Genomic DNA, 70,610 nt, shown 5'->3' with positions numbered 1-70,610 from the left:
CATGCACATGATTAGAGTTTAAAAGCCTGACCAATTTACATTTAACACACTTAAAACTCCATTCGGACAGGATTAACATTACAGGGGGTGGTGGGGAATGAAATCCTTGGTAATTTAACTCATTGTTCTGGGCAGCATTTTAACCTCTGAGACACTACAAGATATGGTCTGTAATAGACAGACATTCCACAGGACAAAGCCAAAAGAGAGTTGAAGGGGAGGTGTGGAGGGAGACCTGACGAAAATATACTACACGAGTTGAATTTGAGTCAAAAATCGTACACATTCTCGGAGCCATAACTCAGTCAAAACTAAACACACATGATGTGACTTACACTTCCCAAGGATATCATTATCACCATGTCAGCTGTGAATCAATGTCCAAAAATCTGCTGAGAAATCATAGAAAAGAAGTTTCAGAACTTGGTTGAGAAACATCATGTTTTAAGTTTTCAGTATCAAAAGTAATCCAGTGATACTTGAGTACATTGCAAACAGGAACTGCTAATATCTAATTTGGCATACTTTAATGCTGCCAATTTGCCAAAATTCAAACAAACTGGCTAAAGAACATGGGGCTCAAAAGAGAATGCCAGTAAAGCTTCCGTCTCTTCATGTGGTTCCAGAAATCTTTGTCACATTGTTGTATTCTATAAATATATAATGTTATATTTCCCAGTCAGTACAAATGATCTTAATTCACATGTATGATCTTTTTCAGTGTAGCCTGTACCTGTCGAGATGCCTAACACAAATCTGTGTAACCTTAGACTGTAAGACATCATAAACTGCTGTGTACTTTTGTTTTATGACATGAAAGGATTAGTGGACTATATATATATATATATATATATATATATATACATGGACTATAATTATATATACACAGGACTACACCAACCTCCTACTGAAGAGTTTGTTTAGGTGAGTCTTTGGACCATTTTCAACAACCATTTTCCATATAAAATATAGAAAATTAACATAGTTCTACATCTTATCTCATTTATCCTTCTCATTGTTATTGTGTCAAACTGGAAGACCTTCTGCCTACTACATTTTTGGCAACCTTAAATGATGAAGAGACAAGAAAAGTTTAAGCCACGAATGCGATGCTTTAGCTGAATCAAATGAGTGCCGAGTTTTCATTCAAGAAGTGGAAATATGTGAGGTGATCTGCAGTCTTGTTCATTTGTGTCAAAGTGAGTTTGTCAGTGAACAAAATGTACTGGGCTGGGTTTCACAAAGCCCTCTTAGCTTAAGTCAGGGGTCGACATTAACCGTGGCCACCAAAATACAGCTAAATAACTAAAGATTAAAATACTGTGTGCTGGCTACCAAATTCAATGACCTGTGACCCGAATGAAGCCTGGCTTTGATAATTGCCTGAAGTCAAATTCGTCTGGGAGCAAATTTATGTGTGGAGTGTGTATATTTAAGTGTGGAGTAAAACGTACCATGTAAAACAAAACCCTCTTTTCTCCTTCACACTTGGCCCCTCCTTACCCAAAGACTGGGAAATGGCAGAGGCTGCAGGTGGAGGACGAGATTGTGGAGGTGATCGATCTGTGGTGGTGATGGAGGAGAGAGGGGCGGTAGAGGGTGTTAGCGAATGACGTGTTTGTGGTAGAAGTGGGGCGCAGATGGGTAATAATGTCTTCTACCCACTAATTTCAAGCCCTTCGGTCTTTTTTGCCAATATATTAAATGGGCTTGTAGCCTAGAGCGTCAAGTTCCCCCACCTGAAATGACCAAAAGCAGTTGGCACACATTAGTTAAACCCACTGCATTATTAGACACAGTAGTACTGTAGAAAGCATTTATTTTAAGGGCAGTTAAGTACGCTGTAGGAAAATGAGCCACAATATATCTTATTTAGATTATTATTACTGTATCTTGTACTGTGTACAATCAATGGTCATTTTCATGGAAGGCCAGGTGCTCCTGCCCTTTCTGCTGTTGCCATCATTACAACTTTATAATTTGACAGAACACACCTTATTGTTTCTCTTTAGCACAGTTTATAGGTAGAGATGGCTTCTTCCATGTATGAAACAAAACCAAATTTAAAAATCACAGAAGAATTGATAGAAGTTACAGAGACCACGTTCACAGTCGTGGTTGATTACCCCCCTGCAACCTTTCACTCTATTTCTGCTAGTAACAGTTTGGGTTAAAACATCCCATCAGACAGATGGGCCAAGTCAAAGCAGGATGAAAGATCACTCTTAGGAAGAGGCAGGTGACAATAAAACTGTCACAGTTTGGCGAACACGGAAAGGACCCAAACACAGACAATGCAGGCAGACTGGTGCAGTTCAATGATTTATTAGCTTACTGGCAGATACAGGTAGGTAGCAAACAGGTTACAGATACAGGGCCAAATGGTGGAAAACAATAACAAGAGCCAACATTGCAACTGGGACAAACTGACCAAGAACAAAGGAAGTGAACCAGTATGTAAGGTGAGTGGCTGATGAGGGAATGAGTTGCAGGTGAGGAGTTGGTGGAGTAGGCCAAGTAACTGCAGGGCTGATGAAGGAGAGTGGAAACAGGTGTGTAGATGGGTGGAGCAGTCAGGTGATGGGGAAAGGAGGGAAAAGGGTTATTGCAGGGCAGGAGGGAGTGGCTGATAACTGGGGCAGGAGAGAAAGAAAAAGGGCATCTGGTGGACAGGACGAGAATGGCAATGAATGTGTTTTAGGAAGTGGGAATGTGGCAGAAGTCTTAAATTATTCACAGTCCCATGAAATTGCTACTCTGCATTTCTAAGGCCCCGATCAGACAGAGTGCAGTTTTTGCAGTGAGAGGCGTCTCTTTCCAGTTGTGTTCTATAGGTGGTAAGTGTTTCGCACGCAATGCCACCCCAGGCGCCTCGCATTTTAGACGTTTGGAGCGCCTCGCGTTGTTGCAGGAGCACTCTGTAAGCCTCGAGTTGAAAAAACATCAACTCAGCAGAAAAGTACCAGACATCATTTGCGTTTTTTTCCTCCATTTTCCAATCGGATGAATTGAGAAGCGGGCTTTCTGTGGTGATGACAACAAAGTTTACATCTTATTAATTTAAACTGTACTAACAGTTAACTTTTAGCATACATTTCATGGTTTGTGTTAAGATAACATTAGCTCACTTTCAACTATTTGAGAGACAAAACTAGAGTAACTGCCCTCCTCCTGTCCATTTAAATATATTTAAATAAAAGGTACAGATCTGTGAGACGGGTAATTCGGTGGTTACCTAGCACCAGTAAAACAATGCACCATTGCATTTGTCTTGGGCTGGTTTGTTTGTGTTATTTGAAAAAACAACATTACCCAGCATGCATCACCTCCTCTGTCACCACCATTAGAGACAGAGAAATAATAGCCTGTAAGTCTATTATCTGCTGGAATTTTGCCTCACTGTAGCAAACCCTATTTTTAAATTATGGAATTTATTATATTCCATTGTCGCTCGAATGAATAGGCCTAGGCTAGTTGCGGTCTCATAACCCATGCGCATGTGTATTTGCCTGAGAAGAGAAATAATGTGGGCTAATATTGCATGACTAGACGCAGCCAAGGCAAGTGGTTAAATCATATAATTTATTGTAGCTTATTCCATTGTCGCTATCATGCGGTCTCGACCCATGTGCATCAGCAGACAATGGGCTGCGTCAACATTCAACGCAGCAGAGAACATTTAGCTACGGTCTCTTGGTGTCTATTTCAGACATTGTGGGAGTTCCATGAAAGTCTATCGCACTACCTTGCACGTTGAAAAATTACACTAAAGGGGTACCTTTAGACTATATTAGGGGATATTTCTGAGAGGCACCTGGGGAGACTGAGGCATTTGGGGAGACCATCCCCATACATAATCACATCACGATGGGGTCACAAATTGTCTGTCTCTTCAGCTTTTTCCATATTGTGCACCCTATATTTCAAGGAATCAAGGTCATTTGTCATTTTATTTTGCACAATGAAAGGTAAGTTGTAGCCCCTTCGTGCTATACACAGAGAACATATAAATATTTAAATTTAAACAAATATTTTGAATTTAAAAAATTAAATAAAAATAAAATGTAAAATGGAGACAGAAAACATTGTCCATCAACTTTGACAATGTTTGAGCATCAAGCATCACTGATGTAAACAAGAGTCTGCCTCTTGCGTTCTGTCGGCGCGGAACATGGTCCGCCCGTCGAATACAATAGCTTGATCCGGGATGTTGTGGTGGAGCCAGGTCTCTGTAAGATGTGGGCACAACAGTCTGATTTCTCATTGCTGGGTTACCCTGAGTCCATTCCATTTTCCTGCAACCTGACATAGGTCTGTCATAGCTAATACCAGTGGCAGCTGGTGGAAAATTTTCTAGGTAGGGCTGTGCCACATCCAATCAATTTCAGCAAACATCCCAGTATGATTTAATGCAAAAAAAAGTGAATGTATCAAAAAGGAATTCCTACTTTGCAGTTAAATATTTAACAATTATTTTATTCCAACATAAAATAAAGCAGTAAGTAACACCTTGACAAACACATTAGGACATCTTATTTTGGTCACCCACACAGGCAACTTCAGTATAATATAAAACATGTAATAGAAAATGTTTATTTGATGTTTTTATGTTCCTGATGGACATTGTTTTGTTGGGGGAAACCAATGGGGAGGCAAAGATCAGGATAAGGAAACAAGAAGTGCAGTTTAGTGGTGATACGTTGATATTCAGAAACTTGAATGGACATAAGCATGGGAGTCAAGTGCTCTGAGCTGTAGAGATAGTAAACTCTGCTTCAAAAAAAAAATAATTATACCCAAAATAAATTGGGGTCCCTGATAACAATACAAAACAGTTAACAGAAGAAAATACCCAAAATAACATAAACAATCTTGTAAATATCAACTGACCTCTAACACATGGAATAATTTGAGATTTGTTTTAAAATGTCAACTATGCACATCACACAAAAACACACACAGGGCTGAACATGAACAAATTTACACTACCAGTCCGAATTTGACTACATCTGCTTGATACCCGGTTATTCATTGTCCATTTGAAGCACTGTAACGTTAGCAATGTTGTCAGTGGATGGTAACTCGAAAAAAACGGTGCTGGATGTTACTGTTGGCGCTGATGTAGCTTAGCACAAGCACCAGCTGGCAGTAGGTGGAAATGTCATCTTGTCTACTTGAATGGCGATAAAATCAGCGCTCTTTACTTCCTCCAGAATGTAATCCTTTAGTAATGACAGCATGCAGTCCGACAGCTCGTTTTGTAATGTCTCTGACTGCCTTTAAAACGGTAAGTTAGCTGTAGGTGCTCCTCCAGCACACTGTCTCGGGAGGCAACAAAATCCACCAATCCCCTGAAAATGCCAAGGTTGCCCGAGGAGTCTCGTCATGCCCTCGCAAGGCCGACTCAAAAGCCCAACGAAACCTCCCACAATCGATTATTTTGGATAAAACGTGTCTGTTTTTATCCACCTCCTCGCTGTGTTTCCTCACCGCAATCCTGTGGCCACCGTCCAGCTGCATAGCGATGTTCACTCTGCCTAATGTGGCTAACGTTAGCTTGACAGAATTATCCAGGTGTGCCCTGGTGTTCTTATGTTTTCTTACTTTCTCAGACAGATGTTTCATATCCCTCACTTCCGTAACTGTCCATGCTGGACTCTTTCTCGCTAGCCTGCTGTCTGATTGTGAGGTCAGGTTGATCTGGGCCCAGCTCTTTCACTTGTAGCTTCTCTGCAAAAGTTCCCCTCTCAAACAGATCTTAGAGGAGAGATTTACTGTATAAAAGAAGGTCCTGACCTACTACAGTGGTTCATTTGGGTGATTATTTTATCGCCCTTTTTGGATTAGATTTGAGGACGTTGATTGGCAAAATTTTATGTCATACGTTACATATCTTTGGCTAAACTGCTACTCAGACCCACCTCCTGTGGGCGACTTCTCCATCGCCCCAGAGCTGCTGAGACATGCAGACAGGCGAAATGTCACTGCGTTGGCAAGCAGGGAACAGGGAAAGTACCCAAACGCAGACAGACATACTGTAAGTCCAAAAGACAACATAGCAACAGGGACAAACTGACAAAGAACAAAGGAAACACAGAGACTATATACACAGGTGAGGGCAGGATAACAGGTGAAACTAATTAGGGTGGGGCTAACAATCCAAACTGGAGGGAAAAGCAAACAAAGACATGAAGTAAAACTACGAGACACATGACGCAAAGAGAATATTTCAAAATATAACAGGAAATAACCAAACACAGACCCTCAAACCATGACACAGAGGGGCAGTGTAGGAAAAGGATACATGTTGTGCAGATGATTTTCTATCACATTTTACACATATTGCTGGGTGCATTCCATATTTCAAAATATTTTCCCTCTCCTATCTACTTGTTTTCTAGTTATAAGCTCAAAATTTCCAGCCATCTTTCAACGTTGACTACGAATCACATTCATTTGCATTGACTATATGTATTTTTGCCACCCAGATAATATCTTTTATCAACCTAATGACAATGTTTCTATTGAAAGTAACTATCTTTTGTTATATTTAGCTGAATCAAAGCATACACTTAAGGTTGGGAAACATTGGGGTCTCAAATGGGCAAGATTAGACAACTAAAACACTTGGTTTCGGTTACTGAAAGATCATGGTCTGAAAAAGTCAACAGTGACCTGAAGCGTGAGAGATGAATGAGTCTCCGGTGTCAGTCTTGTGCTTTGTACACCCAAGAATTCACCCCGACCTCCTTTCTGCGACCTTTTGCTTCAAGGTAAGAACAGCACACTAACTGTGAAAGTGATTCAGGCACCATTACAAAAGAAAATGTCCACCCAAAGACAAAGAAAATGAGTTCAATTAAATTTTATTTATATAGCGGCAATTCATAACAGAAGATATCTCACTGCACTTTTCCTATAGAGCAGGTCAAGACCATACTCTTAATAATGTTTTTACAGAGACCCAACAAATCCCACCATGAGCAAGCATTTGGTGACAGTGGCAAGAAAAAACTTCCTTTAAGAGGCAGAAACTGTCGTATGCTGAGCTGTGTAGTGGTATGTGGACCCAAAGGCAGATGACCAGGAAGCGGTATGAGGTGAAGTAGCCGGATGGCTATCGTGTTTAATGGGGGTGTTGTGGTTTATAGGCAAGTACAGGCAGACCTTGGGCAGAACCAGACTCAATGGTGGGCGACCATTCGCCACTGCCGTGTTAGGTTTTGAGAGAGAGAGAGAGAGAGAGCGAGAGAGAGAGAGGTTTAGGGAAAGGGGGGGTGGGAGAGAGGGAGGCACAATGCAAATACCACCTAGAATTTTTAAAATAGTAGAATTGTAATTGTAGTGTTAATATTAATAAATTAGTAATAATAGGAATGACAGCTATAGGAAAAATAATGTCAGCTTCAGTAACAGAGTCAATAACAACAACTGTAGTAGCAGTTGTCGAGCAGGAACACGGGGGCAGCAAGCGGCCAACAACCACAGATCCAGACTCTGCAGCTCCGGAGGCAGAAATACCTGCTGAAAGCGACAGAAGGAGAGAGGAGAGAAAGCACAGAACTACGGGAGAGAGAAGATGTTGAGTTAGTAACATGCAGTAATGGGATAAAAATATAGCATTCAGATGGAGAGGGAGAGAAGGAGAGAGGAAAGAGGTGCATCATGGGATGTCTCCCAGCAGTCTAGGCCTATAGCAGCATAACTAAGGGATGGTTCAGGACTCACCTGAGCCAGCCCTAACTATAAGCTTTATCAAAGAGGAAAGTCTTAAGCCTACTCTTAAATGTGGAGATGGTGTCTGCCTCCCGAACCCAAACTGGGATCTGATTCCACAGGAGAGGAGTAGCATATGATATGATTGCATAAGTCATTTGTAGGAGACAGTGTTGCGCTACCACACAGAGATATGTTGCGTCTGTTCCCACATGACACGATCACTGTGGACAGACCAGGCATTTTCACCATGGGTGGCAGCACAGCAGGAGAATAGCAGCAACTTGGAAAATGAAGATGCCACAGAAGATTCAGAATTCTCACACACAGAGTTCTTACTTAGTGAGAAGAATTGTAAAGGAACAGTGAAATCTGAAAAACCTATGAGTTTGAGTATCAAATACCCCCTACTAGCTAGTTTGACAGCAGTTGTAGTCAGTAGACATTCATAGCATCCATAACACATCCATAACAGAATTGCAGACTTTCAGTCATCACTGCAGTGTTTGCACTAGAGATTAGGCTTGCGTCATCGTGTGCACAGCGGCATTGGCCCATCAAGTCCCGTAGCCATTGGCAATTGGCAATTCTATCGCCGGGGGGGGGGTGGGGTGTTACATTACCCTATTTCTATATATATATGATCACAAATTACTCCCCCGCCCCACCCACACACACACATACACACACACACACCTCTGTCACCTCTGTCTCACCGGCTTGCCCTGCCTGCTCCTTGTGTGTGTCTGCTGTGTTGACTTTCTTCGTCAGCAGTAAGTTTTATAAAGTCGCCCAATAAACACAACTCGCATTTTGGTTTTTGTCACCCGCGATTCCGTTTTCACAGCAGCGGGTGAGCTGCGTGTGGAGGAGGCTTGTTGTTATTGACGTAGCCTATCAAAACGTTTGAAACCAATGTGGCAACGAATGACATCGGCAAGCAACAAGTGTGTTCACTGTACCTTTACCTGGTACGAGCTTGTAAAATATCAACCGTGTCTGCGTTTTCTAATGTCATACCAGAGACTCTCTCTCTGTGTGTTTCTCTGCAGACCATGTGCGACTGTCAGTAGACCGCAAAGGAGGGGTAGAGCGAGGGGAGCTTGTCCACTCGTTAATTGATCACGTATGGCATGGTTGTCTCGGACGGATAAAAAAATTTAAATGAAAAATGCCACATTGGCAGCTAGATAGGCATTGTCAATAGTTTCAATCCTTCATCAATTCACAATTAAACTGAGAATCGGCCTACTAGAGATACAACATGGCAGACTGAATGAAGCAGTGTAGTTTTACAGGAGTCCATCCATCCAATTTGTTCCACTTATTGAGTTTCGGGTCATGGTGGCAGCAGGCTAAGTGTGTCAGTCTGATGGCAGTAAAAAAATTCGATGGTCTAGATATCAGTCCCTGGAGTCCCTGGATGAAAGTTTTGAAATGCAGTGTTTCTCTGACCACAGTCAGCATCACTGTGATGTCACAGTGTACTGACCACACCCTGGAGAACACTTCTACCTCACTGCAGCAAGGTCAGAAGAAAAACAAGATTTGTAAATGTTCTTAACTTGCTCTTCAAACTACTTTTATACCCTGAAAGAATCTATTCTGGCACTGAAGCACTAAATATATCCAAGATTTAATCATAAATAAAGTAAAATATTGATTATAGGCTTTCAACAGTCATCCTTTAAAACCCATGTCAGTTGAATGTTAGGGGACACCAGTAATGATGACATGATAAAGTTCTGGAAATGTTCCCATCCCTGCCCTTGATCTTGACTTTGGCACTGCCTGCTTTAGGCATATACATTGCAATGAGAGTTGGTCACAGCAGCTGATGAGATGTTATTGGTGCCAAGAAGTGAATGCATCAGTGATGAAAAGTTTTAACCTGAAGCGCAAACACCCCACTCATTAAGCAGAGAGGTGGATCTCCTTGGCAACGCTGCTGTGTTTTCATGATACAGCCATACACAGCAGACAAGGAAGGGGAGATCAGCTATGTTAAGCGACGGTTTTCCATAAACATTTATTTGTTCTTCTGAGGAACTCATGAAACATGGCAGACTCTTTTGGCCCGGAGCAACCTAATTTGTCTTGACATTCCTAAGAGCGTATGGCGAGAGGGGAGCCCCACTTGCCTCGTAAGCTGCACATATGTAAGACAAACAGATAAACTACCAGTTAGACAGCTGGAAAGAAAATTAGCCCTCAGAATATTATCCTGCTGAAGTGAAGTGTTTCATACAGTTGGTGCAAGAGTTTCTAGATTCTTGGCTTCTTTACAGTATAATAATCTCTCATGGTTTAGACATAGGCTGTTTAGACAAACAACACTCATAATACATAACGTCAGTGTCTTAAGCTGCAAGCGTAGGGATACATCATGTAGGCCTAAACTGTGTGTTTGTTTTAATAATGAGGGATTATAAGCAACTGACCAACATGAGGATGATTACAAAACAGTAGAGCCTCTGTAATGATTAAAGTATGTGTTCACTTTAGTGTCACATGTTGCATTTGATATTAATGACTTAATAATTTAAAATATTAAATTAAATTATTAGGTTCAGACACAGACATTCATTCAGACATTACTAGAGGTCATTTAGAGGTCAGAGGTCATTTATTTATTTATTTTCAGGGACAAAGCACATTGATCAACATCACTGTATATGTAGCAGTGTTAGCCAAATAGCTCATTTTCAACTGTTGTCCCTTGGTCAGAGCTTAAATTAGCCATTAGAAAAATATGCAGTGACCTTGTCATTTAAAGTTGCTTTAATTGATTTTATTTTTGAGCCACTTGGGAGGCAGTAGAATGAGCTTTAAACACAACATCTGACGTAATATCACCTCATAAAGTTGTTATTGCTAAAATGTTAGAATACAGTTGGCTTTTTCATCATTTCCTTGTACTGAACAGCATGTAGTTGAAAGTCTGAGAAAAGGGAACGTCCTCCGTTTTGTTCTTCACCAACTACTGAGAAAAATATCTAACTCTTAAAAATCTAAATGTTCTACTTTCGTCATCAGCTAGTCCCTAACTGTGTCGTTCTGTTGTTTGGTGCTGGCCAGTAGCATACAGTGGGTTTATCAGAGCTTTCTCACTGAAAACCGATGCCTGTTGAATTGATTATATCTGTAAGAGTGAATGAAAACAACAAAAAAGTTGTGGGCCGGCAATCCAAAGCACTGAGCTCAAAGAGGCTGAAAAGCTGGAATGTCTGATACAGTATATCTGGCTCTTAAGCTGCCTAATGTTTTAAATTGGGGGTTGGTGCCAGGCAGGGAGCTTTTTCTTTGAAATCATCATCCTGCTGCTGCTGGAAGATGGGAGCAGAGTTCGCAGGCCCGAAACCCAAAACAATCAGCTAAAAGACGCTAAAAAACTCCATACAGATGAGGTGGGTGATAATTCTCTGTGGGTTCGACACTACAAGTGAAACCTTTCACATTACAAATAGGCATCTATTGATAAGTGCAGCTTTAAAGCTATGTCCCAAAAATATTCTTACACAGTATTATTCCAGATCACTGAGCACATGCAAGAGACAACTCAAGGAAGACTGATGTGGTTGACGGGAGAGCTTCTGGTGGTAGCCTGCGCAACAAAAATGGAAAGCATTAGTGATAAAACTTTTGTGATATCAAAGAGGGAAATTTTAGGGCATTTAAGAAAGAGGGTAGTTTAAGAAAAAGAAGAAAATAAGCGAGAAGTAAACTGCTATACTAACAAACAGCATATTTTTCGTTCTTCACAGTTGATTCTGCGAGCAACAATGTGGCTTAAGAACAGCCCGCTGCTAACGAAAGTAGTGTTGCTTCACCCTTGTAAAGACGATGATGGGTGTGTCAGATCAGTGTGTTTACCACTGAAGCCGAACATCTTGTTCTCATGTTGTGAATAGCAGACAAAGCCCAGAAAAACCAAACTATTTTCCACAGCAAGCCTGTTAGGCAACCTGGAAAAGGCAAGGCAATTTAATTCTGCCGTTCCTCATTCTTACTGCTGAGTTCAAATGTGAATCAGGGACAGATGGTGGGAAATGACATACGTGAGTATGACACGCTCTTTAAAGTCATTCCAGCAACATGTTATCAAACAGTGAGTGACATCGACCCCATACAGTATATGTTGAATAATCGCAGGGCGTGTGCCATAGAAACCAAAGTTCACGAACGAACCACACAAGAACAGTAAATATGTCATAGAACATTAACTGGTGTTATCCCTTTGATAATCTGGGACAGTATTTTTACTGCTAGAAGGCTACACATACTATACAAGTGCCACAAGTATGCCACTTTTTCAAAAAGTCGGGTAAGAATGCATTCAAATGAACATGTTTGTTACCTTACCAGCCTTACCTTTACTCGTGAATTCAGCTGATTTTAAAGTGCATGACGTCATCCCAATGTAAGTCAATAAGAGTCTATAAAGTCAACTTGTACCTTTTTTCACTGGACAGTTTTCTGGGTGTGTTTTTTTTTTGTCTTCTTACTGGTTTGAAGTGGGCAGGGTGACGGAGGAGACGCCATAGTAAATCAAATCTGATCAAACCACACCCACATAGTTCTGATGATGATTAGCTGGCTGTTAGACTCTTAATAAATACACCTGTAAGCATTGTTGCTTATTTACTCATGACTGTTTAGTGTTACAGAAAAATACCTATGATTTCAACCTAATTTTAACCATTAACAATAGAAACCACCCCACACAACTACAGTCTGGCCATGTTGATCAATGAACGCTGCTGACGAAGGGGAGAAAGCAATTCATTCATTTCCTCCATCTACAGTTTCACAGTCAGCTGTGGGATTCAGACCAGCAACCAAACAGTCACATCCACCTCTCTAGCCTCAAGACTATCACTGCACTCCATTTTAAAACACCTCTCAGTACAGTTTTGCTTTCAGGCACTGTTTCACTGGGTTTCACTGTATGGGTGACAGAATAAAGCCAGTGAGACTTAAGAATAAAGAACCAAAATGTTCAAAAGAGATTATATTGATTGAATTCTCTTATTTAAAATAAAGTAATTATAATTGAGGAGAGGAAGACAAAGAGAGACAAAGTAATCAGAAAAGAGTTCTGACGCTCAGCAAGAAGAGGGAAGTTCTCAAAATGCCTATTTAGTAGAGTGGCTGACTGTGAATGGATTCGCTGACTGCAGCTCCATGTTCATAGGTCATCACTGTCATCTAGTGGTCATATGCAGCACTTCAGTGGCATAAAAACAAATAGAGATTCTTCATTTCATTGAACTTTATTTTCCTTCTCCTTTATTTAGACAGGAGCATTGGCTTAAATAACCATACAGTTCGTACAAATACAGTACAGTGTTTTTCTCATCAGAAATGCATTGCTTGCATTCACTCTCACCATCATCCAGAAGGTGTTGGGATGACTTTTGACACAGCGCATACTGCACACGAAGTGATGCTGCTCTACTCAGTGTTATCACTCTTAAGGTGAACTACAGACGAACAGTGTGTGTGTGTGTGTGTGTGTGTGTGTGTGTGTGTGCGCGCGCGCAAGCGTGCGTGCGTGCGTGGGTGGGTGGGTGTGCATGCCTACGTTTTAGTCCACGGAGATGATTGTTCGGATCATTGCATTTTTGTGCTGCTATTGCCATCAGGTTACAACGTTGATAAACATGATATATGTCACATAGAACTTGCATATTGAATACCTAACCCCTACAGCTTTCCCCCTGAGAACAAAGCAACACACCCGCCCCTTCACATAGATCTTCACAGATTTGTCAAAGCGCACAAAGTTAAATCATTTTAAGGAGGAGAGAACAGGTATTGCTGTTGCTGATACAAAGTGTGAGCAGAAAGTGGAGATTTGAAAGGCAGCTTGAAATCATTGTGAGATATTTGTGACATCACGAGCAGACGGCGGTGCAGCACAGGCAATGAACAACACAACTATATTCAGGAATCCAAATCACAGCTTTCCTACAAAAAGTGGTATAGGACCTCTCAGGTGTATAATGGGATGTTTGAATGGATGTAAATAAACAAAAATACCATAAAATATGTCTTTAGTTATTATCATGCAGTTGCATTCAATGCCATTTATACAGCATAGAAATCTGAACAACAGCACGCACCGATACAACTGATACACACTTAAGTCACTGTGTTGTTTGTGCAAAGTTAAAGGGAAAGTCCACACAAAAACAGAATTCACGTGTGCAATTTCAACATTTTGGTTAGTAAAGTCAACACCTTTAAACAAAGAAAGCCGTGACAATGACATCACAAGACCGTTCACACTAGCAACGGGTCTTGTTCGTTCTTTCACTTCCCGGCTGATAAAAGGACCGGGAGTCGCTGGATAAAACACATCAGGTAAGCTAACGTCGCAAGGGACGGCCATGTTGTGTTGGTGACGTGTATTGTGCGAGCGAGAGATGTAGTTCACTGAGCGGTTTCACACAAAACTAAATAGTACTACGATAACCCTACGACAAACTGCAACTTTCTTGACATGAAAAATTGTCTTTTAAATTGACAAACATCACTTACATATTTTTTCCAAAATAAGGTCCCATGGGGGACACTGGAATGGGTGGGACTTCACCTCTCTATACTAACTCTACCCTTCACCTGATCTCCCCACCTACCTGCACACCTGTTCCCACTTTTCCCATCAGCCCTGCAGTATATACACTGGTCCATTCCCATTCACTCTTTGCAGATTGTCTTTTGTTCCTCTGCCTTAGCTTTCTAGCCATTTGCCTGCCAGGTCTGGACTTTTGTATTTTGACCACAAGTGAACGTGAACTTTTACTTATCCTGTCTGTCTCGTGCATCAGGGTTCAAACCTGTTTCTCTGCTGAGCCATTACAGTCGCCATAAATAATTAACTGAACTCAAAGGACCCATAAAGCTTTCTTTGAGATATTACAGATGGGCGACAAATGAAAACCTGAATGAATGTGTGGAGAAGTATAGCAATGTATGTATTTAGTTGTTTTTAAGTACCCATCAAGTTCTTCACTGCTAGAATACTACCTGGCTCCAGGTTTGCTATGTGTCAATTAGCTTATAGTAACTTGATGAATAAATGACTACAGTTTAATAACTTCTTAAAAACTATGTTGAAATAGCAATAAAGTACAGAATCTTGAATCTTGATTTTAAAAAAAATATGCAAACACCTGCCTTAAGGTTAGGGTATGCTGAAACAAACAAAGTGGTGTTAGAACACGCGTCAAAAGGCAAAAGTGTTTATAGCTGTAACGGACAGCCACACTCATAAAAACACTGCTGTTACAGAGAGAGGCGAGACACCATTAATAGTTTCAAAAGGGATAAGGGTGCAATCATTGTGTCAAGTGGGTATGCTTGTCAAATTGTCGGTTTTTGGAAAGTCACTGAAATTGTTGGATGCCACCCCAACCCAAGTGCTACATCAGTAAGGTGCGGGGGGAGTTGGTTTCAGACGACCTTCGACGTTCCAACAATCATTTGAAGCATACTGGACACCTTTTACGGCCCAAATCATGTCAGTTGATATCGTGCTTTAGCGGTTCATATTACCAAACACATCTGCAAAAAATCTAATCGCCTCAAGTTGCCATAGTTGCCATACAGTTAATGAGGGGTTCCTGAAAGTCTGAGCTGCGGTTGGAAATTCAAACTGGTCTCCAGTATCATCATCAAAAAACCAAATGAGGGAATGTCTTCTATCTGGAAGAAAGATGTTTGTCCCTCCAGTACAGTTCCACAGAGACTCTATGACAATGATCACTGAAGATATTCCTAATAAAACTATTTATGTTGGTTTTTCTTTTAATTTGTCACCCATCTGTACATCCAACCGAGTTCGATTTGAACGCAGAGCTTTCAGATATGGATGTCAAAATGTCCCCACATCCTTGGCTGCTGTCAGAGTCCCATGACTGGTTCAATTATTCACTGCCTATATGTCTCAAGATGATGTCATCAGGACAAACTGTCTCTTCAGTTTAAGGAGAGACTGGCTCAAATTCACACTATAAACTGAGCAGCACAAAGTTATAGAAATTCCATATGTGAATTATCTATTTGGGATGGACTTTCCCTTTAAGAGCAACTTTTCTCCCTACAGATGCAAACACATTCTGAGCTTTAACCCTCCATAAGAAGCTTTTCAAGCTCCCAGAGTTTGTCCACCTGATACATCAAAGCCACTATTTCACAAAAATATGTTTGTATTGATGGATCTGACATGCTGGTAAAATTCACGTTTTACATGAGAATCATCAGAAAGACATATGGCTCTGTCAATAACCAGGCCCTCCATCTTGCAAATTTTCTCTTTTCATGTTTTTCATTCTACACCAAAGGCTAAGTTGCAACCTTTACTTAATAATCTTCATCCAATTTGCTCTAGTGTTCCTATTTCCACTGCAATCACATAATTCCATATTTTTGTGATTGTCATCCTCATACACAATGAATAGACCCAGAGAACCAACAAACAATAAAGAACATTTTGAATTCATACCACCTGTATCTGACTGTGTTACAGCATGCAAGCTTAAACAATGTGTGTTTTCACTTGAGAAAGCCGTCATTCAAGTCAGTCAGTGCAAAGGGACAAAGCTGGCACCTTTGTGGCCCCTAGCTTTGGAGCTGGGGCCAGCGTCCGGAGAGGTTGGGGAAACAGGGACGTCAAAGGCAGGGTTGGGAATGTGCAAAGCCGCTCGTTTATTTTTCTTTGACCGACTCTTGGTGTGACGTGGTGGAGAGGTGTCGCCTTGGGAGCTAGCAATATTGCGGGCCCCGCAGTTCATGGAGAGCTCCGGTGAGGGGTCAGAGTTCACTGCGGGGCTGTTGTCTGGGCAGGTATGAGCTGTCTGAGGTTTCCCATGAGGGCACGAGGTGGACATGAGCGGAGAGCGAGTGGCCGACTCCAGCAGACCTTTAGTTCCCTGTGTGCACTGGGGAGGCACGAGAAAGAGGAGGGGAAGAAAAAAAGACAAGAACTGATGAGACTAGCCAGTGATGTTAACTTGACTGAATGCAGCAACAGCTGTGCAAGATAAATCAAAGGCAAGCTGGGAGCGCAAGCAGGCCACACGAGTGATCCGAAGCAAGAAATTGCATATGTTTCATGCCATAGATCTGCATGCAGATGCACATTAGACCTAAGGAATCATAACTGAAAGGTGTTTATCTCAGGGAACATCCAATAGCATTGTCTAGTTAGATATAACTTGGTACAAACATTTTTAAAAGACTACTCCAGCAATTTCGTATTGCACTCTAATAAAGATTGGGGGCTTGCAAGAGGCAAAACATTATGGTCAAAGTTGAAGCAGCAGATGCAGAGGTATCCTGACTTTTAGTCCCTAATATGTGTCAAGCTCCAAAAGAACCATGGATCCACTTCCCATGATGCAACACAACTGTGTATGTTTAAGTTTGTAACGAAAGCTTTCTGTTAATGAGACAAGAGTCTAAAGCTGGATTTATAGTCAACGTAAAGAATTAACAGCAAATTCAAAGTATTGGACAAATTAAAATATTGACTGATTGTGCTGGAAGAAAAGTCAGGGGATCATCAAATTCATTAGGATTCGACCGTTGGGCACCATGGATATCTGTACCAAATTTCATGGCAATACATGCAATACATGTTTCACTAAGAACCAAAAATGTCAACATCATAGAGGAATTATGACATCATCAGGGTTATTTTCTCAGACTTGACAAAGCGCCTCCAAAGCCACAGAAGACATTATACTGTTTCCACACGCTGAGTAATACTCCCCGAAATTAGTTCATTGACATGTAAAAACAGTGGAGTACCCCTTTAACTAATAGCCCAAAAGACATCCAAAAATCATGCTACCACTAATGTTACTGTTTGTGTGTGGTCTTAAACCTGCATTAATTTGTTTTCAGGCCACTTGGTTGTAGTGCAACAAGCTGTAAACACAACATTCACATATATATTATCACCTACCGACCAAAGTTGATATAGCGAATGGGTTAGCTAACAGTTGCCTATTTACACATCCAGCAGATGCAAGGCAACATTAGCAATTTTGGTCGTCATTTAATCTGGTTTGTAGTGTAATTAGTAAGGCAAGGCAAGATAAACACAAGGTAATATAAAAAGACAATATATAAAGACATAAATAGAATTTTAAAGGATTAAAACAAAATAAAATAGAAGATTAAAATAATTATTTCTTGTCCTTTTAGCTTTGTTTTGGTCTTTAGCAGCTAAATGCTCCACTATGTTCACAAGCTAGTCACTAACTTTGTCTTACTGCTATTTGGTGCTGGGCAGATAGTGTACAGTTGGTTTATCAGAGCTTTTTCACTGAAAAGGCTGCCTGCTGCAGCTGGAAACAAAGTTGGTGTGAGTGCTGAGAGTGATCCAAAACAGTAAAGTTATGGGCCAAAAAACCAAAACAACAAGCTGAAAGAAACTAAAACCCTCCATAGAGCTGAGGGGAACTGTAGAGTTGGTGATAAGTCTCTGCGGTTGTTACTATGAGCGACCCCTTTCACGTTACACTTTTTTTTTTTCTCCATCGTTAACATAGATATTTATAAGTGCAGCTTTAAACTCCGCTTTTCTGCCAGTTCACTATTCACTGTGTAAAAACCTGTGTAACACCTCAGTTTAGAAGGCATAAAGACTGGAAACAGCTACTAATTTTACATACAATACACCCTGTATTGTCTTAAATTATGCACTCTGCAATGTATTCAACATGACAGGGTATGAATAAAGCCATGCAGCAGTACAGCAGCCAGCCAAGAAGATATGCACAGTGGTGGGCTAGGCACAGAGGCTCTGCAATCGCCTTTTTCTTAACAGGCTTACCAAGCTCAAGCATCACTTTTCCTGCTAGTGTTGGTGGCAGGACAGGCACAGAGACAGACCACATACAGAACAGCAAGTTAAGACCGGTGAATAGACACACGGGGAGTGTACTACTATGACCTTTCCTTTGAAAATACAGTTATACTCCAATATGTCAATTGGGATGGTAGACAGAACAATGACAAATTAATACACGCAGATGATGAATTGCATGGATAAAAATGCATGTTTTATTAAATGTGTACATTTCAGATATGGACAAAATAGAAATATGTATAAAAACAGGGTGGACAAGTCAAACAAAAGAACATGGAATAAGGCATGAGGGGAAACAAGTGGGAAATGATGTTGCTTGGCTTGATGAGTCACGAATAATTTGGCACTCTGACCTTTTATATGCAGACAAATATGACAGACAGGAGAAAGTGAACCAACACAGAATAAAAACAAGGAACTGTTGGTGCAGAAAAAGCTTTCCTTACAGCTTCCCCCAGTGTATCGACGGAATTCAAAAGACTGCTCACTATCAGTGCACACTTGAGAATAGATGGTGGATCCAAAGTGGATTTAGAGGTTGATAAGTATGTACGGTATAATACAATGTAATAATATAAGTAATAAGTAATAGTGCAATAATGAGTACTGTCAAGTTAAGTGTAGCTTATTAAGATGATTATGAGACGGTGGATATTGCACAGTCGTACGTTTCAGTTTATTCTGTACAGACAAATAAAAAAAAGGTTTTATAGCTGTCGTGTTATTTTGGTGTAAACAAAAAAAGAGCTGTTTGTCCTCCACAATGCCAAACAGCAGCTACTCTACTACTTGATATGAGAGTACTGTATCTCAGACTGCAACTTTATCTGAATCGCAGTTACGTCTTGTAAACAAAAGTTGCTCTATAACTCTCCAGGCATCCTTTTATATCCCTTGCTGTCAGAGAGAGAACAAGAGAGCCACTCTGTGAGGAGGATGACGAGCTGGAAACAGCGTCTGAGTCTTCACTTATTACAACTCTCTCTCTCTTCCTCCCTTTTAAAAAACACCCTGAGTCGACATACTGCACAGGAGCAAAATACTGAGGTGTAGATTGTGATAAAAAAAAGGTGAAAAATAGATAACATAAAAAATACATAGTGAATAGTATCCCTGTTGCTTATTTCAAAAGAATAATGTCAGTAAACATTTGTTCATTTCCATGAGGTAAACATGACTGAGCTGTTCAGACGTGCATGAACTGCCCGGAGCAGGTGTCTAAATTCATCAGACTATCAAAGCCAGAAGCCAACCAAACATTACTAAGTCATAATCTAAAAGAACAGTTCACTCTTTTGTAAAAGAGGCTGAAAGGATTGATACCTCTCCTGTGTCTGTACACTAAATATGAAGCTGCTGCCAGCAGCCAATTAGCTTAGCTTAGCACAAAGACCTGAAACAAGGGCAAACAGTTAGCCTGGCTGTGTCCAAAATGAAAATACACCTACCAACACTTCTAAATTTGTCTTGCTTACATGATGCAACTGGTTTGTTTAGATATAAAAGATAAAATCTGTTAATTTATGAGCTTTAGAGGTATGCTAGCCGTTTTCCTGCAGTTATTACGCTAAGCTAGGCTAAACGCGTCGTGTACTTGAAAACGAGAATGTAAGTTCTGAAGGAAGAAATAACACAATCTTCCTCTCACAAATAACAAGTTGAAATCATAAGCAATACAATGCACTCCTGCTCAATTCAACACACTTTTGCTGCTACAACCTGTCTGGTATAACCAGCAGCTTGTGGTGGCTAACGTTAGCAAACCCAAATATATATTGCTGCGTAACTGACATTACTGAGTCAGTTTGCTGACGTTTTGACTTGTCGCTACTTGTGCTACTGTTACACTATGTTTTAGCATTTACCATTACGGCATAATTATGTGTGGCCCCAGTGGCTGCTGTTCAGCAAAACTCAGCGGGCTGGCTTTAACGCACAGACGTGGGATTGATATTGATCTTCTCAATTATCTTCTCGATTATTCCTTTCACATGCTTTTAAAGTTGATTTAAACCGATTCATATTATGCCAGTGTACACCAAGTTGTCAACCTACTTTAAAAATGTTTGCACTGAGAAAAGTAATAAATACTGATATGTAAACCTCTGACTGTAGTGTAAATACAGTATATGTAGGGATTAACCCATCCACAACAGGCAGCAGAGAGATGCTGGGTTTGGGCTACAACAGGCAACAAAGCTTCTGTCAGGCAGAGGAAGAGTTTTGGTGGGAGTTGGGGGGTGCAGGCACAGGAGAGGGGGAGTCCTGCAAGCCGAAAGCCAGCTGGGAAGATCCTCCTACCACGTTTATCTCGCTTTTAGTGGCCAGAGTGGGCAGGTTGATGTCCGCGCTAACTGTCTGGGAAGATTCATCCATGGGCAGGAAACCTCGTCTGTCGATCAAGCTGAAAAAGACAGAAACAAGGAAGATCCAAGTCATTAGGTACAGTATTGTTCAAAATAATAGCAGTACAATGTGACTAACCAGAATAATCAAGGTTTTTAGTATATTTTTTATTACTACGTGGCAAACAAGTTACCAGTAGGTTCAGTAGATTCTCAGAAAACAAACAAGACCCAGCATTCATGATATGCACGCTCTTAAGGCTGTGCAATTGGGGTATTAGTTGAAAGGGGTGTGTTCAAAAAAATAGCAGTGTCTACCTTTGACTGTACAAACTCAAAACTATTTTGTGTAAAAAAAAATTTTTCTGGGATTTAGCAATCCTGTGAATCACTAAACTAATATTTAGTTGTATGACCACAGTTTTTTAAAACTGCTTGACATCTGTGTGGCATGGAGTCAACCAACTTGTGGCACCTCTCAGCTGTTATTCCACTCCATGATTCTTTAACAACATTCCACAATTCATTCACATTTCTTGGTTTTGCTTCAGAAACAGCATTTTTGATATCACCCCACAAGTTCTCAATTGGATTAAGGTCTGGAGATTGGGCTGGCCACTCCATAACATTAATTTTGTTGGTTTGGAACCAAGACTTTGCCCGTTTACTAGTGTGTTTTGGGTCATTGTCTTGTTGAAACAACCATTTCAAGGGCATGTCCTCTTCAGCATAGGGCAACATGACCTCTTCAAGTATTTTAACATATGCAAACTGATCCATGATCCCTGGTATGCGATAAATAGGCCCAACACCATAGTAGGAGAAACATGCCCATATCATGATGCTTGCACCTCCATGCTTCACTGTCTTCACTGTGTACTGTGGCTTGAATTCAGAGTTTGGGGGTCGTCTCACAAACTGCCTGTGGCCCTTGGACCCAAAAAGAACTATTTTGCTCTCATCAGTCCACAAAATGTTCCTCCATTTCTCTTTAGGCCAGTTGATGTGTTCTTTGGCAAATTGTAACCTCTTCTGCACATGCCTTTTTTTAACAGAGGGACTTTATGGGGATTCTTGAAAATAGATTAGCTTCACACAGACGTCTTCTAACTGTCACAGTACTTACAGGTAACTCCAGACTGTCTTTGATCATCCTGGAGGTGATCATTGGCTGAGCCTTTGCCATTCTGGTTATTCTTCTATCCATTTTGATGGTTGTCTTCCCGTTTTCTTCCACGTCTCTCTGGTTTTGCTCTCCATTTTAAGGCATTGGAGATCATTTTAGCTGAACAGCCTATCATTTTTTGCACCTCTTTATAGGTTTCCCCTCTCCAATCAACTTTTTAATCAAAGTACGCTGTTCTTCTGAACAATGTCTTGAACGACCCATTTTCCTCAGCTTTCAAATGCATGTTCAACAAGTGTTGGCTTCATCCTTAAATAGGGGCCACCTGATTCACACCTGTTTCTTCACAAAATTGATGACCTCAGTGATTGAATGCCACACTGCTATTTTTTTTGAACACACCCCTTTCAACTAATTCAACTAATACCCCAATTGCACAGCCTTAAGAGCGTGCATATCATGAATGCTGGGTCTCATTTGTTTTCTGAGAATCTACTGAACCTACTGGTAACTTGTTTGCCACGTAGCAATAAAAAATATACTAAAAACCTTGATTATTCTGGTTAGTCACATTGTACTGCTATTATTTTGAACAATACTGTATGTTTCCCTCGACATCTCATACCCTTAGTGATAGATGCACACTGAACATCATGCAAATAGACTCCAAAGGTGGTTAAAAAGGCATTTTGAACAACAAAATGTACATGTAATAACTCTCCATTTCGCATAGAAACTGCAGAACGGCACATTTTTCTTGCACATGCAATTCAGAAACATGCAGCTTTCAAAATAAGGCCGCATACTGTGGTTTGAGGACCAAGCTGAATTTAGTATTTATTGTTAACTTCAGAGAATTTTAAAAAATGAGTCAAGGGTTAGAGCTAACCCAGACAAAACAATTTAGCAACAACAATTTTAATAATCAATTCAGCGTCAAACATGCAAAATGAAAACTGTCTGGTTGAATAATCAAAAATGTCCCTGATTGAGAACCTGGCTTTGGGTTATACCTTATTATTTACAGATGCATTGTTGCAATGAACTACGGTGCTGGCTGGCGATGCTGACAGTCAAGACAAGAAAACATTTGCATCACAGTGACAGCTAACTGACAATGTGTGTCAATATGTATTACAGCCTTATACTCACTGTACTCACTATCATAGAGCCGTGTTGGGGCTTAATGAGTGTTCAAATGTTTAAAATGTTTAAAAGAGATTTGTATATTTTATATAAATATACATTTTCAAAAAAATAAATCTATTAGTAACAAAAATGAGTTGACAGATCAACTGATAATAAAGCATCTAAACATAAATATTGCAACATGCAAGGCAGTCTGCTTTTGTCAAGGAAAACAGAAATACGATATTTACATGCATATCTCACACATCAATAAAACCAAATGTAGTCTGTATCTAGATGAGAAATGCTAATGCAAACTGATGTGTCCTTAGGTCTTAATCACACATGGATTCCTTTAGTCATTCATACTATATGTGACTAACCTGGGTGGCATGGGTCCACAGAGCACAGAACAACAATTGATAAAGATGTTTTTATGCGTGTATGGGTTGGTGACATCTTCTCCACTCTTGCCTGACCAGGAGCCTTTAATCTGGAACAGACAAGATATAAAATGCAGTTTTTATTCAACATACATTTAATTTGATTTTTGGTTGAGAATTTCTACATGGTAGTCCTTTATATGATTTGGAAGTAAAATGTTATAAATTCTTAGTGAACTTTCCTCTGCAATTATCCATTATTATTATTTTACACATTCTTAACATGCATTTCTTGGAATTCTATTCAAATGTGATATTAGTGAATATTAATTTAATGTAATGAAGGCCGTACGCACGTCTTCATTAGTGGTCAGGTTGGAAGCAACCAGGTATGTATGGAAGCCTGAGAGGCCCAAGATGGACCAGACTGAGAAGAAACATATCACCAGCTCCACTGCAGTGAAAGGTTGGGTCAAGGAGAGCACCAGTATATTGGAGGAGGGAGAAATAAATCCAACATACTCACTGACAGTGTTCACTTGCTCTAGAAATCTTTAACACATTTGTGATTAAAGGATATCTGCCTGGACTCTCTTGCAGAGCAAACACCAGGCCTTTTCCACCTTGAGCCCCTGAAAGAGAGGAAAACATTACACTGACATAAGGCTCAAAGAGAGAGTCTTTATGCCTTCTAAACTGAGGTGTTACATAGCTTTTTACACAGTGAATAGTGAACTGGCAGAAAAGCGGAGTTTCTACGTCCATTAAAGAGAAAAAGAGTGTGGTCGTGTTGGGATTCCCAAACAGCAGTCAAGCTCAAACGTTATTCCAACCCTTAAGTGAGCGGGGCTATTGGATGAAATTAAATTCAAACACTGCCGAGCAGCCAAATGGGACCACGTAAAGAATGCCTGACTCTTAATACAGTCATAAAAAAAACAGAAAACAAAAAACATTCTGTATATTTTTCTTATCAGACACCAAAACTGCTCTGATGTGGTAAACCTCGCCGGTCCGAGCCAGAAAAGACAAACACTAACACTTACTGACAGGTGCTGTTTGAGCTGTTTGAGCCAGGTGTGTTAGCAGTTTTTATCAGTAAGATCCTGACTGTTTTTCAACCATGAAACAACTGTGAACCAGAGCACAAACACGTACTCAGGGCTAGATGTGTGGTCACACAGCCGAAGATAAACGCTGTGAGGAAGGAGAGCGACACGATGAAGGTGTAGAAGAAACGGTAGTTGCGTTTTCCCACACAGTTCCCCACCCAAGGGCAGTGATGGTCAAATCGCTCTGAAAGAGAAACGCACCAAAGGAGAATTCACAATGAACTCGGAGTGAATCTAATTAAATAAAAAAAAAATAATTTTAGGAATAGTTCAACAGTTTGGGAAATACGCTGATATGTCATTCAAGTCAGTCCAGCCTGAACTAGAATAATAGAGTGATGTTCACTGTAGCCCTATGAGGCCTCTATTCATGATTTAGCATTGGTAAATGTCAGCGTGTTGGTGTGTGTCCACAGCTCACCCACACAGTTGTCACACAGGCTGCAGTGGGAGGTGCGCGGAGGCCGGAACATCTTGCAGGTGAAGCAATACTTGAGCTTCACCACCTGCTGGTTGATAAGGACTTCCTTGGTGCGCGGTGGAGGCCGATAGCTGGAGTTTCCAGTGTTGTCTACACAGGAGAGGACGGTAAAGAGACACAACAGGCCAAAATTAATTGGATTCACTGATCAGTTGATCTTAAGTGAACTTAAGTGAACTGTGAATTACAGGCTGCTAGTACTGTCTTATCCCGCTCTAAGTACACGCGTGTCCTTAATGAGCATAGTGCCTCAAAATTCTGTACACTGTTCAATTCTCTGGCAATGTGTTTCCTGATTCCTCCAACACCAACGATTTGGTTGATTAATCTAACTACCTGTGTTCAACCTTAGATCTCACAGCTCCTCTGAAAAACAGACCAAACCCAAAGACTAGAAAACAGCCATGGTTAAATGACAGTATTCGAAGCTGTAAAAGGAAATGCAGAAGAGCAGAACACAGATGGAAAAAAATCAGGTCTCCAGGTCCACTTTGTGGCCATGAAAGAGTTATTACCCCTTTATAATAGGATGGTGAAGGATGCAAGAACATGTCATTTCTCTGCACTTATTTCTGCCCATCAGCACAACCCCAAATTCCTGTTTAAGACTGTGGATCAGTTAGTTAACCCAGCCTCTCCTTGTGCCCCTGCTGATTGTGATGCTTAATAAGATCTGGTATCACCCCAACCCTGCCTTTTTAGATGTGGATCACCCGCTCAGGGATTCTTTGAGCAATTGTTCTGCTGTTACGCTGCCTGAACTCGCAGACATCATGTCTCTTATGAGAGTATCCTCCAGCCCTCTGGACAAAATCCCAACTAGGTTTTTATTGGAAGTTATGGATTGTATTGCTAATTATTTTTAACAGTTCGCTGTCTACTGGCTGCGTCCCAGATTTCTTTAAAACTGTGTGTCCAGCCAGTCCTAAAAAAACCTGGGCTTGATCCCACCCTCCTGGATATCGTCCAATCTCCAAACTGCCTTTTAATTTGAAGATTCTCGAAAAACTTTTATCTAAGCAGCTTCTTGCTGATGTGGAAGAAAATAATACCTTTGAAAAGTTCCAATCTGGCTTTCGTCAACACCACAGCACTGAGACAGCCCACAGCCAAGTCACTAATGACCTTTTAATGACACAATTGATCATGGCATTCTTTTAGACGGACTGAGGCACTGGGTGGGCATATCTGGCACTGCACTAGACTGGTTCTCATCTTATTTGTCCAATAGGAAATTCTGTGTCAGCATTAATAACTTCATGTCATCCTTTTCCCATATCAAGTACGGTGTGCCTCAAGGTTCAATTCTGGGACCAATACTGTTCTCCGTATACATGCTTTCCTTGAGTGATGTCATTCGCAGAAATGGTATTTCTTCACTGTTATGCGGATGACACACAGTTATACCTGACCTTAGTATGCCGAGTTCTCTGCAGGACTGCCTGTCTGACATTATAAACTGGATGTCGATACATTTTCTTCAGCTCAACTCAAATAAAACTGAAGTCCTTGTTATTGGGCCCCAACACATCACTAAACAAATACTGCCATCTACTGGTAACCTGTCACAACATATCAAGCCTGTTGCAAGAAATCTTGATGTCCTGTTTGATAGCAATTTATGTTTTGAGCAACATATCACACATATGCTTGTCCAATCATGTTTTTATCACCTCAGAAATATTGCAAAAATGTGATCTATTTTAAATCTTAGTGATGCAGAAACTGTTGTACATGCTTTTATCTCCTCACGCCTCGATTATTGTAACAGTCTGTTCATTTGTCTTAATCAAAAAACTTTGAAACGAATGCAGACTGTACAGAACTCAGCTGCTAGGCTATTAACCAGGACCAAGAGGTATGATCACATCACAGCTGTTTTAGCCTCTTTACATTGGCTCCCTGTTTGTTTTAGGATTGATTTTAAGATCTTGTTGATTACTTTTAAGGCTCTTCATGGCCTGGCTCCAGATTAGATTTTAGACCTTGTAATCCCTTATGAACCTTCACGTAGTTTGAGATCTTCGGGCAAGGGTCTTCTGTCTGTTCCTGAGTCCAGGATGAAAACTAAAGGGGACAGAGCTTTTGGCATCAGGGCCCCAAGGCTCTGGAACAACTTGCTCGAAGAAATTAGGTTGTCTGAGTCAGTGTCTTCGTTTAAGTCTCCTCTCAATACATTTTTATCTGAAAGCATATCCTGATCTTACCTGAACTGGCTGTTTATTTTATTGCTTTTGTGTATTTTATGTCTTTCACTGTGGTATTTTATTTCTCTTGTTGTGAAACACTTTGTACTTTGTTTTGATAAGTGCTCTATAAATAAAGTTACTATTATTTATTATTAAGTAATAATGGTCTGGCCTTTTATTATTAGCACCTAAACACTTGCCATTTAACATATACTACTATACAGGCAATATTTTTTATTATTTTTAAACAAAAATCGTCTAATCTTTAAATGACTTGACTTTAAAGCCACCCCTCCGACCCATGGTCCACACACACACACACACACACACACACACACACACACACACACATTTGTTTCACTGTTCTCGTGGGGGACAGTCATTGACATAATGCTTTTCCTACCCCCTTACCCTAACCTTAACCTAATTGTAACCTGAACCCTAAAACCAAGTCTTAACCCTCAAAAAGCAGTCTCTACCTGTGGGGACCTCAATTTTTGTCCCCATAGTGACACAAGTCCCCATGGGTTAGTGTACGTTTCTCTTTATTTTGCCCAATCAGGCCTCTTCTCAGGACTATGTGAGCATGCAGAGTTATGAGGAACACATAGAGGAACTCTATGAGGCGGGACACATTCACTTCCAGTTATGAATTGACCCACTCAATCAGACTGAATTCTGATACGTAACCCTGGATCTGTTTCACCGCCATCCACATTGTGGGACAATACTACATCAACAGCACACTCAAAGCAATTTTTTAGTAGCATACAGACTTAATTGAATACACTTTATTTAGTCCCTTTTCCACTTTTCCACACACTACGCACTCAAAACCTGCTTAAAATTAGTATGATATTTGGATACAGCTCTAGTTTACACTACAGATTGAAATTCTACAATTTACACATGCTGTGTCCTTTTAAATGAAATTTTAATGGAATCGGTAATTCAGTTTTGCCTAACACACCTGTTCAGAGAGTACCGAGTCAAATAAAATGTCCAAAACATTTTCTTAAAGACAGGGCGGTAGGTAAATAATCAATACTTATGTCAGAGTCTTTGTTTCAGAAATAGCTGGAACAACAGCAGTACTGTTGGGTAATATTAACATCTTACATCATCACTCTCTAAACTTTGGTCATGAGTAGGAGTTAACAAGGTGCACATGAAGCCAACTTCAGACACTAAGGTCATTATATTGTAGCATGCCATATTAAAAGAAAAGATACTGTTGTTGGGTAAAGGAATCTGTCAGAGGGATAACACATCTTCCAGTCCCAACTTTAGAAGTCAACAGGACACATTTCTTCCAGAAAATGGCCCTAATGGCTGCCAAAGTGACATTCATTACACCAAGTCATGGCAAATGAGTCCTTTAAAAAAATTCTACTTAGGACCTTTAATGTGTCAAAGGTTTCATCATCATTAAAATGAAGTGGCAACAGAATGACTCGTGACCATTCCATTAGGATTTGGCTTATGGTTCAGTTTCAGAGTAAAATAGCAGATGCTAGCAGAACAATGCCTTCAATCTCAACTGTGAATAGTGCTCTGAAGCTAAATAAACCATGTGAAAGCTCTTATGACAGTACCAAAAATAGCATGTCCTTGAAGTTTGACATAATTGAATGCCTCTGAGCAGAGGGTAACTTCTAAAGAAATGAGCTGGGCTTAAGTAGTTTGAGTTTAGGGATCAAATTTCCTTTAGGCAATATAAAGGCCACATGGAGAGTTCTAGGGCCAATGGACAATGTAATAAACTGGCAGTGAACACTAAAAAAACAATAGTTTATGATACTGGATTTCAAAGTCAAAAGCACTTAAGACAACCATACAGTTCTGACTCCACTTATGACGGAGTTGGCCCTTACCAATTTGTTTCTCAATGTCTGCAGCCTCATCTGGCGTTGCTCTGGGCAGGATGCCAGGGTCAGTGAAGCTGGTCTGGAGCAGGGTGATGACCACAAACACAAAGAGGCCTCCTCCAATAACAGGTATGCAGTTGGTCAGGTGTTTGACCAGGAAGGGGCAGCTGTGACATGGGGCAGCCACAGACAGAGAGAGGATGAATTACCAAGCCACGCAGACCACATCAAAGGCTGGAAAATGATGAAACAGAACCCTGCCTCATAACTGCAACATTTTTCTGCCCACCAGGGGGGTCTATTTTAATTAACATTCAGCGCCTTTAATCACTATCTGAATCCCTGGAGACAGAACACACTTTTTACTACACTGTGATAGAAGGTCTGCCATTTTCATATTCAGGCACTACTCCTTATAATAGCACATATTATGTCACATTAACAGCTGTAAGATTAACTTAAAATTTTAATGTACAACTAAAAGATAATCAGACATTGTAAGGCCAAATGACGGGACAAATAGAGCTCTGATATGTACAATTTTGTAAAACCTTGCCAGACTATATTATGAAATCTGATCTTTGTAAGTTGAAATGCGTATTAGACAAGAGACTGCTCTTGTAAAAAATGAATAAGGACCTTTTATTAATCATTAGGACCTGCTCTACTGTTCGGCGTACATCTAATACACCAGACAGGAGTCAATTCAATAAAATGTCAATTTATAGAACTGGTTTGCCTCATATTGCCGTACTGTTGTGGAAGCTGAGATGCATTGGAATTTCGTCCTTTATATATCATACCTTTGTCACACGACTGAACTCGCAGGTGATATGACAGAATCGTAGACCTAATATGAAACATGGACTCACTCAAATATAAAGAATAATCCACTTGTGACGAGAATAAGGCCGAGAGTGAGGGGCAAGACCCCATTCTGTCGGGCCACTATGATCCGTCCATCGCAGTAGAAGCGATTCTTTCCGGGGAAAACTTCCCACTTTCTCCTCGGTCTTTTCGGCTCCTCTCTCTTGTCGCTGTCGTTTCCATGATGAGGTGGTGGGGTCGGGGTTGGTGTCGGAAGTGCCTGCGGGTCGATTTGCTGATACTCGCAGTTTTTCATGATTTATAATGTAGTTTGGGTGCTCTGTCCCAATTCGGACAACCGGGGCATTTGGCCAGCAATCGAAAGCATCACCGACGCCCGTGTTTGAGGCAGCTGAACGGTGTCATTCCACGTAGAAAACAAGCTAATCCTATACTATGGGTATCCAGTTGTAAATAACCCGAAGACCCCGTCCTCGAAATGACATCCCTGTTACTTTCCATGCCTCTTCATTTATTCCTCTTAAAGTCTGTATGCAGACTGACTTCGCACAAATTCAGGCGATGACCCACTGGTCATAGTTAGCTTGTTAGCTGTGCCATTCAGACTAGCCAACTCTGGCAGCTGCGGACTATTTAACATCAGTAACGTTAAACCCTGAATAACGTTACCACTGCTAGCACGTTAGCTTGCTCGCCTTGCACATATTAGCTAACCTTCTTGCTATTCTCCAGAGGTCCTATATACATACATTGAAAGGAGCACTAAAACATCGTCACGCTTTTTTTATTTAATGCATACTGCTCTCCTACCAAGATAGTCCCGACACGTTCGTGACTGGTTTAGGTTCTACGTTGCCATAGAACGAGTCGTCCGTACAAATTGGCCGTTGTCAAACTTAACACGAAGAAAAGGTGTATTTCCGGTTATTTTTCTTTCGAAATAAATCTATTATAATCTATTATAAAATATCCTATTAAAACATACAATTTTAGGTATGATGATGATGGCACTCACTAAAAACGGAATGGCCACATAATGTATTGGAATACCTCTATTATATTTTTCTCTATAAATGTCAAATGTCTACAAATTGTCAAATGGCAACAGTAGCCAAATCTTACAATATCCGGTTAATCAGCGCCCACTGAGGGTGACTTGACGCAGGTTTGTCGAGGACATTTTCGGAGTAATTGGCAATGTAGCAGGTGTTATGGCGAGTTCTGTCTGCCTGCCGAGAATCGCACGCCCATCGCGGGGGCGCGCACAGCTGGAGCGAAAGCTACAAAAGCTGTAAAGATTTCTATAAGTACTGTTTTAAAACGATATAATCTTCTTTGTAGGGCTAAATAATAATAAATGATCTTAAGTTTATAGTTTATGAACGTAGAAGTAGCATTTCCTTGATACAACTGGTCTGAAATTTGCAAGGTTTTGTTGATTAATCTCTCAGTATTTCTGAAGGCCTTTCTTTGGTGTTCTTTAGCAATTCAATTTTTTTTTAAATGCGGAAAAATGAGTCTCAAATTCACTGTTAAGTCAAAGTCGATCAAATAAAGTGTGTGCTGATAACACCATTTGATTCCTATTACCGTCTGAGTGTCCTTACTGAGTGTTAATAAGGGGTGGATGCATTTATTTGGCAGAACTGATTTTGCAGCTGCCGAGAAATGCATCTCATTATCTTAGCCAGGAAGACTGTTGTCCACCTGTAAGTTAGAATTCTTCAAACTACGCCATTGCTGCTTTTTGCCCCAAAATCAAATTTAAAAAAAGAAAGCACCTGCCCCCATTCCTGTTAACCAGTGGATTCTTGGCTACTTCTGTTTGCACTTGCTGCCTTCCCCTGTAAGCCTATGTATCTTCTTTTTGCTATTAAAATCACTGAACTGCTCCTGTCTGCCTGGTTGTCTGCATTTGGGTCCTTTTCGCCGCTGCCTCACACACACCAGAATTTTGCATTTTCACAAACCTGGTAGTCCTCAGGAATCTCCACAGGATACCGCACTTCCCCACCTAACATTAAAAAAAAAAAATATGTGGAAAACTTGGCGGTCATTCATCTTTTGGTGCGCAGCCCAAACATAATGGCATCAAGATAATCGTCCCATGTCCGAGGCCTGGCTGTCGGGACCAGGTCAAAGACTACAAAATTCTTTAGTAGGAAGAATAAAATCCCACAGGTAACAGTCATTTTGTTTGATGGATATAACCTTGCACATTCTTATTCATTTATTCAGGAAAAAACGTTTGCAATTGCATCCCTTGTTCTCTGCCGCAACTTGAGTTTATTGATCAAAGGAATAAATAGGCTCCTTTAGTAATTAATGACTGCTATTTATACATCAATTAAATACATTTTGAAATGTATAAGTCATATAATCAGAATCAAAATCATTTACAAGCAGGTTATGCTTGCACATGTCAGACCTTTGACTTTGACTACCAACATGGTGAAGTAGCTGTACAGTATCTAAAGGGTGCCCAGCTGATAACTGAGCGTTACAAGAGTGCAACCAAAGCTCATACGTTTGTGTGAATGTAGGCTGTCTTGCTATTTGACGTATCCGTGTCTTATTTGTGATGACAAACTATAGAATGCAGTACATCACTCGCAGTGTACCGTGCCCTGCTTCAGTTGGCCGTGTTGAATCATACTGTGATGTTTGATTTTGATACCAGTGTGGAGGTTCGATGTGGTCATTAACTGATTATTAGGCCTATATATCATATATCATATCCTATATATGCTGACACAAAGCAAGCAGGAATACATGCGTGCAGCTCTGAATGTTTCTTTGCAACAAGAGTTAAAAAAAGTGAGATATATACATATGTATATATACACACACACACACACACACACAGCTGGGACTATATTGATACAGTCCTTGGGGGCATTTGGACCAACAAGAGGTAGCTACCTGAGCTGCCCACAGAGGATCTATTTACCTGTCTAATGTATTTGTTATTGCTTTAATACTTCATTGTATTACTGCATATGAATGTATTAGTGTCTGAGTCTGCAGGATAAGAAACCGCAAAAAGGTATCCACCCATAACAATAAACAGGCCAGTGTGATTACTCCATGTGTTCAACAGAATATTTGGCGTGCTTCCAGACATTTTACAGCCTGCTCCTCAGAAAGCTGCCTTGCATGGCCTGATATTCCATTACCGTGTACTCTTCACGCTCAGGGGTGTATACGGTTAAGACATGGACGCTGGCTAGGGGTATCAAAATGACTTGCTTGGATTCTTTAAGTTAGCCAGCCCGCCTACAGCCTTCAGCACGATACTTTGAAGCTTTTCGTCGAATTTGCGACTTCTGTGCTCCTCTGTCACTTCACTTTTCTGTTTGCCATGAACTTTGTAGAGCAAAATCTCCTCGTGCTACTGCAGCCTGGCTTGCTTCATCAGCAAAGCTGCCAGCCAACACTCATCTAGTCACATTCACACCACACACTATCGGGCTCAGGAAAATCGATGTCGCACTTTAATTGACTTTGGCAATGCGGGATGTATTATAGGCGCAGTGTAACAATGATGACGAAGAGGACGACTGTGACGATGATAATGACATTCTTTCAACTGTCTGAAATGCTATATGCTTAAAAACACACCGGCAAAGAACAACAAAGAAATATAGAGAGATTAATCAAGGAAACCTTGCAAATTTCAGACCAATCGCATCGAGGAAATGCAACTTCTACTGAGTCTAATTAAACACTGATGACTCTAAACGTTCATAAGATCATTTATCGTCATTGATGAACCCGACAAAGAAGATTACATCGTTGTTAAACCGTTGGCTACCTTGCTATTGAAATCTTTACAATATCTGACGCTATATCGCTTTAGCTGTGCGCGCTCCCGCGAGGGATGTGCAATTCTCGGTAGAACTTGGCATAACACCGGAAATCATTTCAAAATAAAAGTAAAAAATGTTGACTTTTGGTTTGGGGATGTCGGGTAGGGTTAATTATGTTGTGATATTGTGAAATATTGTATTTGATGGTGGCCTTCTCGACTAATTGCTACTTGATATAAATAGCCTACTTTTACGGTGTGTCATTACCAATGTAAATACGTAAAATACATAACCCTAAACTAAAATCACAGTGGCAATTTAACTTACGTTTTGTTTTTGAAGTCATAACCGGAAGTCCAACCTCTGTAGCTACCTGGTGCATTCCCTCCACCTTGACGCTCAGGTGCACGGATTTGGTCGAAAACTTTACTGAAGCTGACATTTTCTGGAGGGGAATTGATATAGAGGACATTCAGAATGGATTAAAACAGACATTTTTAATGTTAGCTGGAGAAGAGAACACTAATTCGGGAGTAATTTTGTGGATGCACCGTGTTTACTGTGAGTAATGTTTAGTGAGTAAATCGTAAGTCCTCTAATGGTGGAAAGAGCCGTAATGACAAGTCGCCATGAAAGTGAAAATCATTTTTTGTACACGAAAGGGACTGTGGCTTAATGTGTGTAAAACGGTAACGTGATAATGGTTAGTGGTTAAGTTTGCAGAAAAACAGCAAAATAATATTTTCATTTCACTTGTTTGTTTATTAGTAACCTACATTGCATGGCTACTGTAAACATTGTTTCCTACCACATGCCGTCATGGCACGGCACGCCAGACACTATCCGAGAATCTGGCCATTTAGAGCGTATTATGTGTTCAGTGAATATGTATACCGAGTAAAACCTAACCGAAGATAACTTCAGATTCAATAAGATGTTTTCTTGAACTCGGCATTCATGTAACGTACAGCCAGTGCTTGCTTACTCTAATACAAATGGCTTTTTTTACACAGGTTTGCCGTAATAGTGTCATGTCATCAGAATAGCCACACTTCAAATAAGTTCGTTCTACCTGACAGCCAATCGATTGAATCCGTTTTCATGATGGCATTTTACTACCCGTTGTTTGGTTGAACAGCTGCGGAATCCAAAATGATAAACAGACCATAAGAAGCTAGTTGGTTTTTCCCCGTGAGCAGGGGCCATTCAATTAAAAAAATGTATATTTCTTAATGAAATTGGGTGTGCCTTGATTCAGCCTCTCACAGATGGGCTTGCATGCAGCAGTTCGCTGTGTGTAGTTGTAGATAAATAGGAATATTTTTTTTTGTTACCCTTTCATGTAATATTTCTGTCCTCATGTAACAGTTATAATTAAACATTTCAATTTTCGAAATCTCCATGACATCATACAGTCAAGTTGTTATAAGCGAATAGTTAATTGTCTTTGACTGTGTGCGTTCACATCCGTAAGAGAACCAGTTGGGTTACTTTACTTGCCACCTAGGGATAGTAGTTTCACATTTGCTTTGAATAGAGATGCCCTCAGGTGGCTACAAGTGATTTTAGGTTTTGCCTGCCAGATTGGATTGATAACAAGCATGTTGTTTCAACACTGTCTTACCATTTAGTTACACTTCAGTTGACCTAATTTTCTCTCATGCTTGTCCAGACCTTGGAGCCAGTAAGTCATGTCTGCCGGCAGCGCTGGTAGTCCGAGACACAGCCCAGGGCCTGGCAGCTACAGGCATGGACCCAGCTGGAGCAGCAGCCAGAGGTCGTCCTGTGAGAAGCGCTGTGTTGACCCAGTGGAAGACGGGCTCCCGACCCCAGAGCCAAAGACAGTCCACAAAGCGCAACTGAAAGATGCTAATGGAAAGGAGTCTGAGACCATTGGCTTCATTCCTGGCTCAGCTGACCCTCCCTCTGCGGCACAGACCTGCAGTCCTTGTGCTTCTCCTAGGAGTTGTAGGACCTTTATGTGCAGCGTGCTCACCTGCGGCTTGTATAGGGTCTGCCAGCGTTCCATCCTCGCTCCGTGCCTAGCGCCAAACGAGAGCTCCCCAGATGAACCAGAGCAGGTGAGCCTCCGAGCTGTGAACCCAGGAGACGACAAAGAAGAGGACGCAACCGACTGGCTAGGGGACGTCCGCATCGCTGGAGTCAAAGTTGACAGTCCAAGAGAGTATTTAGATGTTGAAACCAAATCTCCATCATACGTGCCTCCGCCTGGTGGTCAAACACAGCCCAGCCATCCGTCCCTGCATGAGTCTATGAGGTTTGATGACTGGGAGGATGGCGAGGAGAACGTGGACTCTCTGATTACTAAGAAGCTGCTGGAGCTCTACTCTGAATATCAGATCGAAGAGTTGGCCAGGTGCACGTCAGACTCTGTGTTTCTGAAGAAGAGCAAGGCCATCAACCAGCTCATCAACTCACTGGCAGAGGAGCACAAAATGGATGAGCAGGAGGCCGAGTGTCGACTGGTGCGTGGCATCATCCGCATCAGCACTCGGAAGAGTACGAAGAGGAGGCCGCCCATCTCCAGGAGGGAGAGGACGCTGTCGGACAGCGGGAACGAGACAATGAGGGAGAGTCATTCCTTTTCATTCAGCAACAACAGTAAGTTGTAGTATTTCATTTCTTAACTCAGCATTGCGTCAGAAACGCCATAGAACTGGTTTTCTGTCATTGAGCAACGATCACTCATTTTCTGTTTCCTCAAGATGACTACAAATCAAATCCAAACATCCAGATATCTGAGCTGACCGCCTCTGACATGTTTGCCAGAAAGATGTGGAGGAACAATGGAGGTAAGAAATCTGTCTTGGTTATGTTATTACATACACAGTAATACATTCATAACATATACTCTTGTTTTTCATGAAAATGTGATGTACAATTGCAGCTTGAATAGTGCGTAATACACCTATACCCAGTAAATCATTGGTCAATTTGATCAGTGACTTTGAATAATGTTTTAGTTTCCATAATTTGGCTGTTACAACAGTGGAAATCCTTCATGCACGTATGTGCCAACACTGCCGAACACTGGTTTGACTTCCTGATAAATTCTGTTCCAACTTTTAAAGGAGGTGTGTTATGCTCATTTCCAGCTCTACATTTTTATTCTGGAACACTAGAGTAGCTTTGCATGATTCACAGTTCAAAAAAAAGTCCTTATTTATCTTATACTGGCCCTTTATGCAGCCCCTCAGTTCATCCTCTGTCTGAACCAGCGGTTTTAACTCCTGTCTCTTTAAGGCCCCCCTCCCACTTTCTTCTGATTGGCCAACTTCCAGGAAGCCTGCTGAGGGGCAGCACCCGCACCGCATCGATAGAAGCTAACAGCAAGCTTGGTGTTGTGGTGTTAATAAAGTTAAAACAACAACATAAAAAGGTTGGATGGTGGGTCTGGGCGGGGCGTGCGGGGGGCGTGGCTGAGGGCGGTGACTGTATAGTTGTGACATCACAACCTTCAGAATACAGGCTGTGTGCATTTCTCTGTGGATTCAGCGTTTTGATACTTTGACAGTATTTATATAGCACCTAGACCTGCTTTCTAGTCAGAAAAGACAGAAATGTCCCTTTCTACAATATGGGACCTTTAACATTCATTTTTATTTCTGACTAGACAAAGAGTCTGAACTTTAAGGATATTAAGATCATTTTTTGTTTCGCCAAATGTTGCAGTAAAATCAGCTTATTAGATGCTTTTTTATATAAAATATTTGTGGTGAGAACAGATAGCGTGTCTCTCTGTGCATGTGCAGGGCCGTAGCCTGAATTTTAGAAATAATCAGGTAATGAGTAATCTCGAGATTGGATTTTATTTTTTTATCTAGATTTGGATTTTTCATATTTAATTCATGCCAAAAATAACAAAAAAAAGTCCTGCCCCCTCACACATAAATCAAATTAAACTACCCAAATAGACACAAAAGACACAAATCTCTCTCACTACAATGACGTGTTTGCTGGGCATCACCTGTTTTTCATCCCTGTCCAAAATCTGTCATTGTGCAAAAATGCTCGCCTGAATTTTGATTGCCTGTCAAGCACCGGAGCAAACTTACATGGTTATTGTTCCCTCAGGAAAAAGATTTTTTTATAACATGTTTTCTGTATTTTTCCCCCTGGTCATGCGTCTGTGCCTGCCCCCTTTAAGCAGCAAAACTAAAAACTGTAGTGATAAACTTGACAGGACAGGGGAAACTCTCCAGAGGAAACAGAATTTAACTTTTAGATTTTTTTAGACAGCTGTGATGGAGCTCAGGATTTATCAGGAGGACGGCTGCTTTACTGCAGACAGTTTCACTGTGTGAACCTGGACTGTGTGTGTGTGTGACCTTTTGGATGTGTAGAAGAACACAGCACATTAATTAACATTAGATCCTGACCGATCCTGTCAGCGTGTCAGGTGATTTAAATAATCAATAAAGTTACGCTGCTGTGCCTCGTGCATAAATGTGCAAAGCATCTATCTTAAGGGGGAGATGCTTCACCCTATTTCACCCACCCACAACCCACTGTATCAATCAGAATATTCATTTTTTTATTCCGTGGATTTTCCGCAGGCCCCGCGGATAAAACTGCCATCACTAATGGGAATAGTGCTTTTGCTGTGTGCAGTGGAGTCAGAAATGATAATAAAATGTAACACTGCTCATAATATAGCCAAAGAAGAGCTACCTTTTACTAAATTTAAGTCCAAAAAAAAAAAACATTTATTTGCACCTTTTTATTGCTGTTTACAATTATTTACAAGTGTTAAGAAATTATGTGTATGGGAACTGACAAAAAAGGTAACAGTAAAAGTTAGTCTGGAGCCCTTATGTGTGTGATTTGTTAACGTTTAGTGGGTCAGCCATATCTCATAAAGGAAACAACCCAATCAACAGTAAGCTTTGTTCGTCAGGTGACAAATATTCATTTGTGGTCTAACTTCCCGGCAAATGAACATAGAAGTACAGTTAAAATATACCCGGAGCCTATTCATAGTGCTGCACCAATGACAGGCTAAAATGTAAATATTTTTTATCAGTGAAGCTAAGACGTCCAGTACTGCAGGGTGTGCTCCTGTTTAGACTGGACACTGTAGTGCATGTTTCAACCGTTATAAAACTACAAAATTGCATCCGTGTGCAAGATTTTTAACGATGAGAATATGAGAAAACAATAATGGGCGTCATGCAAGAACATTATTATATTCTTATCCTAAATCTCTCTTACGTTTTTCCAGTGAGGCTTGTTCATACAAATGTTCTAAATGGGATTCCCCGAACTCTCTCGACTGCACAAACTTGTAGTAAACGGCTTGTTTCGACTTGATGAATGCAACCTGTTCACCTGCTCCTGTGATGTGTCATCAGAGCTGTACTGTGACAAAAATAAAGAGGGAATAGTTTGACACGAAGTAAGATGCTAAAGCAAAGTACTCTTCGATGGGAGGCGTTCAAGGGATGGACAAGAGATTATTATAGATTATATGATGTTACACTGTCAGGGGCAGGGGATGATGTTCACCTGCATACATTTTGCATAATTTCCTTTAAAGCTATGCAAATAAAATAAAAAACATTGTTGAACATCCCTGTAGTCCTTACATTAAGTTTAGCTAAATATTTTAGTTGATTTCAGTAACATATTTAAACACTACATTCATTCAGATTAAGGTAATATGATTCTTAAAGAGTTTCTCTTTATATTCAGTGTTACTCACTAAAACACATGTTGTGTAGTCTAACAAATGTGTTCAATGCATTTCCTTCCTCCATAAAACATTTGCAAAGCCGATTTTTTTCTTAAAACATTGGCAGCCCCCTTCTTACGCCCGTTATCACGTCAAGTCTGCGAGGGTGCTGGACCGCGAGGGGATAAAATATATGGCGATATGGTCATCTGCTACATCTTATATTTATTAATATTTGAATATATCGAATATATTCGCTATATCACCCAGCCCTATGTGAAACCATTGGCAGGATTGTGTATCGGGTCACCTGTGTGCTTGTGCGTCCTCATAGCAAACAAAACAGGGGCCCACCAGTGTTCCCAACTCTCGCGAGCCAAATAAGCAACCGCAGCTTCAAAAACAAGCCCAATATTAATATAGCCTGTTACAGCCTCAGTGTGAACATGCTCAATAAATGAGCCTGCAGCATATTAAAATGAAACTCCTCGGAGTTTGAAAAGCGAAAACAGATTTTATTTATATTAGCTTTGGTGGTTACTCTTGTATTTTAGGGTGATGCTGACAATTTGGAAAACATTATCTGGTAATGATTACAATTTACACTGACAGAGTATGGGATTGTTGGATTACTCACAAAGCGTGATGTAATCTGATTACATCTAGTCTGTATAGCCAGAAAATAAAAAGCCTGTAACAATGCTGATTTAAATTTAAAAAGGAAAACTAAGAAGAATCATGTGCTCCATTGACTTCTTTTATCATCTATTAAAAAAAGAATAAATCCGAGTAGTCCATTTTATTTGGTACAAATTAAATGTAAAAATCGCCTCTGATAATGGCTAGAATAATGTCTTCATTCTAAAATGAAAGATGTGTTTATTTAATTAGAAACAACCAACCTATAAACTATTGTATTAATGTATTGCTTAATTACAAAGGATAGCCTACATATTTCTGAGGGCAATGTCAAAATGCATAAGAATGGTGCACTCTAAAAATATCAATCTGACTCGTAACTAGGCAATAACTGCAATAAAAGCAGGTCGGTTCGGCTACAACGTGACTGACATGACATTGATTTTTCTCCAGTGAGAGGGAGGAGGGGGGCGGGATAGGTCCTCGTGGGGATTTGTGGCAGGGCGAATTACACTACTGCGCTGATATTATTTGTGAGGCTGTGAGCAGACACTGTCAGTCACTGCAATGGGGAAAATAGTGACCATAAATGGAAAAAAAATGAAGTCGCTTTCCTGGCAAGCAACCATATTTTTTAAAACAAAAAAATATGTGACCCGCAATTTTTTTCAAGCGACTTTAAAAAAAAAAGAAGAAGAAGAAGAAGAAGCCCAAAGTCGCGTATTATAAGCGAACTTGGCAACTCTGGGGCCCATGTGTGAAAACATAGCTCCTAAGCGCTGGTCAAAACTTCACATGCCACCGTTAAGTCAAACAAGTGTTTTCCCCCCTGTGGAGAAAGACAGACTCTCTGCACAGGGGTCCCACGACAGGCCTGGACCACTCGTCAATTTTGTTCTAAATATGAGAAAAATGGCGAATGCCAGAAGTTCTCTTAAATCACTTGTACGTGCCACTTAAGAACAAATCTGTTTGTACGAGTGATGAGGTCCAAGACTGTGTATCTGAGTGGAACAGATGTACAGTTTAAAAAGGGGTCTGCGCATTGGTGTGGCTAATAAGCATTGTCTTGTTGAATGGGGTTGCACGGTTGCTATACAATATAATGTGAGGTACTCCATACCAGCAAGCATACATGTTTTTATAAATGCTCTCCTGTGTTTTCATCATCTTTCCAACATACTGTTACCTCTTTAAATAAAAATATCCCAGATACGAGTGTGAAGTGATTTCTAGTTGCATTGCACTGTGAATAGGGATGGTAGTGAGTTAGTGAATTAATGCTCAGTCTCCTCTCCAGGTTAATGCTGAGGAATAACCATGTAACCATTTTTCTGTCATTTGTTTTGTTCCTATAGGTCATACTTCTAGTTCTCCAACAGCCTACTCTCACACAGAAACTAACTCTTCAGGCGTCCCGCTAATTCACAGCTCTGTGAGAACATGATTCCTGCTCCACACTGGCGATCTATGCTTGAATCATTTGCCATGCCGTGTCCACAAGGTCACGTATGGGACGTTGAAAGGCAACACTACTTGCACAGGAGTCTCCGGCTGAGCCAAGCTCTTTGTAGAGACCATGACTTTGCTGTGGAGAAAGAAAATGTGAAAATTCACATTGTCTGAAGGACTTCAGCGAACTCAGGGCTCTGTGTGTAGATATTTATGGTTGATAAATATTATGTGTATATTTGAAGGATTGCTTGATATCACCAGTAGCTCTTGATGGCTCTTAGATATTGTATCATGATTAACCGTCCCCTCGTCCTTGAAGGAAAACTGAGTTATGTTCATGAAACCTGACTCAACCTCATGTTTGCTGGACATTTTGATTTTGTTCTGTAAAAATAAAATACAGAGTTGTATTTTTTTTTTTTCTAGTCATCATCCTAGATTTAAATTGAAACAAATTTGTGTGATTTTAAACTGTATTCAATGTTTTCAATTCAGTGGTTATGTATCACATATTTAGAGTCAGTGATTCTAGATTAACTAATTAAAACGACATGTGTTTTTACAGGGGGCTATGCAACAGACTATTTCTTGGCCACAATTTCATTTTTACAGTTCTGTTTCTGTACTTATTAAAAATGAGATATAACATGTTAATTAGTGAGCTTTAAAGGTACTGGTAGGTGTATTTTCTTACATTTCTTACAGAGCCAGTCTAGCTGTTTCCAGTCTTTATGCTAAGCTAAGCTAACTGGCTGCTGGCAGTGGCTTCATATTTACCATACAGATATGAGAGAGAGATATTCTCTTGGCAAGAAAGTAAGTAAATAATATCTATAAACAAGTTGAAAGCTACAGAAGATGTATGTCAAAATGCAGGTTTTTTTTCTATTGTGACTTTTATGATGTTCATACGTGGTGTGTGATTTAGTTTTTTTTTTCCAGCAGATTATTATTAGTGTTATAAAGCTCATATGAAGCAGAGAGCTCTGAAGCTTTTGAGTTAACCAAGACTCAAACTGAAAGATGTTAAACTGGTGTGAACTGCAGCTAGACTTCAGCTTGTATCATGTACTATAACTGTAACTTATTAGCGACATTATCCCAAGCTGACTCATGAAGTGAATGTCTGTACTCTTACCAACATGCTTGCTGTGTTTGCTCCTGGGTGCTGATGGGAATTTGCCCAGCTGACTCAGTGGAATTTATTCAGCCCTGTGTTCTTCTTATCAGCATTAGCTTATGATTACTGCTGGTCATGGACCCTATTGTAGTGCCTTCAGTTAATAAACATGGGTAGCTAATACACATAGAAGTATATTTTTTTTGTGTCTAATGACTGTAAAGGCAAATGTGCTTTTGCCTGTGTTTTCTGTAAAGCACTTTGGGTTGCCTTTGGGTATGAAATGTGCTAAAAAAAAAAATTAATTTGCCTTGTCATGCCTTGCCTAAAGAATTTGGGTGGTTATAATGAAATGGTGTGAAACTGGTTGCTCGTGTTTCCATCAAGAAGTAGAAAATGCAACCGGACGATTTAGGAAGTGATGAATGTGTCATATAAACGGCTCACTGTAACTATCCTAACATACTTCTTATTTCACTAAACTGGTTGAATTGTCTGCTGAAGCGTAGCTTTCATTCACACATCAGATTTTCTCAGAAGATTTCATTAATGCTTGAGCCTTTCACCAAGGTATGGTATATTTTCAGCAAAGATGTGTTGGCAGGTTCTTATATTGACAGTGCACCATCTTTTAACTGACGTGTCATTGTAAAAACAATAAAGTAAATGAAGTGAAACAAAAAGGAAATTGTTTGCTTGTTGTTTGCCACATACGGCCACATGAGGGAGTCAAAGTATCAGGCCATGCTGCTTTTAAATTCCCCCTCAGTTAGGACACTGACAATAATGGGATCATTGCTTCACAAGTGTTGTTGATTTTTTATGTTTTCACAGAAGTCATGCACTTCTTAAAACCATAACTTCATCAAGCTGAAGGTATTAAAAGGTTTATTTCGTGTGCTTTTCAACCTAGGTTCACTGTATAAAATTCCATATCACAACACTCTATTATAAGGCATTCTCACGGGGATCTTATTGTACAAACATCATCTCCGTTAGTAAATGAAACATGTTTGTGTTGCCAATAACTGGCTTGAAGAAGAGCTCTGTGACCAGGCTGTGGCTGACAGTCTGAATGGTGGAGGCTGCTAGAAGGACGCGGCTGAAGCGAACGGTGTCCTCTGGGTGCAGGAGGTGGATGACTTCTTGGAGAGCTCTCTGAGCTTCCTGCTGGAGGCCGTCAATGAACAACAAGGCACTCAGTCCTTGAACAGCTGTAACAGATAAAGAGAAGTTTCTGTTAAAGCTCATCACATAGCCAACAAACTAATTAGCATCGCTATTAAAACACAACTAATAACAATGTTTTTTTACCTGGGTTAAACAATAAGCCACCCTTCAGGTAAGCATATTCCTTCGGACTGAGATCCAGATTCCACAGCTGGTGCAAGCAAGTTCTCAATTTGTGGACTTCAGCAAGAGTTGGTTGGTCGGCCTCCTTTTCAGTGAGTCCTGGTCCGAGCAGAATCTGTCTGAGGATACTTGAATTCGGGACATCGGTCACTTCAAAGACTATATTTTCTTGGGCAAGCCCCAGAACAAATAAAGGAACCCAGCAGTGTCTTAACAATGATGACTGATCTCCTGATGGAAGCTGACTGAAGGATGGTAAACTTCTCACAAAGCAGACGGTTTTGACCAGCACACTGGAGGCAACTTGGCAGGTGGCCTTTGGGTCCTTAAGGCAAACTGTCCTCCTCTGCTCACAGTGGCAGTTGTGTTTTGTGGCGTTACGGTTCAGTTTGTTGATGAGGTAGCCACTCTCCCTCCCGCTCAAGATGTTGTAAAGGATAGTGTGAGGGTGCTGATCCCGGTAACCAGAGCAAGTGCTGTTTGTAATCTCTTCCAGAGGAAACATCATGAAGTGTCCGCAGAATGCTCTAGCAAAGAAAGAAAAACCAGTAAGCTGCAGAAAGCATGAACAGTGTCACGTAGTGCCTACACAAGACTCCACAAGCTCAGGCCCTATTTATCCTGGATGTCACCTGCTCATGCCAAACTCAGCCTTGACCCTCCTTTTGTTAAGACCCTGCATTTGAAGAAAAAAAAAAACTGACCGTGAACTTCCCACACAGAGGGATCTAGGTTCCCTCCACGTGGCGGCGATAAGACTAGTTAAACTCAGCAGCTGTACAGGGAAGGGAAATACTGAAGCAGGTGGGGTGAATGACATTTATCATGTTTACCTGAGTCATTAACTCAGCCTGTACCAGTCTAGCAAGGACTGGCGGGGTCAATGCACAGGCTGCCACCTGACCTGTGCCCCCGTTACACCTCGAACCTGCATGATAGGACACGATTTTTTTTTTTCAATAGGTTTTGAGGATTACAACTGTGCTGCCAGTTTCAGAAATTACTTGATTTCTAGGTTGTTTAATTCTCTGCCACAAATTCTGCCCTCACCAGCTTTACCTGACTGTAATGATTAAAGATTTTCTGTTATGAGCATCTTGTACATATCAAGATACAGGCACCAAACTCTTTTGGAAATCCTCAAAAAATAGCAAGCTTAATTAAGCTGGAATCAGTTGATGTAAATTCCCCTGGATATGTAACTCAGTATGAAGTCAATCAACATCTCTAATGTGAAATATTTGAATTACATAAATACAGTATTGAAACTCACTTGATACAAACTTACTAATGAGTTACCTGTTGAGACCTACAGCTATGGAGCCCCAAAGTGTTAAATTACATAAATTAAACAGTTCATTTTTTAAATTTTATTGCAAAATTTATATTTCATCATAATTAATCTTAATCAACTAATGTGGCTGTAAATAAACACTGTTTACAGAAACTCACACCTTTTATTTATTTAGCTTAACAATACTGCACATGCTACCTACTTAGCTGGCTAACTAGCTAGGCGGGGTTGTGAGCTTGGTTTATTACTCAGTATCAAAGTGAAGGGACAGTGTTAACGGCAGCAGCTAGCGTTAGCTGATTAATTCAGTTACCACGGCTGTGTTTTGATTCTAGAGAAAGACACACTGCGAAGACCAACAGGAGCTAGCTACAACAGGAGCTAGCTACCAATGCTAACATGGACTCTTCACATTGAGTATTAATCAAAGATCTGAACCCAGCCTAGCTAGTTAGCTAGCTAGAAATTAACCCCAAATGACAGTATAGTTTACTGATTAGCATTGTGCTGCAACTAAAAATTATTTTCATTATCAATTAATCTGTGGCTTCATTTGGAATTTTTAGTCAAAAAATGAGTGAAAATGCTCTTCACGAGTTCTGAAAGCCCAAGGTGACATCTTCACAAGATTTGTTTTATCTGAACAGTCCAAGGAAAAAGAAAAGCACCAAATCCTCACAAATGTTTGACTTTTGTTTGATTAAACCTCAAACTATTAATCAATTATCAAACTTCTTGCAGTTCTTGCACTTCTGTCAATAGACTAATCGATTAATCAGCAAATCATTTCAGCTCTGGAAGAGTGTGGGCTACACATTGATTTCACAAACAATGGGACCACCGTCAAAATTCTCTGACTTTCTTTGACACCACCTCTGTCTGAAATGTCAAAATCTAAAACAGTCTTGGATGCTCGATCTTTCTTTGAACAGTTTAAATTACATGACATAGCGCTGCTGCTTTTCTCTGGATGGGTTTCAAATGTATTGCAGCTACAGCAGTGATGTCACTGTGTGACAGGTGGTGGAAAACACCTGCTGTGAAAAAACTGATTGGTGTGGCCACAAGCGAAAGGGACAGAAAATGAGAGGTAGTTTTGCTCTTCTTTTTTTGAATTTATTTTTTTCTGCCAATGTAATATTATAAATGTCCGCTACATTGTGGCTATGAACTCACGAGGGCAACTGTAAATTCATTAAATAAGTTTTATAATGATAAAATCATAATTTAGTTGGTTTCTTCTGTAGAAAATTCTCATTCTTTCTGGGCGCCTCAGTCCCTCCCTGAACCAATACTCTCACTTTATTGGATATTTTGGCTGTTATTTAAAATCTATTCTTCCAATTGGTCAAAACAATCGTAGGCGGAGTTTGTTTCCAGGAAGTGACTGGCGTGACTACGGGCCTCACATTGTCGCTAACGGCTAACTCAACTTCTCGTTTGTCATCTCACATCGTTTTATTCAACCTTTTCTTAATCTACCAATATGGGTGACGATGAAGAAAAGTACGACGGCATGTTGCTTGTTATGGCGCAACAACACGAAGGAGGGGTACAAGAGGTAACTCAGTGTGTTGCTAACATACTAACGGTTAAAGCTGTCGTGCTAATGTTAAAGCTAATGTAGTTAGCCTGTAAGCTAGTAGGCACTCCTCGCCTGTAAGCATTCACATACAGAAAAAGCAAATGTTGTCATGTATTTTACAGGTTTTGGCTAATGTTGTTGTCATTATCAATAGGCTCTCTTGCTGGACAGACCATAACCTTACGTCTTTAATAAATGGGGTTCTCCGTTGTATTCGGCACACATGTGACTCATAAAGCAGCACGACATTTCAATAAAATCTCATTTTAGTTCTTGTTAAACAAATTTTCCATGAGAAGATATTATGAATATTCTTTATACAATTAGCCATTTTTATGTAACGTTAGCACTGAGATGCTGCATGGGTCCTGCATGGGTAGTGTTAAATGGCTGAAATTTCTAGAAGAATCGGAATGTTCGTTTCACAGACGTCTTTGCTAATTATGAAGAACATCAGAGGGTTAAGACAGTTGAGTCAGAGGAAGGATGAAAATGTACTCTATTCCAATCATGCCAACAATGCTGTGCAAATTACAGTAATAATCTATGGGATGGAAATTGTGACAGCCTGTTTTTCTCTCCACAGTTAGTGAACACATTTTTCAGCTTCCTCCGCCGCAAAACTGACTTCTTCACAGGTGGCGATTCAGGTGCTCCAGAGAAGGTGAGCAATGTTAATGTATCTGCAGCTTCTGTGACATTTGAGACTACATATTGTACTATGTAGTGAGGGGCCACACCTCCACTTATCCCTCATTTCTCGCCATCTCTCTTTCAGCTAGTCAAAGATGCTTTTGCCCACCACAATAAGCTAGCGCTGAAGGCCCACAAAGAGAAGCAGATGAAACAGGAGAAGGAAAAGAAAGAGAAAGTCGAAAGAGCTGCCAAGCTAGCAGAGGAAGAGAAGAAAAAGAACAATGACGACGGCCCCAGAATTCAGGAACTGACTGATGAAGAAGCAGAGAAACTTCAGTCTGAACTTGACAAGGTGAAATCTGGGATCCTTGATGTTCTGTCTCATGTGAATCACTGCCCTTGTTTTGTTATGGATATTACTTTATTTATTTATTGTGTGTTATATTTTTAGAAAAAGAAACAAGAGGAGAAAATGGTGAATGTAACAGCAAATGCAGAAAAGTCATCTGACAAAGCAGAAAAAGAGAAGGGGGTGAGTGAACAGTTGGACAGTTTTAGAGTGAAGTGTTGATGAGCAGAAAAATCTGGTTCTGCTGATGTACTCCTATAATTCCCATTTCCCCAGTCTGATTCAGAAGGAGAGGAGGATGAGAAGGACAAAGATAAACTGAAGCCTAATGCAGGAAACGGAGCTGACCTGCCAACCTACAAGTGGACACAGACCCTGTCTGAAGTTGACGTGAGTGCCTTTTGACTTCAGGATAATACTTTTACTTATCATTTCTCTGGAATGCTTGTGTTTACTAAGCCTCTCAGAGTAGGTGTTTTTGGTCATCTTGCTGCTCAGGCAGCCAGTTTTTTTGCCGAAAACCCTTGACAGATTCTCACCTCCTTTCCTGGCTGTTTTTCTGCATTAACAAGCCCAGTTGTACTGGCCTCTGTGTTGTATTTGCCTGCCCCTCTTTTGTGATGAGCAAGTGCTTACCCCTGTGCTACCATTTTTAACATTACATCCTTTTTGATTTCATATTTAGATTCAGACTTTTGTCGGAATTGTCAAAAATGTTGGCAATAACAATGTTCACTTTAATGTCGTCGGTAGTATTTGCTCACGCCATTTACTGGATATGAAGGGCCTTGTTATACAGAATGGATTGCACAGTCTATTATATGTGGAATCCATATTCTATATTCACTATGTTCCCCAGCTATTTGATAACTTTGTCTGTCAGCTGTTTGGTGCTGAGCAGGTAGCGTACAGTGGGGGTTTTTTGGAGCTTTTTTGCTGAACAGCTGCCTGCTGCGGCTGAAAACGACGCTATGAGAGCAGGGAGAGTAAACTAACGGCCCAGCCACACTTCTTTCCTGAGCAGAGCGCGTGAGTTGCAGAACCTCATGCTTTTTATTTCGCCGCCCATGTTAACAGGTTGGAGCAGCCACACAGCCCGCGGGAGCAGCGCGTAAAACGCGTTTGCTGTGACACTTCGTCTAGAGAGTCGGCGTCTCGCCTATTTTTTCCGCGTAACACGCGGTTCTCAGCAAAAAATAGACCGTGAAAATGATCTGTTCAGTCATATCGACATCATACCAGCAACATACACCTTTCACTACAGTTTCAGTGTCTATATCTGTAGAGTATGTCACAACAAAAACAAGATAAAAATATATTTTTTTTTAAATTTAACTCAGCACTTAACAAAAACTCAACACCCCCCATAAATGGCTTTTAAACTGAGCCAGGCCAAGTGAAGCTGGATTGCTATATATTTTTTTATTTTTATTTTTTAACAATTGGGCACAGGCCCTAACCCTTGTCTGTCTAAACTAAATATAAATGACATTCATAATGAAATGAAAATTTCTGTTATTGATGGCCATTACCAAAGGCAAACTCAATGTCGGAAGATAGGGCTGGCAGTAGCAGCGCTGCAGCAGCAACGCTGTCTGTGCGGACACCACACGCATGCAAGCCGTAGCAGTTCAGTGAGATAGCCGTCACGCACAGGTAGAGGTAGGCGGTGCGGCCCGAGTGTAAAACAGTAAGCCGGGCAGCTAAACAATGAGCTGAAACTCACTATAAAGCTCCGTAAAGCTGAGGGGAGCTGCTGATTCAGCTGATAATTCTCTGTAGGTTCATCACTACAAGCTACCCCTTTCACATTGTCATGTGATACATTATTATAAAAATATTGACACACCAGCAGCATATGATGTGTGTCTAAACACCATTACCCATTGTTTTCAATGTAATCTCAGATTGGCACATCCTGGCTACTGTACATGACTACTTCTCCTGTCTGCATGTCATGTCCAGTGTGCGCTTTACGGGTGTCACTTCAGTTAACGTGTACTTTGCACTTCATTTGCAGGTTGCACAGAAAGTCAGGGAACACGTGTTGCTGTAAAATTATGTTCCCCCTACACTCCATCCCCTAAACTAGACTTGTTTTTAATGCTTTTTTTAATGGAAACACCTTGTTTTTCAACAGGCCAAATTGAGTTCTATCAGTCTGTGTTAAAAATGTTACTTGTATTTGCAACTATCAAACATCACATTTGACATAAACATAATTTTATCTCATTTACTACCATAATCCTCCTGCAGTATATACTTTGCATGATTTTACAGAGAAACACTGGTTTTCCATTATAAGTGGCTTTATTTTACATGCATTTCTGCAGATGTACAATCATTTTCTAATCCATTAGGCAACACACATTTTATATACAATCATTAATTTATGTAACATGTTATAAGCTACGGTTAGTAAATGTAACTGTCATCTTCCCACACATGGGTGTCTTGTCAGTGAGCATGTTTGTACATAAATGAACCAAATCAACAAACTTTAAGCTTACTTGGTTCAGACCCAGAAGAAGAACTGTAGGTATGATTGCATCCTTTATCAGCCTAGATCCAGTGCAGCAGCAGGTGATTCCACCCTCACTGCCCTCTTTTGCTTGTTATTGTAGTTTTGGTAGCCATGAATAAAACAGAATCTAATATGCAATATCAATTTTAATGTCTTCCTTCAGGTGGCAGTGCCTTTTGATGTGAACTTCCGCATTAAGGGGAGAGATGTAGTGGTGGACATCCAGCGACGCTCCATCAAGGTCGGCCTGAAGGGGCACCCTCCTGTAATTGAAGGCCAGCTTTACAACGAGGTGAAGGTAGAAGAAAGCTCCTGGCTCATCGACGATGGCAAGGTTGTTACAGTCCACTTGGAAAAGGTAAGAACAGAGTTTGTGTGGGTCAGTGTAGAAAGATTCTAACCATTGGTCTGTCTCTTAAGCAGTAACGAGGTGAAGGAAAGAGCTGCCGAGTTGTTGAGCCTAATTATATTCTTTTAATTTCAGATTAATAAAATGGAGTGGTGGAGCAAGATTGTTACCACAGATCCTGAAATTAACACCAAGAAAGTCTGTCCAGAGAACTCTAAGGTAAAGAATGGAAAGTATTAAGCCTTTAGGTGTATTCTACCTCCTACATCTGCAGTAATGACTCCCTGCTCCATCCTCACTGTGTGTTTTTCCCGCTGAGCAGCTGTCAGACCTGGACGGAGAGACGCGTGGTATGGTGGAGAAGATGATGTATGACCAAAGGCAGAAATCAATGGGCCTGCCTACATCTGAAGAGCAGAAGAAACAAGACATTCTTAAAAAGTAAGTCTCCGGGGTTATATCACTGCCAAATAATACACGTTAGCTCAGTTTTTGTTATCATGGAACTTTTATAGATTTTTTTTTTTTTTTCTGTCAGCTGACATCTTTGGTGTTTTATTGGATAAATCTCCAAAGCAGTTACTGTATCCATAGTCCATTTAACAGAAGGTTTATGGTGTATAAAGATTTTATAAGAGTGCTTTTGAAAGCTGCCTGACTAGTTTTTCCCTCAGTGTTACCTATGTCTGCTCAAGGACAGGCTCACCTGCTGTAACTGTAGGCAATAAAAGACGGTGTGCCATGCACAGACGTAACCTGGTTCATTAGACACAGTATGCTGTTTTCATTTGCATATTAAAGAACTGCTACAACTCCTTCATACTAAAATGCAGAGTTGTATTAAAATGGTGCGTTAACCCCGGGAACATGGATGTCATGATTGTTCAGAACATGACACTGATTGTGATGTTAGTCAGGTACAGTAGCCTCCTCCCTCCGCACAGAGCAGTAGGTAACTAAGATGTGGGCTTACGTCAGAGCTGTGAGAGCGATGTGAACGACGCTTACGTATCCCTGTTGGTAGTAAATGAGTCGTCTTCCTCGTCTGCTGCTCTCAGTTCAGACCACAGGAGACACGTCTGCTGTTAAGTTGACCTCCACTTCCTCGTTAAGCTTGTTAAATCAGTCTCAAGGGGTCTTGTATAGTTTTATAAGGGTTAAACAATACTACCTCGGTGATTGTAGTGAAGATAGCTGCCCTCAGAGTTGTTTTTATTGACACAAAGTTCACATTGTGTCTGTCCAATCAAATGTGTTGTCCGATGCTGTGATCTCAGAGAGGTCATGCATATTTTCCTGTTTTAAGCATTTAAAAAATTCACTCATTGGCCAGATGAAGGTGCTAAAGGTAAAATATTATAATTCAAACCAGTTGTCTGAGATATTACGTAAAAAAATGAATAAACAAAGACTAGAGAAATAGATGAGAAAACGGTGCTATAACCATTGTGTCATTTAGAAAATGTATATCTAAATGCAATGAGGAATTGCTCATTCCCTGAACAGTCAGAATTTCTTTGTGAGCACGATAATGAAATTATTCTGTATTAAAAAGCAGTTGGAAATATGACTTCAAATAAGACTGCATATTGCTTTGGTGAACACATGTTTTCTTGTTTGTGACTCTGCCATCTGTCTCTGCAGGTTCATGGCTCAGCACCCAGAGATGGATTTCTCTAAAGCCAAATTCAGCTGAGACTCGCTGGTGTCAGGTTCACCTGTAGAGTCCACGTTATGATTCATGGAATTCAGGCACCATCCAACATCTGTACTCATCATACTGGACATGGGTTTGTTGACTAACGTGTCTTAAGTGCATAAGTTCATGCTTTCTTTTTTTGTTTTGTTTTTGTCATGAAAAGAAGGTGGATGATTGCAATGCCGCATTCTCCCGTTGCATGTCGTCTCAATATTTAAAGATGTGTCTGGATTTTTTTAATAAATGAATTTAAAATCAAAGCGATGTGATGCACGAGTGGTTATATTTGACTGCACTGTAGTAATAGGAGAATGAAATGGAAAATGATTGCAAGCAGTGAAAGTTAAATTCATAGCCTTTTTCCTGCTCATTTCTGTATTTTTACTGGCTATGGATTTGGAAGTTGGCAACCTTGAAGAGTTCAAGGCCAAGTCTAGTTATTTAACCAGCCGTCATCAATGAACTCCGCCATGTATTCTGTTTGGATCCCATCCAAAGGCTACTGGCCTACAATGAGAACAAGTTTTCCGAGAGTTGTCTTCCTGCAGGTTAATTGCATAATACTGGCAGTCCTGATGTGGAGCCGCTGCACGTGGTACAGCTGTCTAAGCTTTTTTGGTTAGGGTTATATGTCAAACATGTCACCAACCATTTGAAATTGTCAAAATATTTGCAGTTCATTTATTTTCCTTCTGTACCAATGAAATGCTTAGACAAGGTATAATGCACCATGTACAGATAAGAAAGATTTTAAATTTTCAACCACAAGGGAGCAGTGTTTTCCTTAGTGTGAAGAGAGCTTTTGGAAGGTGGAGCATTATCCTGTCCTCATTTATGTACAATGAGTAGCCATACTAATGCTATAAATCTGGTACAAAGTTGTAGAAGATGACATTCGTGAGGAAAGTGAAGAAGTGACTCTTTTTGACTAGTATTTATCCAATTTCTAAAATTACACTTGAAAATGTTCTAAAGAGGCAACTTAGGAGAGATAAGATGCATCTACCAAGTGACTTCTACTTGAGTACTTGACTAGAGTACAGCAAAGTGTAGGATTAACCTTTAAGAGCAGCTCTCAGGTGATCAGATAAGTAATCACAAATGCACAGGGCAGGTATAGCCAATCAGATGTTAGCATTTACCCTTTAACTGCCCCATGATCCATTCTTTAAAAAACTGATTTACATTTTCTCAGTGATGTTATTCTGCAGAAACATATATGATTTTGTTTTTTTAAAAGTTGTTTGTGTGGAATCATTAATACCTCCAGCAGCAATTAACAGGTTAAAATAACAGAAATCTAATATACCGTGCACACTGATGAAACAATAGGAATTTGGCTGTAATGGCGGGGTGGGGGAGAAGTCTGCTGATGGTAGTACCACAATGACAAGTAAATATGCATGGAATGTGATCACAAACCAAACTAATGCAGCTTTATTCTTGTTTGCACGCACTGCTAATGCAGAAAAAAAGAGGTGTAAATGTGTGTGTTTGAGCTAAGCAGCAGCCAAGACTACCATATTCTGAGTTATACATATGACTTCAGGTTATGAACAATAATATATTGTACAGTCACTCCAAAACATGTGAAGCAGCAGTAGCAAAACAGTAAACGGAGATGTTGACATCAGTGAGACAGAATTAAAAACAGTAACACTGGATTACATGCATGCATCGTTTCCTGTGACTCCCTTGTGCGTTTGAAGGCAGTTTTGAATCCAATGCGTGAATGGCGGACTCCACCACTACCAATGAAAACTACTATATAGAGAGATGATTACTGAATGTAAATACATAAATAGCTATTGCTTAAAGAAAAATGCTAACCATAAATAGTATCAAAAACAGGGTTTGATTTCGTGAAGAATTTAAGGATTGTAACTTTAATTTACGAACAATTTTAAGTTAAAAGAAATTTGATAAATAGTTTGTTTGTTTTTTTAGAGTACTCCACTGATTTAGTATTGAACTCTGATAACTTCGTCGGACAATGCAGTAGAACCAGAGATGTTGTGTTTTTTTATTCCACTCTTTTTATTCCTTCTTCCTTGTCAAAACCTGGCGCCTACCTTACCCACAATGCAACTCGACTGCCAATAGTTCAGTCGGAGATTTGTGTTATGCTAGAAGTGGCTAATGTAGCCTCGAGCCTCTAGCCTCAAGCAGAGATGAGGAGCGGGCGACAGAGGTCTGGTAAGCTCACTTCTTTCTAACTCCACACCTCCAGATTTTTTTCATTTTCAAACTTGTAGTCCTCAGATCATAGACTGTATATAAAGATGGACGAAACTACAGCTCTCTAAAAATGAAGCCAGAACATCTCGATCGCCCCCTGGTGGCTGGCTGCATTATAGCTCATAAACCCCGCCCCCTCCTCGTTAGCGGATGGTACATGAGCCAAACTAAAAACTTAAAGTACACGTCAAATACATTTTTCCCAAAGATGGTTTCTGGCATTTTAGGTAGTTCTTATCACGCTGATGTATGTTCAAGTGTTTGTTTTTCTGATAAGTTTGGTTCTTAGTACTTATTTGATGCTATAAAAAGGGGGTAACACATCATGATTGACAGCTGAGACTGGCTCACGATTGAGTCGGCCGGGAGAATGGGCGGGACCTCGATACCACGGCTCCAACCCCGTTCACTACTGCGCAGACTCTGGCTCCAAATGACGTCACCAGCACAAGATGGCAGCTCCCGTATCGGGGATATTTTGGCTTCATTTTTGTACAGTGGGAGGTTGTGGAGACGCGTCGTCCATCTTTATATACAGTCTATGCTTCAGACCCAGCCCACACCGACTCGAGTGACATCACTTGAAGCCATTTATCAGAGTTCACACAGCTCCCTCTGGAGACAATAAAGACAACTTTTTTCATATATGCAGAAGTACTCCCCAGCACCTGGAAACAGACTTCGAGGTGTAAAAAGTTCCCCTTTATATTTGTGAGTGGAAGTAAAATGTAAGGATTTTTACTGTTATCTTTCATCAAAACTGAGGCTACCCAGAAAAACAAAAATGTTATGTTACTTGTAATTATCATTCAGACATATTTATATACAGTAATTTACTCTTTTCAAATGATTCAATTTTTGACTTGTGTGAATGCAGTGATTGACATGTCGTCTGAACCCTGAGGATAATCAGCATGCTGCTACCAATGAGTGAAAGACACGGTTTCTCACTCAGACCACACTGGATATCATGCACCTCTGCTAAATGTTACTTCAGTGAGGACCAGTTTGCTTACAAGTCTTTTCTGCTTGTGTGACTGTCCACAGCTAACTGGACTGGCCTGTCAGGATGGTGAGAGGCTGTCACCATCACTGTGGTGACCGGAGGAAACATACATTAGCTTATGCTGGCTAGCAAGTCCTCCTAATGTGTGAAATTGCTCATGTAGTTAAAAAGCACTCCTTGGACATCTGTCTCATCGGGACAATAGAGTTTTTGCAAAGACTGACCTGCTGATTACAGTGTGCAGTTCACCATGTGTTAGGCTGTGAGGTATATAACCATATAGGGCATATTACAAGGCATTCATCTGTAGAATTCTGTGTCATGGACATTGAATAGTTTCACAGATTTTGGCCTAAGTGTGTACATTAATCATGAGCGATTTCATGAGACTGCGGGGTTAAAAGAATCCAGTTTTTAATTTTTCCCCAAGAAAAAAGAAAAGGTCATGTTTCTGGACACCTGACAGATGTAAGTCCAATATTCACTCTCCTTCTAGCTCTGTTTTGGTGTTAACCCACTCCTGATGGAAATATCGGACTCTGTAGCGGCTAACAGTTAAAATACACTAAAATTCTCTGTGGAGCTGAGCAGAACTGCAGTGTTGGATTTATTCAATTCTCTGTGGGTTCATCTTCATGAGCGACACCTTCCACATTACACATAGTCATTTCATCCATTGTTAATAGAAAAATATTGACTAGAGCCGCTTTAAATACATTCTTTGTTCCAGGCAGCCATTGATTTCCATTTATTTCTCGACTCATTGTTACTGCATTGTAACGTAGTTGTAAGTGCAGTTTGGTTTGAAACATCTAACATCACTAACATGCAACAACAATGTATTTTTAGACAAAAATAAAAAACAGAATGATGTCGACTAAGATGGACTATTTACTAACTCAAGGAAGTTTTGTATTTCTTCAATGTGACAGTGACAGCTTGGAAAATCTATAACACTGTGGTATCTGCAAGAATTCTGCCACCCGATGATTCGAACCTGTTCTGAACCCGGCGGGTCCCAACAAGTAGCAGGTTTCAGGTCGGTTTGGGATCATTTTCTTGTGTAAAGCTTCTGTCTCACGTTGTGTTTGGGTTGGTTATTTTCAAATATAATTTATTAAGAAATGTATCCTTTCCTCTTTCTGACTGTGCCAGTCGTTTGTGTCTATGTGTTATGTGTTCAAGGAAATTCACAAAACCCAGAGGGAAGAGGAAAAGAGACAGAGCGCCAATGTGTTGCATTAGCCTGGCAAGCTAATGGTCAATAATGGATGAAGTTAAGAAAATATATAGATTCGGGTCAGTTTTGGGTACCAGTACCAGTTGTATACAGTCAGCTGGGTTTTAGGCCACTGCAGAACTCTAGTATGAGTTGGGTTGGAAAATATCTTCAAATTTGATCTTGTAGCATTCATCATAACAGTGGAATTCATTGGAATTTTCCAGAAATGTATCTGAAAGAAAAAATTACCATTCAAGACCAGAGTTGCCTCTAAGCTTCATGGCAACCTACATCTAATTATCACACTGACAAAAGAAAATCAGCCATCAGTTGTTACTATATTTGTTCCCAGACATGTTATAAGCATACTTAAAATTTGCTGTAGTAGCCCAACTTCCAGTAGTTCCATTAACTGGAAGGGAGGTGAAGCCAGAGGCATGATGGGATTGTGGATGGGTGGGCCGGCTGTATGACTGTGCATGGGTTGAGGGCACCGAGGAGGCAGAGTCTGCTCAGCTGAGAGCAATGTCTCACCAAGGTACCAGAATTTCTTCATTAACGAAGACACACAGACATCAGAGGGACGGGGTTGGGGTTTTGGGGCGGACGAGGGGGCGGTCTGCAAACACACCTCCCCGCCGCTGCGCTGACTCGCTGTTCCAGACTTGACGACTTGTTTTTTGGCAGCGACCCCTCGTAAATCACCCGCAAGGCCTTGCACAATGTGACTCACCGTCATAATCATGGTGTTTGCAAAGGCCGCTTGGCCCTTCTGCCGTCTTCCACAAGGCTGCTCGGTGGCTTATTCCTGGAAGTGGAGGAGGGATACGTGAGGGGACAAAGATGAGAAAAGCTGGCATCATCTTCATATGTCAGATTTAGATTTTCACCGTGCCTCATTGGTTGAAAACACAAGTCTAACTACAGTCCCTGTCTGTATCTCCATTCCTTCTTTCAACGATTGATGTACCTTTAGTGTTGTGTAATAAACTCCAATTTTGTCACTAAAACAGATGGAAAGTATAGTTTTGGTGTGTTTTACCCTACACTACACCTCTGCTACAACTAAAACTAATAACTGCAGTCGCAATAAGGCAACAGTGACCCAACCCAACATCTGCAGCTGTTGTTTAGAGTCCTCCGTCCTCCACACCTGGGTGCTGGGCACACTCTGTAAAGCGTATTTGGAACACACACTTCCAGGGGTGGAGAGGAGGCCAGTGTGCAAAGTCAAACTCCAACTGTCAATTAGTGAAGGCCAACACAGGCTGCAGGCTGCGGTGTACAGAGAAGATCAGCCATCTTGGAGGACAAAGGCTTCAGTCAGCTCAGAGTCCTCAGATCAACACACACACACACACACACACCATAAGTGAGAGGGCAGAGATGGCTCTGGTGCCCAGCAGGACCTGTTTATCGCTCCAGACTGAGCAAAGACCATCAGTAAACATCCTCCCCACCAAGTCTGGACAACTGCTCATAAACAGGCACTCATGCACACACACACACACACACACACACACTGAAGATGAAACACAAGGGCTCAGTGTTTTATTTTTGTCTTTTGTTGTTTATTGAACATAATGACTCATGCAACTTTCAAACTCCAATTCTCTGAATAATAGCTATGATGAAAAGTACCCTAAGGCTATACTCACTGTATTATATCTAGTACAGATTGTAGACCCACCCGTGTTATATGCTAGTAATGAGCCAATAGGATTTGCAAATACTGGCTGATATCAAAATAATGTCAACTGTTCATTGGTCCAGTGATTCAAATGTTATAGATATGAGAATATCATATATGAGAAATGCATAGTAAGACGTGTTAAATACAAATCAGTTGGATTAGTGTCCAGAAACTCAAGGTGGTATATCCAGTATATTTATACTGTACATACACACATATTTCTTCCTTATCAAATCCTGGTGCTTACATAATTACCCACAATGCAATTCAACCGCCGACATTCCAGCCAAGATTCTTTTCATTTTCAAACTTGTAGTCTTCAGCCCCGACCGATGCTGACTCAAGTGACATCACTTGAGGCCGTTTATCAGCCTTCACGCAGCTCCGTCTGGAGACACTAAAGACTTTTGGCAACTTTTGACTTTCATTCATCACATATGCAGTAGTACTCCCCAACTCCTGGAAACACAGTTTGTTGTGTAAAATCTGTGGAATTCCCCTTGAAGTGCAAGACTTCTTCTGTTATGAGTCATCTGCTCATCATTTAGTTCATGTTTTTAGCCAGCAGAAGTCTAGCACCAGCAGAAAGACAAAGAAGTCAGTGATGAACTCGCGAACATAGCGGAGCATTTAGCAGCTAAAGAGCCAGATGTTTTTTTCAGGAGTTGGTGGAGACCAAGAGCTAAAAGGAGAGTGAATACTGGACCCATCAGGTGATCAGAAACACGGCTCCAAAAGAATGCTAATGTTGCTTCGTGTCAGCTAGATGTGTTGTTTGCTAGCATGTTCACCACAACTTACGGTGATAATTTGACAGATGTTTCGTTTTCAGCTTTTTTTCGCTGCCCCCAAAGTGGTAAAAAAAATCGATTAGTGCAGCTTTAAAGATCATGATCTAATTCAGTTCTTATTAACAACTAAAGAACAGCGGTAGGAAAGTACATTTAGTCAAGTATTATACTTAATTGCATTTTTTAGGCACTTGCACTTAAAAAATTAAATTTCATATTACTTCATACTGCTACTTCACTACAATTCAGAGGAAAGTTAAGTTACTTATATGCAAAACATACGATCACTAATTAAAATATGACGGTTTATACATTAAACTAGCCAAGTAGGTAGAATGACCTCCACCCCGACTAACTACAACATTAAAATGCTGCCTAAACATGAGTGCACCTGTAATAATAATGAAAATGTTGAATAATTATATAACATATGTACTTAAATGTTTGATACTTTAGTTCATTTTGTTCTGTACTTTTATTTAAGTAAAATTTCGAATAGAAGTAATTATAATGTAAGTAAGAGATCTGAATACCACTGCTAAAAATTACTTGTGAATCCTGTTGGCCCACCGTATCTCATTAATACCGTGGTGACACAAGTGCCTGCTTCTATGAAAAATAAATAACACGTTTTTCTCTTCTGAATGAACATTCATAATCTGAAGTCCACGTCTCATTTGACAGTTTAAACAAAGACATCTACTGTATTTTGTTCAAGTTAATAGAGATAAATTCCTACATTTGGGAAGGCAGTAAAGTGGAGGTTTTCAGAGACGTCGCTGTTTCATGAGGGGACCTTTGCTCCGCTGTGATCGGCCCCGCCAGCTGCAGGTCACATTGCTGCTTCATTACTGTTTGCCTGTGGCCCCGTGACCCTCCAGCCTTCATTTGCACCTCGGTGAGGACCACTCCATCACTGTTCAGGAGCCGAACCTCTGTGGGCCTGACACACACATCACACCACTGACATCATGAGTGCATGGCCGAGCCACTGGCCTCAGGTATGAGCTGGGGATGGAGCCGCATCAACCTTTTAGCTGTTTTTGCCTTTGTTTTTTTCCCCTTGTCAGTTTAGCATGGTGGTGCAAATGCTGATCTTTATTTTTATTTTATAAAAAAAAATTTTTTGTTTTTTTTGTCTTCTGCAATACCAAATACATTTATTTATGACATAGTGTTTTAAAATTAGCCACAAAATAATTTTGATTTGATTTCATATGTGCACGTGCACTTTTACAGTAAAACATGTACAATAGCATACTATTGTACATGTTTTAAAACACTAGAGATGTGTCTGTATATATTTGAATGAATTAAACAGTGTTGCATTCAAAGCTGTGTAAACTAACTAAATAACCACTTGCCATTATGAACAAACAACTTTTTATGAATCATTTTGAAACCTTCGGTATATGACATTTTCCTTGAAAGATCCTTTCTTCATCTAACTCATACATGTTTTTTGGGCTCTATTCATAATAATACATAGAATGAATTTGTGCCATAAACATTGTTAACATTCTAACAAGGTGGTTAAAATTGTGTTTATTAAATTTGCAAATTAAAAGGTTGTTTAACTGAGCTGAGTTTTGTGTTCACCATGTTCCTGCTAGTAATGCAAAGCTGACTTTGGAGCAATAGGTGGGCTAGTGTGCATATCTTAGATTATTGTATTCAATCCCAGGTGTTAGCATTTTGGGTCCGTATTCAGTACCTTTGACTTTCCTCACATGCAGATCCGAATGTGTTAGCCGTATGTCGCACCATAACGCAGATTGTAACAAAAGGGTGTCAGTGGTGGAAAAGCACCTCAATAGATTTTTAAACTGGACACTTCTCCATCTCTTCGTCATTTCAATTACATGTCAGAGAAGCCACATTCACTTAGCGTAGCCGTGTGGACGCTGTTATTTAAAGAAAGCTCCTATCGCAGGGCTAAAGGTTTGGTGATGGAGGTTTGATGCACGAGGGCAAGGTGAGAGTTACACCTCGAGGCTAAACCCTCCGGTTTAAAATGAGAATATAAGAAATGTTATTTTAGGTTGACCCTTGGTGTTTTTCTTATTGATTAAACCACAGCAAAGAACCCTTGTTTGCCCTTTGACCTTAAAGATTACATGACTTGTTATTGTTAATCTACATTGTGTTTTGTGCTTTATCTTTTCCTCTGTGCAAACTTTGTTTCAGGAAGAAAGAAAAACCACTTGTTGTAGTGCTTAAAGCTAAGAAATAATTCCATTCCTGGAGTTAAAGTAATTCTACAAGGTAGTAAGTACACACCAGACAGACAAAACAAAACCCGTTTTTGAGAAAACAAACATTTTTAATTTATTATTAAATGACATAAATAAAACTCACAGTGAGGTCAAATACAAATAGATAGTTATGTACACGTGTTTGTGCGGGGGGGGGTCTTTATGCCTGACAAAACCCTGCCAGGATGCAGAAGGCACTTGTGTCTCTCAGTCCGATCTTGGAACACGTTTGCAATCAGAAAAGGCACATTCATATGGAAAACACTGGACGTTAATTTATTCTATTTACACACATATACACATTTATGTTAGCAGAACCATTTCATCTTATATATTTAAGAATAAAAACAAAACTATCAAGGATTGTTCAGTTGAGTTTGGTTGTGTGGAGCTAAAGGAGTTTTAAAAAGGTGTAGTAAACATGGTATAAATGTGTAATAAGCATGTTGGGAATTACTAAGAGCAAAGAAGGAGTTCTGACCATGCAGCTATTCTAAGGCTTAATATTCTAGTGTGAAAGTGTCCAACATGGAAGGAGCTGACATCAACTTTGTTCAGTATGACTTTAAATTAGAGACTCTGGAATGAATCATCTAAAGCTTTTTCACAAGCAGGAGCCAAAAGGGATCCTTGCAGGTCTTGTGACATTTCCACATCTTCTCCAGGACCTTTTATTTATGTCTTTAGTCCTCTAGCCTTCAGAGACGCTGACGTTTCAGCTGCTGCTCAGTAGCTCTGAGCCACAGGTGCCCAGGACGCGGTCAGCCTGGCGATGGAGCTCTCGAACTGGGCTTCCCCGACCCCAACCTCGCTCAGGCCGGGGTCATACATGGAGGAGGGAGAGGAGACGGGCAGCGAGGAGGTCAGGCCCGTGTAGGAGGAGCCCCTCAGGAACTGGGAGGTCAAACCTACAGGTATGGAGCCTGAGGCCGAGCCTGAAGGGGTGAGGGTGGTGCCGGATACTGACCATAGGCTGGGGTACTGACTGTGGATGAGAGGGACAAGAGGGTTGGTGGATTTTATTATTTTGGTGGTACTTGACAATGTCTACTGAAAAACTGAGGGTTCAAAGATTGCGACATCATGGATCATCCCAGCCCATTACGTGTACCCAATAATGTTCCCACTATTCCTGTGTGTCTAAACTGGCAAGAGAAGACATCTGGGCGCTTAATGGTGTGGGACAAGAGGTATAGAAAAGGCACTGGCATCAAACCTGGAGGCCAACGTCATCGACACTGAATCACATTAACTAATAAACACAAACTGCCTCTTACACACGGATAAAACTACACAAATCAAAGTTGAGAAAGGTTTTTTTTTTTTAATACTGATTAAATTCAGCTTAAATCAAACACAGATCAAGAATTTCTGCAGACATTCTACACCTTTATAATTGCAAATGTATAGTAGTGGTTCAACTGTATATTGTTAAAGAGACTTACCTGGAATTAGATGTGGAGTTGGTGGTGTGGGACAGAGTGCCCATGCCTGTGGAGTTGGGCATCTGAAGAGCAGACCAGCTGTCATGAGTGGGCAGAGTCCCTGAAGTGTTGTCCATGTAGTTGTCTGAAAGCGAGGTACAGACCACAAATTAATTCCTAATTCCAAATTCCTAACATGATAAGTTCTATTTATATATATGTAAGGTCTGAGTGTTGTCTTACTTGTGCTGGAGGTGCGGTGGGGGTAGTGGCTGGGGTACGGGGCCGCTCTGTGGCTCCTCAGGCTGGAGTAGCGCTCGCAGTAGGAGCCGGAGGAGTGGCCCGCTGTGCCACTGAACTGAGGAGGGCTGTTGCTGGGGCAGATAGGACTCTGGCCTGGGAGGAACCAACCTCCAACTGTGGAATTAAACAAACAAAATTAAGTCACAGACCATATCACAAGTCTCTGTATTAAAATGCATAAAGCTGTTTCAGGTGCTCTGTTGCAGAAACCATAACAATTTTAGTTTCTCTACAAATGCTTCAATGCACTAAACTCCAGTAGAAGTACTTTGCTGCTTTCTTGTGAACATTATTCCGATTGTTCCGAAATGTAGAACGAACGAAACTCACGCTGAGAGTAGCCAGACTGTTGGCTGTCCGCACTGTGATCGGGGACTTCTTTATGGTCGCTCCTGCAGTCAAGAACAACAAAATTAGATGCTATACTATGAGCGCGCTGACTCGATCATTTGAGGAATCATTCGAGGTTTAAGCCTGTACCTTTCTTTGGCATCCAAGAAGGCTTTAGCAAAGGGATTGTGCTTTATCTTCAGAGCAGTAATCTGTGAGGAGGACATGACAGCTGTTAGCATTTCAATCAATATTTAAGACATGTCAGCATTCATGTAGGGCATATGCTCTATGCACAACTGACCTCTTCATTCTGGTAAGCAGTGACCGCGATGAACTGTGTTTCGGGGAAAGACTGGCTGCTGATCATCTTCTGGATGCCTCCAACCTTCACGATGTGTATCCTTGGCTCATATTTGTGCAGAGAATTCAGCATGATCTATTGAAAAATTCCAATTCATGTTACTATTTATCATTTTAATAAGGCAGGACTACTGTTTCACCCAGTCAATTTAGTATTTTTGTCAGATCAAGTGAAGATATAGCAGTAAATCCAATGGTAGGCCTATCCTGTGAAAATCACACTCTCTCCTTGAATTAAGTGTCTTTCTCTTGATACTAATGATTCACATTATTTTGTCATGTTTCAAAATATCCTACAGATCCTAACATAAGTGAAAGGGTTTTAGAAACGATTGTATATTTCATATTCCTGTGACATATTTGAATGTTTAAAAATGATAACAACTTCTTTAAATGAATATATCTTCCAATTATTTTTAGGCCTAATGTGTCACAGCTGAACAAAGTGTCAGAAAAGTTTTCATAGCACCATAATTAATGCTAATCTTGGCGCATGAATCCTGCATATGTAACAGTCTCCTCACCTGTCCGCCCCCGTTGAGTTTATTGGAGAGTTTCACTTTGCTGAAGGAGACGGGCGCCTTCATCCAGTGCGCTCCGAAGTTGGGGGAGTCCGGGTGGATGTAGACGCAGCTGGGGCTCTGGGGCTCCGGTTTGCCACCGGGGACCCACTCCCCGTTCACGTATTTCCATCGGTTGTTGTCCGCGGCCACGAAATCCAGCAGCACCGAGTACATTGCGTTGGGGTCCAGGCCGCTGACGCTGGCCCTCAGCACCGGAAACATCCTCCTGGAAAACAACAAGGATGGATTCTGTAAGAATGTATTTAAAGCGAGTGTTGTTTTAAAACGCATCATTTTATTTTAGCTCAATCACAGAATCAAGTTCTTTTTGAAGTCTTTATAAACCTCCCAGGGCCTCTGAGGCCTCCGCAGCCGCACTTGTGTATGTGTGAGCATGTTTGATATCAAATAAAAAAACCTACTTTACACCTTTTAAAAGTAACATTTTTACAAACTGACTTACACTCCTCACAATGGAAAAAAAACCCGTGCATAAACAGCGCGTAAAATGTGTCCGGCCTGTGCGCAAAAGTCACCACCGCGGCTTCCCCACATTGTTCTGCGTCATTGGACCTACCTGCCAGTTTTGGTGACAATCATCTCGTTGGTTAACTCTTTGAACTTGGTCCATAAGTCTGCATCATCCAGTGTCAGTTTAATATCCCTCTCGGACGCGTCTCCCTTCTCGCTGCCCTTCTGGAACTCGCTCTCCACGGCGCTGAGGAGATGCTCCAGGCGCTGGTCAGGGTTGGAAGAAGTCATATTTCCGAGTAGAGTGTAGATAGACCTAAATCCAAGACGTTTGGTGCAGGGGCTCACTGACTCGGAGACAGCCGCTGGCAGTGAGAGAAGGCCCGAGTGAGACTGCTTTCTAAATCCTGAGGCCTCATCATTTAAGGGCCCCCAGGGACCTCATGGGGAGGTGGGGCGGGGTTTGTGCGCACATATCTCGCTTCTATGACCGGGTTCAACGTCTCCAAACGCCGCCCCCACACCAGACTGAACCTCTCTCTACAAAAGAAGAGATTTTTAGAATTTATCAAATCAACTTTTACATTTAGGTTGAAATGTTATTTTCCTCCACCAAACTCTACTCACAAATCTACTTTTTTTTTACAGCTTTTACAGATGTTTGAAGAATGACTTTTGTGTTGAAATGTTGCTGGAGTGAAGTTTGGGATTTATAGTTTAATGCCTAAAAATCTATCACAGTCTGTTGCATTTGATGCCCTACACATTCAAAGCTGTGCATTCAAACAAAAGAAGGGAAGCGAGGGAAGAGAGCCGTGCCTTTGAACTCAGTTGTATATTTGCAAATAGTGCTAATCTTTTGTTGTCTCAAATCCACATGGGAGAGGGCTTGTGTTTACAGAGTATGGGCCATTAGGGCAGACTCTGTGTTCCTGTTGTGCCAAAGTGTGGACGGCCCACAAGTGATGCCTGGATTTGCATAATGGGCCTGCATGACTCCCTCTGAGACTCTGATATTAAACATTTCAGCCAGCTGGAGGCAGAGCGCTCTGCAGAGGCTGTTTCTGCTATTTAAATAGAAACACTCATTTACTAAACCAGAAGTTGTGGAAGAGTCTGATATCATTTACCAACAAAACTTCCAGATATATTGGCATGCATACAAGACAGAGGCCCCTGAACTTAATCAGTGTAGTGGGAACACTGGCACTGAATGTTGCCCTGAATATTATATAATAATAATAATAATGATGTTTTTAATAATATAATATAATATAATTATTTTTTAGCTCTCAAATATGTCCCTGCCCTCTTTTGCTTTGTCTGTGCTCACCAGTGATGTCCACTCAAGTGCTGTCCTTAAGTACCATTTTGAATCACTTCTTTTCAGTATTTGCATCTTTAAGCTACTTCATGCTTCTACTTCACCACATGTCAAAGAGAAATATTATACTTTTGATAATGAAATAGTGAGAGAATAGAGCTTTAACAGTTTGCATCCCACTCTTATATTGGCCATTTTTCCTTTTAAAGTGAACACAAACATAACCAGAAAGAGATAAAACACGTGAAAATTATACAAATAACTACATTTATTTGACAATTTGACATTTTATTCATATTGCACAAAAAGATACAATCCAATGTGCTTCGCAGAAGATAAAACATACACATTAAAAGATACATAATGTGGAAACATTAAAAACAGAACAGAGTCAGTAACTACTTTGCAGATTAAGATTTCAGAAACAAAACCTTTGATGAGTTTCTAAATGATACATTGTTACATTGTTACAGACTGAATGATCCAACAGTATATACAGTAGTTCAACTTCACCTCGACCTGCATCAACATTAGAATGCAACTTACACATTAATGCCTCAGTAATAATATCTCATTTACAGTTTACATAGTAATAAAACACTGAAAGGGGCCATTTTGCTGTGTGGTGAGTATTTGTTTTTACTTTTTATACTTTAAACACATTTTGTTGCTCATACTCCTATATGTGTAAAATTTTGTAATGGAGTATTTTTACATAGTTTTTGTTAAGTAAGAGGTCTGAATACTAGTAATTGATAGCTACAGTTACTAGTTACTTTTCAGATTATCATTTTATAAACAGAACCAATGATGATTTTAGAAAATATGATGCATTGTTACTGATAAAACTAGCCAACAGTATATGGAGTAGTTAAATGAGCTCCACCTCCATCTGCATTAAAATTCTGCTTACACATTAATGCGTTTATAATACTAGTCCGAGAACATATATGTAGTAACTTACTTATCAAAATGTCAGCTTTTTATCGGCTAAGAAAAGCAGCTATTTCAGCTGTGTCACGATGCATTTTTCCGATAACCCAGTGGGTTTTTAAATGGTTTAGTTTAAAAAGTAGGATCGTTTTCTCAACCAATAACGAAACACTTGCTGCGCTTCAGTTCATCTGAAAAATTCAAAATCACCAAACGTGAAGATACATTGTTTTCACTGACCAGGGACAATAAGTGCAGTGTTGTAATGGAGTATTTTTACATAGTGCTGTTGTTGCTTTTGTTTGCAGGAAACATCTGAATACTTCTTCCACCACTGCAGGCCGCTATGTATTTATATTGAGCTCCCAGCCACAGCCGTCACCCGCCCCGCAGTATTCACTGTAACGCTTACATCGCCCCCATTGATCCTGAGGAAGGTTTTTATGTTTCAGATCTGAGCCCTCTTGTTATTTTTCTCGTCGCCTCTGATTCCACTGTCTGTGATGTACTTGGAATTGAGTGAGGGCTTTGGAGCGCGACTCCACTTTACTACACCACTTCCTCCAGTTCTACAGAGGCCATAAATGTAAAGGGGTTCTCTCACACCTTTCCATCCCGTATCATTCAGCAGCCTCTTCCTTTTCCCCCTGTGTGTGTGTGTGTGTGTGTGTGTGTGTGTGTGTGTGTGTGTGTGTGTGTGTGTGTGTGTGTGTGTGTGTGTGTGTGTGTTGTTTTTTCATTTCGGAGGCTGAGAGAAAGAGACAGAGTGTTAAAAAGCGGCTGCATACAGGACATAACCCCCGCAGACCAGGCCTATAGGCTCTGCTAACCCCCCAGCAGACAAAATGACACACACACACATATACATACTCACAGGAAGCTGCCTCATAACTCCAGATCAAGATTAAATTCAGTGATCGTGCCTGTTTGATAAGTCAGGGATGAGTCATCTGTAGCTGCAGCAACAAAACACTCTCTTGGCTGAACTTCAGCTGTGTTGTGGTTGTCAGGTGTTGCCCGGCGAGAACTATGAAAGCACAAAACTACACAAAACATCCTCGCTGTTTGACTGACAGGCCAAACTGAGGTAAAGGAGGATTATCTCAGTCCCACACGGTGAGCGAATGTCTGCTCTGAAATATGAAGTTTACTTGAAAAGCCGCGGGAGGTTTTCTCCTCATACACACACACACACACACACCGCTGCCGCCCGGCGAGCTGAGGGTTAACCGATGCGGGTCCTGCTCTGGCATCGGCACACACTCACCTAGGTGAGAAATATTGCAGAGGTCTGGTGCTTCACAAAGGGACAGTTATAACGATGCATATTTTCCAGAGGACTTCGCTGGCCTAAATAAGTAAACACAGGGAGGTGGATGAGTCAGCCCTGGGAAGAAAAAACACTCACACACACACACACATAAAGTAAATTTTTCATGAATTATGACATAAGTTAGTTGCTGGACAAAACAACACAGTAACGCAAGCTCCAATGTTACTGATAAGGGCCAAAAATAAGAAAGTCTCCAAGGTGTAAGCAGCCTAAAGTGATATAAGACATCTAATAATGCGTCTGATATTAAAGATCATTCAGCTCAGTGATGGGTCAAATACACAAAATGTGTCATACCGGGAAATATAAAAAACAAACAATCTCTTATATGATTCTTATTGGCTATTGTGTTCATGATCTTTTAATCGCAGTTTTGTTTCATTCTGACCTTGTGACATATTTTGTCTTATCTATTTTATGCTATTAGTCTGTAACTCACTGTTGTTGCTGTCAGGGCAATAGCCAGGGCACCACAAAGGGGTTTTCTTAAATGTTCTTAAAATTCTGGTGGAGAAATGCTGAAATCTTTGTTTCTTATTGTAGTCATTAAAAGTAGTCAAATTGAAACATACTGAGTCTAAAATAACTGTAGGATATGAAGTGGAGTTTTTCCAGTAGAAAGTAGAATAAACTGGAAATATTCAAGTAAAATATAAGTACAGTACTTGAGCAAATATACGATTGATCATAGAGGGTGTCATGTCTCTGACCTTTGACCTGCAGATAGTACACTCACTGTCACTGTATTGTATTTCAATGTCACTCTGTTATTTTAACTGTAGCATGTTTGCATGTAAACACAGCCACCACTCACATCCCGTAGTAAGCCTTCCAGTAAAGACTTAAGAGTCCCCGACACACACACACACACATACACACACACACCCAGCCATCCCTGATGTGGATTGAGCCCTGAGCTTCGTCTGTCACTTTTGCGTTTCCACTTCAAGTTCAGGAAATCTAAACTTTCCTCTTCTAATCACTCGTCCCTTTGAAAGGGATAAAAAGAATTAGTGGGGACAGTAATTGCCCCACCCCCTCCCCACCCCTCTCTCGGCTCCCACCGGCCCTCATCTAGGTGCCCTACAGTAGACCTTGGGACCTTTGGCATGCTAATGATAGGAGGCTGAGCTTTGACACTACAAGGACTGAGCCAGCCACTTGTGGAGAAGGACCACGGGGAGGACAATCTGCTATCAAGATAAAAATACAGCTCCCATGGGAGACTGTTGAAAGAGACAAGGTTGAAACATGTCAGGATTGTAGAAACCAACTTTTAGGAAACTGTGTCCTCATTAAAACTCTTTCCTTTGGCTGTATGAGGTGTAAAACAGTCAGACCCACACCTAAACTTCTATGGCCTTTCATGTTGTTTTATTACCAGCCCAGTGTATGTCCAAAACCTCTTTATGTATTCTTCCAAGTAAAGACAAGACAGACAGCCTGGCTTGATTTGTCTTGGATGAAGTTACATTTGATCAAATTAGAATAGATTAGATGAAAGTTTACTGGTTCCCTGTGAAGAGAAATCAGAGGGAAAACGTACTGATGAGTTATTGTATTTAATAATTTAGCATCTGCACTATATGTGACAACACCTGTGATAACTAAATCTTACAGTAAAATCACAAGTTTCATTTCAATCTGTAATGTAGCATGAACACAGCAGTCTGTGTTGTTATCACGACTTTTTGCAAGTCCACTGTAAAATTTAGTGAGAAAGTTCATTCTTGACCTTGGAAATAGTAATAGTGGAATTGTTTTAACCCGCAGTGGTGTAAGAAGTATACAGATCCTAA

General features: G+C 40.6%; 5 protein-coding genes across 9 annotated transcripts; 2 read left to right on the top strand and 3 right to left on the bottom strand.

Annotated features, from left to right (window-relative positions):
• Positions 1–12,973: 12,973 nt before the first annotated feature.
• zdhhc18b (zinc finger DHHC-type palmitoyltransferase 18b) lies at positions 12,974–30,977 on the bottom strand. 3 transcript variants are annotated; one of them, XM_044171171.1, is made up of 10 exons: positions 30,103–30,974; positions 29,237–29,397; positions 25,114–25,263; positions 24,739–24,876; positions 24,161–24,212; positions 23,937–24,039; positions 23,581–23,690; positions 20,900–21,002; positions 18,563–18,586; positions 16,526–16,661 (listed from the first exon to the last, which is right to left on the bottom strand). In XM_044171171.1, exons 1-9 carry the CDS (start codon positions 30,351–30,353, stop codon positions 18,575–18,577), a joined length of 1,080 nt encoding a protein of 359 aa, XP_044027106.1. In that variant the 5' UTR covers positions 30,354–30,974; the 3' UTR covers positions 16,526–16,661; positions 18,563–18,574. The 3 variants fall into 3 exon arrangements, with proteins under 3 accessions (XP_044027103.1, XP_044027104.1, XP_044027106.1); XM_044171168.1 differs by lacking the exon at positions 18,563–18,586 and having other exon boundaries at positions 12,974–16,661; positions 30,103–30,976; XM_044171169.1 differs by lacking the exons at positions 18,563–18,586; positions 24,739–24,876 and having other exon boundaries at positions 12,974–16,661; positions 30,103–30,977.
• A 3,255-nt stretch (positions 30,978–34,232) lies between these two features.
• kdf1b (keratinocyte differentiation factor 1b) lies at positions 34,233–43,456 on the top strand. Its single transcript, XM_044171172.1, has 4 exons — positions 34,233–34,428; positions 35,540–36,489; positions 36,594–36,680; positions 41,557–43,456. The coding sequence occupies exons 2-4, from the start codon at positions 35,559–35,561 to the stop codon at positions 41,643–41,645; spliced, it is 1,107 nt and encodes a 368-aa protein (XP_044027107.1). The 5' UTR covers positions 34,233–34,428; positions 35,540–35,558; the 3' UTR covers positions 41,646–43,456.
• A 188-nt stretch (positions 43,457–43,644) lies between these two features.
• nr0b2b (nuclear receptor subfamily 0, group B, member 2b) lies at positions 43,645–46,402 on the bottom strand. 3 transcript variants are annotated; one of them, XM_044171175.1, is made up of 3 exons: positions 46,363–46,402; positions 44,088–44,653; positions 43,645–43,987 (listed from the first exon to the last, which is right to left on the bottom strand). In XM_044171175.1, the coding sequence occupies exons 2-3, from the start codon at positions 44,632–44,634 to the stop codon at positions 43,746–43,748; spliced, it is 789 nt and encodes a 262-aa protein (XP_044027110.1). In that variant the 5' UTR covers positions 44,635–44,653; positions 46,363–46,402; the 3' UTR covers positions 43,645–43,745. The 3 variants fall into 3 exon arrangements, with proteins under 3 accessions (XP_044027110.1, XP_044027109.1, XP_044027108.1); XM_044171174.1 differs by lacking the exon at positions 46,363–46,402 and adding an exon at positions 44,831–44,897; XM_044171173.1 differs by lacking the exon at positions 46,363–46,402 and adding an exon at positions 44,759–44,870.
• A 381-nt stretch (positions 46,403–46,783) lies between these two features.
• nudc (nudC nuclear distribution protein) lies at positions 46,784–52,822 on the top strand. The gene is made up of 9 exons (XM_044171167.1): positions 46,784–46,981; positions 47,592–47,669; positions 47,784–47,993; positions 48,093–48,173; positions 48,267–48,380; positions 50,678–50,872; positions 50,999–51,082; positions 51,186–51,304; positions 52,508–52,822. The coding sequence occupies exons 1-9, from the start codon at positions 46,907–46,909 to the stop codon at positions 52,557–52,559; spliced, it is 1,008 nt and encodes a 335-aa protein (XP_044027102.1). The 5' UTR covers positions 46,784–46,906; the 3' UTR covers positions 52,560–52,822.
• An 8,992-nt stretch (positions 52,823–61,814) lies between these two features.
• tbxta (T-box transcription factor Ta) lies at positions 61,815–65,630 on the bottom strand. Its single transcript, XM_044172452.1, has 8 exons — positions 65,328–65,630; positions 64,712–64,976; positions 64,129–64,263; positions 63,975–64,036; positions 63,825–63,886; positions 63,435–63,608; positions 63,213–63,336; positions 61,815–62,752 (listed from the first exon to the last, which is right to left on the bottom strand). Exons 1-8 carry the CDS (start codon positions 65,510–65,512, stop codon positions 62,494–62,496), a joined length of 1,266 nt encoding a protein of 421 aa, XP_044028387.1. The 5' UTR covers positions 65,513–65,630; the 3' UTR covers positions 61,815–62,493.
• Between the last annotated feature and the right edge of the window lie 4,980 nt (positions 65,631–70,610).

The sequence above is a fragment of the Siniperca chuatsi genome, linkage group LG17, assembly GCF_020085105.1.
Source record: "Siniperca chuatsi isolate FFG_IHB_CAS linkage group LG17, ASM2008510v1, whole genome shotgun sequence".
Taxonomy (NCBI): domain Eukaryota; kingdom Metazoa; phylum Chordata; class Actinopteri; order Centrarchiformes; family Sinipercidae; genus Siniperca; species Siniperca chuatsi.
This window is presented reverse-complemented; position numbering and strand designations above follow the sequence as displayed.

Excerpts from the sequence above, each read along its gene's own strand:
- nudc (XM_044171167.1), top strand. The coding sequence starts at position 46,907 with ATGGGTGACGATGAAGAAAAGTACGACGGCATGTTGCTTGTTATGGCG. Across the intron at positions 50,873-50,998 it reads TTACAGTCCACTTGGAAAAG|ATTAATAAAATGGAGTGGTG; the intron begins GTAAGAACAGAG and ends TTTTAATTTCAG. Across the intron at positions 51,083-51,185 it reads TCTGTCCAGAGAACTCTAAG|CTGTCAGACCTGGACGGAGA; the intron begins GTAAAGAATGGA and ends CCCGCTGAGCAG.
- zdhhc18b (XM_044171168.1), bottom strand. The coding sequence starts at position 30,353 with ATGAAAAACTGCGAGTATCAGCAAATCGACCCGCAGGCACTTCCGACA. Across the intron at positions 24,877-25,113 it reads CCTGTGTGACAACTGTGTGG|AGCGATTTGACCATCACTGC; the intron begins GTGAGCTGTGGA and ends TTTCTCTTTCAG. Across the intron at positions 21,003-23,580 it reads TGTGGACCCATGCCACCCAG|CTTGATCGACAGACGAGGTT; the intron begins GTTAGTCACATA and ends TGTCTTTTTCAG.
- tbxta (XM_044172452.1), bottom strand. The coding sequence starts at position 65,512 with ATGACTTCTTCCAACCCTGACCAGCGCCTGGAGCATCTCCTCAGCGCC. Across the intron at positions 64,264-64,711 it reads AACTCAACGGGGGCGGACAG|ATCATGCTGAATTCTCTGCA; the intron begins GTGAGGAGACTG and ends ATTTTTCAATAG. Across the intron at positions 63,337-63,434 it reads CCACCGCACCTCCAGCACAA|ACAACTACATGGACAACACT; the intron begins GTAAGACAACAC and ends CCTCGCTTTCAG.
- kdf1b (XM_044171172.1), top strand. The coding sequence starts at position 35,559 with ATGTCTGCCGGCAGCGCTGGTAGTCCGAGACACAGCCCAGGGCCTGGC. Across the intron at positions 36,490-36,593 it reads CTTTTCATTCAGCAACAACA|ATGACTACAAATCAAATCCA; the intron begins GTAAGTTGTAGT and ends TGTTTCCTCAAG. Across the intron at positions 36,681-41,556 it reads GATGTGGAGGAACAATGGAG|GTCATACTTCTAGTTCTCCA; the intron begins GTAAGAAATCTG and ends TTGTTCCTATAG.
- nr0b2b (XM_044171173.1), bottom strand. The coding sequence starts at position 44,808 with ATGCAGGGTCTTAACAAAAGGAGGGTCAAGGCTGAGTTTGGCATGAGC. Across the intron at positions 44,654-44,758 it reads GCTGAGTTTGGCATGAGCAG|AGCATTCTGCGGACACTTCA; the intron begins GTGACATCCAGG and ends TTTCTTTGCTAG. Across the intron at positions 43,988-44,087 it reads TGGCTTATTGTTTAACCCAG|CTGTTCAAGGACTGAGTGCC; the intron begins GTAAAAAAACAT and ends TATCTGTTACAG.